Source organism: Juglans regia, chromosome 9, assembly GCF_001411555.2.
Source record: "Juglans regia cultivar Chandler chromosome 9, Walnut 2.0, whole genome shotgun sequence".
In the NCBI taxonomy this organism is placed as follows: domain Eukaryota; kingdom Viridiplantae; phylum Streptophyta; class Magnoliopsida; order Fagales; family Juglandaceae; genus Juglans; species Juglans regia.
Window position 1 is genome coordinate 19,361,090 of NC_049909.1, and position 72,089 is coordinate 19,433,178.

At 34.2% G+C, this 72,089-nt stretch overlaps 5 protein-coding genes, 1 long non-coding RNA gene and 1 pseudogene across 6 annotated transcripts; 5 read left to right on the plus strand and 2 right to left on the minus strand.

Annotated features, from left to right (window-relative positions):
- Positions 1 to 746: 746 nt before the first annotated feature.
- LOC108997426 (BTB/POZ domain-containing protein POB1-like) lies at positions 747 to 7,857 on the plus strand. The gene is made up of 6 exons (XM_018973701.2): positions 747 to 1,148; positions 2,159 to 2,311; positions 5,518 to 5,639; positions 5,728 to 5,791; positions 6,061 to 6,340; positions 6,630 to 7,857. The coding sequence occupies exons 1-6, from the start codon at positions 887 to 889 to the stop codon at positions 7,441 to 7,443; spliced, it is 1,695 nt and encodes a 564-aa protein (XP_018829246.1). The 5' UTR covers positions 747 to 886; the 3' UTR covers positions 7,444 to 7,857.
- A 9,144-nt stretch (positions 7,858 to 17,001) lies between these two features.
- Positions 17,002 to 18,868, plus strand: LOC108997291. The gene is made up of 2 exons (XR_001997141.2): positions 17,002 to 17,672; positions 17,797 to 18,868. It is a non-coding gene; the product is annotated as an uncharacterized LOC108997291 (long non-coding RNA).
- A 6,062-nt stretch (positions 18,869 to 24,930) lies between these two features.
- Positions 24,931 to 26,738, minus strand: LOC108997305. Its single transcript, XM_018973512.2, has 3 exons — positions 26,394 to 26,738; positions 25,307 to 25,439; positions 24,931 to 25,217 (listed from the first exon to the last, which is right to left on the minus strand). The coding sequence occupies exons 1-3, from the start codon at positions 26,555 to 26,557 to the stop codon at positions 25,161 to 25,163; spliced, it is 354 nt and encodes a 117-aa protein (XP_018829057.1). The 5' UTR covers positions 26,558 to 26,738; the 3' UTR covers positions 24,931 to 25,160.
- A 1,207-nt stretch (positions 26,739 to 27,945) lies between these two features.
- On the minus strand, positions 27,946 to 36,730 carry LOC108997300 (annotated as a pseudogene).
- Positions 36,731 to 46,212: 9,482 nt separating this feature from the next.
- Positions 46,213 to 51,529, plus strand: LOC108997299 (cation/H(+) antiporter 18-like). The gene is made up of 4 exons (XM_018973505.2): positions 46,213 to 46,456; positions 47,961 to 48,206; positions 49,013 to 50,014; positions 50,217 to 51,529. Exons 2-4 carry the CDS (start codon positions 48,006 to 48,008, stop codon positions 51,453 to 51,455), a joined length of 2,442 nt encoding a protein of 813 aa, XP_018829050.2. The 5' UTR covers positions 46,213 to 46,456; positions 47,961 to 48,005; the 3' UTR covers positions 51,456 to 51,529.
- Positions 51,530 to 55,187: 3,658 nt separating this feature from the next.
- LOC108997307 (dirigent protein 5-like) lies at positions 55,188 to 58,412 on the plus strand. Its single transcript, XM_018973514.1, has 4 exons — positions 55,188 to 55,259; positions 56,199 to 56,430; positions 57,243 to 57,632; positions 58,360 to 58,412. Exons 1-4 carry the CDS (start codon positions 55,188 to 55,190, stop codon positions 58,410 to 58,412), a joined length of 747 nt encoding a protein of 248 aa, XP_018829059.1.
- A 6,988-nt stretch (positions 58,413 to 65,400) lies between these two features.
- Positions 65,401 to 65,958, plus strand: LOC108997354 (dirigent protein 5-like). The gene has a single exon (XM_018973566.1). It carries the CDS (start codon positions 65,401 to 65,403, stop codon positions 65,956 to 65,958), a length of 558 nt encoding a protein of 185 aa, XP_018829111.1.
- Positions 65,959 to 72,089: the final 6,131 nt, after the last annotated feature.

Here is a 72,089-nt window from a genome sequence, read left to right on the forward strand (position 1 = left end):
ATGGAGGGAGGGCTTGATTCCAGTGCGAGGTGGTTGCGAGAGAGGGGGAGGTGGAGAAGCATTTCGCCCGGTGAGAGGAAGAAGATCTTTGGTGGGATCAATTTTATTAGTCTGTGGTGCGGTTACAACGTTGATAAATGAGACTCATACGTGGCACTCTTTTATTCAATAGTTGTTATTTGAAGAAGAATAAATGGAACGGTTCAAAGATTTTCTCATTATTAATTGGGGGCTGCTATTATAAGGTGCCCCTACTTGGCCAAATGTCACTTTTTTATTTTTTGAAAAAAAAATTAAATATTTTTAAAATAAAAAAATACCTCAATATGTTAATAATTATTTCTTTAATTATTAAATAAAAAAATTAAAAAAATAAATACATGAACATGGACAAAATCATGATATATAGTATTATTTTCCTTATTTATTTCAATTTTTAATATGTTAAAATTATATATATATCTTTTTTTCAAAGATGCTTAAAGTATGATTTGTTTTCACAAACTATTTTATCTTATTTAATTATTATAATTTTTTTAAACTCTCAAATAAAATATAATAAATAATTTAAAATTTTTAAATTTTAAAATAAAAATAATTTTATTAATATTTTATTAATTTTTAATTTTTATCTTATCTCATCTATATAATTCTAAATTCATGACAACTGAATCACTGATAAAATAGTTACCATGTCAATTAATATAAAAAGTTTTTATATCTTAAATTTTAATAATTTTGAAACAAAAATGGCAAATTTTCTTTTTCTTCTTACGAACGTCCAAAGGATAAGGGAAATTTGAAAGTCTGTTATATTCCTTTCACGCATCAAGGATAGTTTCTTTAATTCGGTACTTACAGATCGAAAGCTTTCTAGGGTTCGGGTATGAGGGACTCGAATACGGACCTATTTGATCCCTGCTCGACCACGGAGTCGGACTTCCCTCCGAATGGGCTTGCCACTGGGTCCGGGTCAGACTCGGACTTCGCTTTCGCCTTCAACGACAGGAATTTCTCCGATCGGGTCCTGAGGATTGAGATAATCCCTGATTTTCCCGAGATAAAATCGGACGGCGAGGGTTGCATCAGCGTCGCTGATTGGGCCCGCAATAGGAAGAGACGGAGGGAGGAGATTAAGAATGAGACTAGTAAGAGAGTTTCTTTTATCTTTCTGCAATGTCTTTCCTTTTCGTGTTATTGGTTATTAATTTGATCGTTCGTGCAATTGGGGTCTATTTGGCTACCTAGAAAATAAAGGATTTAGAAGGAAACTTTTGTTATTTTCCTTTTTCTGTTGTTTTGGGTTTGAATCATTGATGGAAATAGGTACTCATAATACACCCACCTCTTCATACAACCTCTTGGTACCTGACCTGAAATTTGGGGGTTTTGTGTGGTGGAAATGTTAGGATTTTAGATGAATTTTCAATTTTTGTTTGAGGCCTTTAGGGGTGATAGAAGAAAGATTAGGTTTGATAGTTTGATGGTGATAGTTCCACAAGAGACTTCTATTTTATTGTGGTTGGATCACTTTACTGCCCCGACTATAGTGGCAACTGCATAATATACCATGTATGGAAGTTATTCAACCCTTCCTCCTGTAGTTTTCAATTCCAAAAAGCCAACTATGCTCAATGAGTTTTGTACCCTTCTCATTGGGTGAAACTCATTTTGGTGTCAGGACAATAGTCTTAGAGGTAATTTTGGTCTAGCTCTCTTGGCCTGTGTCCGTATCGAACTCTGATCCTTTCTTTTGAGTGAATCCATTGTGCAAATTATATATCTGCTGTAAACCATGAACCGTGTGCTAGAAATCATGTCTAATGGGATTTTAACTTTAATATGGATGAATTAATTCACATATAGCAGTCCTGTGTACTTGGGCTACACCTATTTTTTAGTATCAACCAAATTTGTTTTCCTATTAAAAAAAATTAATTTCATGTGTATTAGAATTTTTGTGGGCGATGATTGAACATGTATTCATTTATCCCTTAATACCATTTCTTTCAATATTGCAACTTCTAATACTTCTTGCCCTTACCTTGGCTTATCTTTGTATCATCTTTTCAACTGCCGCACTGATAATGCAGGTTTAGACTCCTGGGAATATCAACAACTATACTTATTTGAAATATATTTTCTATTTTGACTTTAGTGTTGGATATCCTTGTGCAACACGAGGCGCAGATTCTAAATTGTAATGTGCCAGAAACAGTGGATGGTTTGGGCTATGGAAATCAAGATGAGGAAGCTGTGGCAATGATTGAGGAAGTACCTTTAGGTGTTGATATTAATTTGAATCAACATGGTACGTCTTTTATTCCCTTTTATTATGATTTGCTTTATTTAAATTCATGAAGGACTCCTATTGTGGTTATATGGAGAATTGATTATGACTATCGTGCAAATTACAAATCTGTGTTCTTTCTGTGTTTTTTTATTTATCTAGAAATGTTCTTTTCACCCTTACATAAGGAGAATATGAAGCATTGCTTTGTCTATTACTTGTTATCTGCCTCATGGTTTTTTATAGGGTTTCTGAGAATTTTGTTATTTTGTGTGTGTGTGTGTGTGTTTTTTTTTTAATTTTCGTAGTGTTTATTTTATGGGCTATAAAGATGTTAGAAAAGTAGTTTGGACCTAGAATTAAGTAGTGGCATGGCCAAGCCATCTCATAATTGGAATAGTAAAAAAGAACTAATAATTTTATTGAAAAGGAATACTTTTTGGCTGATTTGGCAACCCTAGCTTTTAGAGATGCAACCTTTAGTTTAAGACACCTTTTCCCAAAAACATGCTGCCAGCTTTTATTTAGAAGGGGAGTTGTTTAGAAGTCCGTCATAAAGTAAAATAAAATCCTGTTAGGAGTAGGATTTTTATTCTTCCGCCAACCCTGTTTTTTAGCCACAGACCCTAGAATTTAGGCCTCCTTTTTTTTTAGAACTTGCTGTCAGATTTTCCTAGAGATTTTAGGAGCTTTTCTGTATTTTCTATTATGAAACCAAGTCCTATAAGGAGTTCATACCTTTTTTTTTTAGTCAACTTTGATGTAGATCAAGAAAACCCCACATTTTCTTATAAATTGGAGCCTAACCCCTATTATTTCATGTAATACCTCGTATTGTGTTTAGAAAGATGGTGAATGAGATCCCACATTACTTGGAAGGGAGACGTTCAAGCCCTTTATAACGATTCCAATGGGCTCAAATTGTAACATTGACTGGTCGGAGTATAGGCCCATATATGGCTTGGGCCTTTCTTGGTTCTTACAATCCTATCCTTAACGAGAAGGGGGTGTTGCAGCTACTTACATGCTTAGCATGTAAATTTACATATATGCATGTATATGATGGTAGTATATAATTTTATTGATAGTAATTGATAGTCATATGGAAATGAGTGTTTGGACCACAGACTTCGGGAGGGAGGATCAGGTGTTGTTTGCAAGCTTGACATGGAGAAGGCGTACGATCATGTGAACTGGGAATTTCCCTTATACTTGCTTGAGAGGTGTGGTTTTGGGGTTAGATGGAATTCATGGATGCGTCATTGTATTTCCACGGCCCAATTCTCAGTTCTAGTCAACGGCACACCTGCTGGTTTTTTTGATAGTTCACGGGGTTTGCGGCAGGGAGATCCTCTATCCCCACTTTTATTTGTTATAGTTATGGAGGCGCTAAGTAAGATGATGCAGGCTGTTGTTGGAGGAGGGTTTTTAGCTGGTTTTTAGGTGGGCAATGGCTCTGGTGGCCCTATTATCATTTCACATCTTCTTTTTGCAGATGATACTTTAGTCTTCTGCGAAGCGATAATAGCCAAATTCAAACACTACGAGCATTGCTACTTTGCTTCGAAACAGTGTCAGGGCTCAAGGTGAATCTAGGTAAGTCTGAAATGGCTCCTGTGGTTGTGATTGCTAATATCCTCAGTTTAGCAAGCCTACTGGAATGTAAAGTGTCTTCTTTTCCAATGAAATATATGGGCCTTCCGTTGGGAGCAACGTTTAAGAATAGAGCTATGTAGGATGGGGTGGTGGAGAAGATAGAGAAAATGTTGGCTGGATGGAAACGGGTATATTTATCAAAAGGGGGTCGCCTCACTCTTATTAAGAATACACTCACTAACCTCCCCACATATTTTCTATCTCCCACATATTTTCTATCTTTGTTTTCTATGCCTGCAGGGGTGGTAAATAGGATGGAGAAATTATTTAGGGCATTCTTATGGGGAGGCATGAGGGAGGAGAAAAAATTTCATTTGGTTAGATGGAAAACAGTTTGTGTCTCAGTTGTGAATGGAGGATTGGGAGTGTGTAACTTGAGGACTTTTAATAAAGCTTTATTGGGAAAATGGCTTTGGAGATATCACTTGGAGGAGGGAGCATTGTGGAAGGAAACTGTTGATGCTAGATATGGCGTCGCTAGGGGAGGGTGGTGTTCCAATGAAGTAAGAGGGGGATATGGTGTGGGTTTATGGAAGTTTATAAGGAAGGGGTGGCCATGCTTTGTAAATCAAATCTGTTTTGTAATTGGTGAGGGCGATCGAATAAGTTTTTGGCGGGACATGTGGTGTGGAGATCAAACTTTGGAAAGGGCTTTTCCGGCTCTATATCGTATTGCAGTTAATAAGGAGGCGTCAGTAGCGGAAGTGCGACTATTTTCTCATGGCTCGTATCAGTGGAACATTCTCTTTAGTAGGGATTTATATGACCGAGAATTATCTATTGTTGCAGATTTTTTCAGTTTACTATATTCTACAAGGATCCCTATAGCACAACGTGATCGTTTGAAATGGAGATCTAACAATCACAAGTTATGCACAGTGAAGGCGTATTATAACATCTTGACATCTCAAGATAATACTCCATTTCCTTGGAAGAATATTTAGAGGTCTCGTGTGCCTTCTAGAGTAGCCTTTTTTGTTTGGAGTGCCGCCCTTGAGAAGATATTGACCACGGATAACTTGAGAAAGAAAGGATGTGTAGTCATGGAGTGGTGCTACATGTGTAGAAAGAATTGAGAATCGGTGGACCATCTCTTACTACATTGTGAGGTAGCAAGGGCGTTGTGGGATGGGATCTTTCAAAGGGTTGATTTAGCTTGGGTTATGCCTATGAGGGTGGTGGACCTGTTGGGTTGTTGGAGGAAGATGCAAGGTTGTCATCAAGTGGCAATGGTATGGAAGATGATTCCGTCATGGATCATGTGGTGTATTTGGACGGAAAGGAATGCACGCTGCTTTGAAGATAAGGAACGCACGCTGGCCGAGTTGAAGAAATATTTGTTCCACACATTATTGTTTTGGCTTTCCGCCATTGTATTGCAGGGGGGCAATGTTCATGATTTTTTGTCTTTAATTTATCGCACGTAGAATGTATTTAGGTGTTCTTCCGTATACTTCCTATGTACATGGGCTATGCTTATTTCATTCATATATATAATATTGATCTTTTACTTATCAAAAAAAAAAAAAATTGATAGTCATATGGTTTTCACTCGGTTAGATTCTTTGTAGATGATGAAGCTGGACCTAGTAATGATTCATCATTGAGCATGGACTGCTCGACAGTGTTGAGAGTCAAAACATTACACATAAGCTCTCCAATTTTAGCCGCAAAGAGTCCATATTTTTATAAGGTGAGGGCTCTTTATCTGGTTATGCTGCCTTTGTTCTCTTTTGTTCCTTGGATATTTTCGTTCATTTATTGATTGCATGCCTCTGTAGTTGTTTTCAAATGGCATGAGAGAGTCAGAGCAGCGACATGTAACTCTACAGATACATGCATCTGGTAATTACCAGCCTTCATTAGCTTTTATTGTCCACTTATTCTTATTTTGGTCTATTCTCATATTAAATTATGAACTTTCAATCTCCTTTGAAAATGGTCTGGGTTTCAAAGTCGCATTTTGTTGTTCCTGTTTTTGGTTTTAGCATTATCACTATAAACCAGTCCCACTTCTTATCCCTTTTTGTGCACATGTGTGCATCTATGCTTTTCTGTTTACAAGACAACTATTAATTAATTACTGTTTCTTTCCTATTATGTCACTGGAGCAGAAGAAGCAGCCCTCATGGACCTTCTTAATTTTATGTACAGTAATACGTTGTCAACAACTACATCTGCTGCTTTGTTGGATGTGCTGACGGCTGCTGATAAATATGAGGTTGTGTCATGTATGAGATATTGTAGCAGGTTATTGGGGAACTTGCCAATGACTCGCGAATCAGCATTGCTATATTTAGATCTTCCTTCTAGTGTTTTAATGGCTGATGCAGTCCAGCCATTGACTGATGCAGCAAAACGGTTTCTTGCTGCGCACTATAAAGACATAACTAAGTGAGTCTTTCTTCTGTGCTTTCTTCTTTCTTGCTTTGCTTAATTTGTGGAGCTCCTCTTTGGTTTTCATGTTCATATGGTAGAATTTTGTTTGAGCCTATTATTATTTGGACATGTGATATTTTCTTTTCCTCTCTTTACTGATTTTGTCAAGAATTAGAATAGTTGATCGATCTTGTGAACCGCCTGCCTTTTTTGTAGACTACAAATATAATATTCCAATTTCAGTTATAGTGACACGAGGGCCACAGATATTAGAAAGCAATTAATGGTTTGCATCATTTTCCAGGTCTCATGATGAGGTGTTGAACTTGCCCCTAGCCGGTGTTGAGGCTGTATTGTCCAGTGATGATCTCCAGGTGCCTTCAGAGGATATTGTTTACGACTTTGTGCTGAAATGGGCTCGTAAAAACTACCCAAAACTTGAGGAACGAAGAGAGATCCTTGGCTCACAACTTGGTTGCCTTGTCCGTTTTCCATACATGACCTGCCGAAAGCTAAGGAAGGTTTTAACCTGCAATGACTTTGATCCTGAACTGGTATCAAAGGTCGTGCGCGAGGCTCTCTTTTTCAAGGCTGAGGCACCATACCGGCAGCGTTTTCTTGCTGCAGAGGAGGCCAGTGCCAGCTGTAGGCGATACGTGGAGCGGGCATACAAATATCGCCCTGTCAAGGTGGTCGAATTTGAACTACCTCGTCAGCAGTGTATTGTTTACCTGGACCTGAAGCGGGAGGAGTGTGCACATCTGTTTCCGGCTGGTCGGCTTTACTCACAGGCTTTTCACCTCGGTGGGCAGGGGTTTTTCTTGTCAGCCCACTGCCACATTGACCAACAAAGCTCATTGCACTGCTTTGGGCTATTCTTGGGGATGCAAGAGAAGGGACCAGTCAGTTTTGCCGTTGACTATGATTTTTCAGCGAGGTGTAAGCCATCCGAGGAGTATGCGAGCAAGTACAAAGGAAATTATACTTTCACTGGAGGGAAGGCTGTTGGATATCGCAATCTGTTTGGAATAGCATGGACTGCATTCATGGCTGATGACAGCCTCTATTTCATCAACGGTATCCTCCATCTAAGGGCTGAGCTCACAATCAGGCAATGAGTCCTATTCAGGTCTCATTTTGTGGAGCTTTGGGGCGCTCTCTCTCTCTGGGCCCGCCTCGTGACATTATGTATAAAGAAGCTGTGTAATAGTAGCATTATTGATTCTGCCACAGTTGAGGTATAAGCATAAAAATGGGTTCTCTCCTCTAACTCACCTCTCGCGAAGGGGAACCAATGTTTGTTCTCAAATGGTATTGAACGAATGTGCCCCCCTATTCTACTGTTTGCAAAGTTACCCAAGTCTTGTTTGGGCTATTTTTATCGAACTAACTACTACCTTTGTAAGTAATGATTGTCCAAGCTTTCCAAAGCTGTCAACGATGAAAATTTAACAGTGTTTAGTACGTTGCAAGTAGCTACGAGAAAGTTAGTTCTCTTTGCAATGGCTTGTCTGGATGTGTTCACTTAAGAATTCCAATTGTGCCACTGTTACTGTGCATGTAATTTCCTTTTTCACTCTGTATTCTGATCTCTGTAAATATTCTTTAACCAGTTTCCAAACTTGGTATTTGTTGATTTTTGCCTTTTTCTAACATAAAATGACTAGCGCAAGGCTGTCCCAGCTGTTTGGGCATGACCATCCTAATTTGGGCAGGTGCTTGCCTGACTTTTATGTTTTCTTAGAAGGAAACTTTCATCTAAGGGAAGTGTTTTTGTACAAAAAAAATTAATAAATATTTAACCAAAATAGAGGCTTTATTTTGTTGTATATGGTTATCTTCTAACAAAATGGATTTGGATGCTGCCGTGCTAGATATGTAGTCAGCCTTTTCTTCTTTAAAAAATGCTATCTGCACTAGAAATAAAAAAAATTTAAAATGGGTCTCAAGATAATTCTATTTTTGGTTTTATTATTCAGATAACATCCTTTTAATGCTGAATAGATGTTAGATTGGCATGGAAAAGAAAAGGAAATTGGAGATGAAATGAAAAATGCAAATATATTTCTTGAACAAGAGAAGATTGATATTGATAGACAATTACAGCGTTTCTAATGAAACAAAGTGGATGAGCTGGTTTGTTTTTGCTTCAACCACTTCAGATTATGAGTTTACTTTTTTGAAATTTTGTTGTGACTGTAATATTTCTCCTCTACATGTATATGAAGACGCATATAACCTTATTCAACATGTTGAGTTTCTAGTAAGTGTTATGGATGGAAAATATATATATATATATATATATATATTACTCTGAATTTAAAGTCAAACTGTTCTTAATGGGATGGGGTGCATAACTTGACATCCTTTGATGTGGAGTGTCAGCCACTACTTCATCTGGCTTTCATTTTTTTATTTTTATTTTCTAATCTTATATCAGGGTGCAATTATACAAGATCCTTTCACCTGCATAAGGGTATGCCTAAGCCTGTACCTTATTATAATTTAGTAACAGTTCCATCAAAGAAACAAATGTTTCGGTAAAGTCTATTTATTGATATAACATGTTATTGATGAAAAATCTACCATATTAACTTGTATATTTACACGAGTATTTGTACTTGCAAGTTGGAGTGGAAGATACATCATTCACATTATTAACGTGCCACAATTTGATTTATAAGATTCAAAATTTTAAATTCTTTTTGCAATTAAGATCATGCTCGAATGTCCTCTACAGTGACTCGCAAATACAATTTTTTTTTTCTAGCAAAACTAGTCATCAATGGAGCATACAAACCCAACCATAGTATGTTTATCTGGGGCTGTGTTGTCAATGTGTAACCATGTCATTATACTGTTTAAAGATCCATTCTCAAATTGGGGAGAAAGAAATTGTAATTTTTGCTCACAACCAGATCTGTTGTTCCCTTTGGGAGGAACATGATCATGCGTATTCATGAAATATTTTCAAGAGCATCTTTTTCCCCTCCTTATAATGATCTGTTAAATCCTTGGGAAAGAGAGACACAATCACTTCATATCACGGCCAATCTAATTAACTACTAAAGCAAACTATAGTGCGAATAATTCATCCAATTATTAAAATCTTGATTCTGATTTGACATCAAAGAAGAGAAACAAAAGAGAAAAAAAAGCACAAAAGAGGAAGAGCAAAAGAAAGAAAAGAAGAGTACTATATTCGAGATACTTCTCCCGACCAAAGTACAAGTTTGATATATATTAAGTACAGTCTTAGACAATGGTAATTTGATATATATTGTGAATCTCTCCTTTATGAAACCCATAATTGATTCTTTATTTATTTAAATTTGAGTATTGTTTTTCATTTTTCTAGTGAAAAAAAAAAACGTTATAGTCGTAAAAAAATTTTATAAAATAAATAATAATTTATTTTATTATATAAAAGTAATTAATAATAAGAATTTTGCTATATATAAGTAAGTTTGCGTATCAATTTACGTATTAATTTTGTTATCTTCATATTCTAAATTCAAATTAGTACTATTTTTAATAAAATTTACTTTCTGACCAATCATATTGAATGGATGTACGTATTAATGGGCATAATCGTTTACAATTAGTGCACATAATCGCATATTCTAAACTAAAAATTCGGTAATGAATAATTGGGTTTGGCTTTATATATATATATATATATATATATATATTACTCAACTCCGGCATGAGGAATTGGAATGATGTACGATACCAAAATTAATTCATCAGCCAATGAAATGTAATTGGCATTAAGGGCATCCCAACAAATGGTAACTAATTTCATGGATAATAATATTTTTAGTCATATCATAAAAGGCAGATTAATTGCTTCGAATAGCATCTGTATTCTGTATATCAATAAGCATATTACTTCTTCCTCAAGGATAAACAGATTACGAATCTATTTTTGAAAGGAAAAGAACAAAAAATATTACTTATTCAAGAAGTATAACATATTAACTCGATTTTTTTTTCTTTTTATGATACAATATTTGCAATAACTCATTCTTATAAGTGATAAAGAAATATGGTACATGAGATCTCATAAGAAAATTATATATACCACACTACCATCTCACTTTCATCTCACTATTTAAGATGTGTCATATTTATTACAATTAAACGATTCTTTATTAGATGATTATTTATCATCTAATGATAATAAATGTGCCACAATTTATATAGTGAGATGAAAGTGAGACGATAATTTGATATATAGAATTACTTGATCCCATATTATTTGGGAGTGAGAAATTTTTGTTATTTATAATATTCCAATAGAGTTCCATTATTTATATTATTGATTAGTTCCAAATGGAGTATATGCTATATAACTTGGGTCATCCATTAAAGTATCATTGCTCTTTAATTTTTTTTATTAAATTTATATATATATATATATATATTACACACATATATTCTGATATCTAGATGATAATGTATATATATATATATATATATATATATTTCTTTAAAAAATCTATATATTTTTTATATATTGATATTGTCATTATTGAGCAAACCTAGCTATTTAGATTTTTAGGATAGGCTTTATCTAGCACTGCTAATAAGTAATATCCTTCCTTCCATACATGACTACTCCAGCTAGCTAGATCAAAATGAATAATTGCACAAAGTTTAAGAATTGTTGATCCGATTATTAAAAATCAATTCAACTCAATTATTTCAGCCATTAGTAGCAAACCGATATTCTTTAAAAAATACTATAAAAAAATTATTTATTTACGATCAGTTATTTCTAATAAAATGACTATTTTTAATTAAAATGAATCTGTTTTCATTATAAATAATCTTTTTTGTTGTAAAAAATAGTCACAAATATCTATTTTTCTTATAATGAAATTGGAAGAGCTTGGAAATTATTTTTAGGAATACAATCTGACTAATTAAATTAATTTTGTATACTGCGAAATGCCAATGGATTGAAAATTTGAAAGACGAAAGAAACTGGAAATCAAGACAAGAAACACATGGTACATACCCCATGTGTAATAAGTGCAGAAAAGTGAATCAGGGGATCTAAAAAGGATGGAAGGGACATAACATTGGTCAGTTCTGTCCTGATCTTTAATAGGCCAAGAATAACCTTAACAAAATGCAGCTATGATAAAAAAAAATACTTTATTTTTTTCCCGCAAATTAGGGGCAGTTTTTTCTTTTGGAGTAACCATGAGGGTCCACACTCGTTATGGCATGTTTGGTTTAAGCTATAACTATTAACTCTGAGTGAAATAGCTCATCACTCAACCTCACCAAGGTGCCAGCATGCAAATGCTTCCATGACTTTCGATCACAAGTTTTATTAAGGCAAACCGTTTCGAACCTATGACTTCGAGCAAGGGAGGGAAGAATGCTCTCTTACCAATTGGGCTACCACCTTACCTTAGTAGTAATGATCAAAATACTTACTTTGGAATAAATGATAGTTACAGTTATAGAGTATTGTGTAAGTGCCGTATATTTTTTATTTTTTTTAAATGACTAAATATGAAATCTATATGAAAAAATTAAATTTTTAATGGTAGACTTCATTATTTTTTTAAAAAAGTGCAAGGCGCTTGCACAATCCATAATTGTGTTTAGCATTGCCCATAAATGAATATATAAACTTAAAACTCTTTACTATTCTTTTGTAAGTTTATAGCAAATAAAAGATCATTTTATAAAATTAAAATTTATTTGTAATAAAATAACATATATACTAGTATTGTATTGATTAATTATGAAAGATAAATGCTTTAATTATAAAAAGATCACACAACATATAAATTTATAAACTCACGTGAGTTAATATGATATGTTAGATTATAAAACTATTTTTGTAAGAGCTGTCATGAAATAGATTACAAGAGAGTTGTAAGAATTTCATGCAAAGATAAGTAGAAGAAATCTTTGGATGATCTTAATTATAAAAATATATATATATATATTTGAAATAAGAGCCAGTACAAATTAATCAAGTATTCAGAATTTTCTTGGAATATTTTTTTTTTCATTAATGTCTTAAAATAAAGGATTGATTAATAGGTAAGGTTAAGAAACTTTATTAAACAGAAAAGGGACTTGTTTGATAACATTTTTAATTAGGAATTATTAGGCTACAACTAAAGATTTATTTATTTATTTTTCTTCCTTGACTGGCTAAGCTACCTGGAACTACTTTCCTTTCTGAGGGAAGGACATACCGTAGGAGCCGCTGGCAAATATGTCTTCAACAACCTCATTGAAACTTTTTCGAGCTACGTACTGAGAAAGTAAAAGAACAAAATGATGGACACTACTGAATTTGAAATCCATGACAAGATAATATGATGAGTTTTTTTTTTGTGGAAAGATATAATCCAAACACAGAGTAAAATAATTCTCAGAATCGATGGAGCTTCAATAATTTAATAAGACAAGTTTTTTTGTTTTCGAGTAAAATTAGACATATGAATGAAAAGACATTTCACTAGCTTATTCATAGATTGAACGAAAAATAATGTTATTTGCTCATTCAAAATTTACTGATAATATACTCTTGACGTGTCATTATTATATATGTGATGTCATTTGATTTATTAAAAAAATATAAAATATAAATATAAAATGGTAGAGAATTTAAAATTTTATTTTTCAGTTTTTTAATTTTTAGTAAATTACTTAATATTAAATGATTAGATGACATAAATACATGTAGTACTATGGAATGAGACCGGAATTAAATGGCCAGGGATCAATATATTAAGAAAAACAGCTGAAAATATAATACAAAATAATAAATACATCAAAGAAAAACTTATTTCAGATCAGAGCACTCCAATAGCTTTTGTATTATACAAAAACTGTAAATAATTTGAAGAATTATTTCAAAAAGAAGCTCCATCCGATTATGTAAAATAAATTGTAAATTACATTTAGTTATAGTATTTTGCTACATGTAGTGGGTATTGTTCATCTTATAAATTTTTTTTATTATTGATATTTCATAATTTATTCATTCATTTTTATTTATTTTGATTTTTATCGTATAAGCAAATTCTTTTTATTGTTCATCGTTTAAAACAAATATATTTTATTTTTTTCTAAAAAATATCTTGGAATTATTTTTAAACCAAATTTTCATATTTGATTTTATTTTTAATTTTTATTTGGCTTATATATTTTTGTTTTATGTATATAGGACTGAATTATTTTATATTGTATATAAATATAAATTGTAAATATAAAAAAATATATGAATATTGTAAATTGATTGATAGAAATGAAATATTTAAAAAGAATAAAAAGAATATTTAAATGATATAAAAAATAAATAAATAAGATGATAAATAATATATTGTAAAAATTATTATATAAAATAAAAAAAATTAAATTTTAATAATATATTTTAAAAAATAAGATAAAGAATCTATTAAGAGTGGTTTTAAAGGGATAGATGGATGGAATGACAGATGAGAGAAAAGTGGTGATTGGACAAATGGAAATGAAACGGTAATAAGAGAATGGTGAAGGGACGGAGGTACCCATTTTTTCTCATTGAGTTCATAGGCAGCCTTTTGCATTGATAAGACTCTGATTTCAGCAAGTGATTGAGAATCTGATGAGATAAAATATACAAACTTTCTCAATGCCTATCATACTCCTATTGGCTCTTTCGTGGGTTCCCCCCCTATCCCTCTGTCTGTTTCCTAGCGCCACCCTCCCTAATTATTTAACTTTTGAGTGTAAGCTTTCTGCGACATATTAATATCATTTGAAAAGACTAATTTCTGAGATGAATTAATGAAAATTAATTAGAATAAATATAGATATATAGTCCCCTCCGAGTACTCCTAAGTATAAACAACCACAACATATGTTATATTAAATCCTTACTTAAATTAGGGAAGCTTTTGGGTTGAAACATGTCCCGCTAAAGGTCTCAAGAGTTTTGATTCTATAGAATCATTTCTTGAGTCTGCCAAGTTATCATAGAAGTAATAGATCTAAAAATTGAAATCTCAAGATGGTAGTGGGGATGTGCGCGTGAGAGAGAGATGTGTGAAACGAAGACGCCAGAAGTAAAATAAAATAAGAAATCAATTGTGCAATATAAAGATTTATATGATTTTTCAATGTGTTTATGTCTATAAAATTATAGAAAAATTAATTATCTACTCAAAATATCCATACTATTCATAATAAACATATATATAATATTACATGACGAAAGTCCTAATTTTTCAATTATTGAGTTATTTGCTCGAGCATACTCGTCATCTGATATTCACTCGAGTGATATGTGGAGCGAGTGTCGAATAAATTTTTTGCCTAAGTTTCTCTTGAGCATCCTGTCACGTAAGCGTCAAGCGAACTTTCTATCTGCATTTCTCGAATCCCAAATTGGGTAAAAAAAAAAATGGCTTCACCTTCGGACACCTACAAGGTTTGACCATGTTCGCTTCGACTTGAGCCTATTGATTCAAGCATGCACTTCATGGCCAAGCCTCATTGAAATTCTACCAAAAATACCATAATGAATCATTATCAAGTTGGATGATCAAATTAAACCGTAACAAAAATAAATCAGACTCTACAAATCCAACAAGAGAGAGAATTAAAATAAAAAACTTCCTAATTATAAGCTAAGTAGCAGAAGAAGAAAGAAATGATAGAAAGGGAGAACAAATAAGTCTCTCTAATTTCTCTCACTAAAAATCCATTTCATGAAGGAAACCTTCATCATTAATAATTTGGAGTCCTAGCTCACGAAATTAAAAAAAATGATACACATTACTTTTTATAATAGTTTACACAATCATATTTTAAGATGAGAGATATTGTTATAAAATATCTTATAAAAATAACATTACTTTATAAAAATATCATCATTTTAAAATATTATATATTATCAAATATATTGTAAAATTAAAAAAATATTACGTGGATATCATTGTAAAAAAAGAAAAAAAAAACTTGTTGGGCAGTTGTTAAGGGGATATATATATTATATATCCTATTTTACATTTTTTTTAATCCCTAGGCGTTTTTTTCACTGGACAATGTCCCTAACTCTAAGCAATTTGCTCCAATTACCAACTGCATATAATTGTCACAAACAAGCTTATAATTCAATATTTGATTCCCGATTGCATTGTCGTATATGTCTGCATATATAGATGTATTTTGTTATTCATTATCTTTACACATTACACATTATTTTTATTTTTATTTATATTAATTGATGTTTTTTACTCATTATCTATGTACTATATATTTAGTATAAAAAAAATAAAAAATTATATATAATATGTGGTGTAAAAATAATGAGTAGACTTTTCATTGATGTACAGTTGGTTTTTACTTCGACAGGACAAGTGCTGAACGGGGCGGGGTATGCTCTAGCTATAGCACAAATTGCAGGACAGTCTTTGACTGGTTTCAGTGCATGCATATAAATGTGACCAAGAAATATTGCTTATAAAAAAAAGGTGACAAGATAATGTGACTAAGAACTTAACACGTGTTCTGATATATATTATCTTAATCACAAAAGATTTCCTTCTCTAAAAAAACAAAGACAATGAATTGTTCCAAGTTGCTGGACAATCTTGAAAACATATAAAATCGCAAAGCCACAAAAAGGCTACTGGCTAGACGTTGTCAAAGAAGGTCTGTGCCTATCCACCATGTTATATCGTTTTCTGTCCCTTCCACCGTATACGTAGTGTTTCTCAGCACAAACAGAAACCCTAGGAATAGGTTTTCACAGGGATCTCTAGGGTTTCATTCAGCCATTTTTTAATGTTGTAAAGAGAATAATAAAAAACTAGAATTTATATAAAAAATATTAATTTTTTAATAATAAACTTTATATTTTTTTTAAATGATTATGTAATGTTTATAAAATGTTCACCAACTTCATGTAAAATTATTCGTTTGTTAAATATCATTAGTTATCAGCAGTTTCGTTCCAAACTTCAACTTTCTTTGTTAGTCAACAAACGTACAGCATCTCTTGAAGCTTAGCTCTATATATTAGGATGCAAAGGTGTTTTTTGCATGAAAACTTTTCTGTATAAAATAAATTTATATGCTTGTAAAAGCATTTTCCAATCCTACTATACAGCTAATAATATCCCCAATTTACCACTAAACACGGAGGAAAGTGAACGGGGCTACCCTACTTAGGACTTAAAAAAAAAAAAGATACAAATGCCCTTTAAAATTTCACGAAAGAATAGTAGTGTTCCTTGAAATCCTCTTTACCGATCAGGTCTCTTATTGAGTAAATGGCTACCCAGCTGAGTGCATATATATATATATATATAAATATATATATCTGCCAATGATCAAGATCATTAAATTAGCAGCATATCAATGACTAGTTAGCAAAACACAAAGACTTAATTATAGCATTCTTATGCTTATAATAAGCTAAACAAAAATTAGGGCATATGCAAAGGAATTGATGGGCTCTGCATATTGCAAGCGATTGGTAGGAGTACTGTAGTGTTGTATGTGCACGACAAATGTGAAAGCAAAGAAGAATATGAATAACTTCCTTTTATCTTTGTTTTTTCCATAATATTTTAAAACACTAATTGTCTGATCAAAGCCTCTATTTTTTTTTTTTTTTTGCACTTTTAGCTTATATATAAGCCACCCTCCCCTCATGATGAATCCATAAGCCACTGGTTTTGTTCGGCGGGTGAGAGCAGAAGCTCTCGGCCTCCACCCTCCACGAACCTTCCGAGATCCTGTTCTTCTTTTGAGCAGTCGCTTTCTTCACTTCACCTCTATTTGCGCGCTCTGTGTCTGTGTGTGTGGATTTTCTAGCTATGTGTTGGCTAGGTTAGGATATCATGGGACATGGGCAATCTTCACTTGTTTACGAGAAAACAGTGTGATCTGTGCATCGGTTTTGCATACATGTGAAGATCAGTTCATTTCCGTTTACTCTTGTTGCTTTCTTCTCAATGGTTGATGGTGAAGGGAGCCCTCTTCAGTCCACTCATGGGTGGCTGCAGGATTCAATTAGCTGCCGACTCATTCATCCACATGCTGTGTTAAAAGGAGATACCCAGTAAATGAGTGAATGAACCGGGAGATAAATTGGATCTAAAGCTTCCTGTACTTGGACTGAAGGGAGCTCCCTTTCTTGTTATGTTACTTAAATCTCTTCTCTTGATCTAAACTCTTTCTTTGTTAGTGCTCATTTTATTTCTTAATAATTAAGTCCATGTTTGAATAAAGTGGTTTGCTTGAATTGCTAAAGATAAATATCGTTCACCGATTACTTTTCCTCTTTCCAGACGCCAAGCACGCTTCTGGTGATGCAGAGGTAAGTTACTTAATTATTACTACCTGTTTGACTTGATGTTGAACTTGTTAATTTTAAATTTGTTAAGTCCTCTAAGATTATCGTTAATTAAGTTTTAGTGGTATTTATCTATGTGGTGAACCAGAAATCTTTACCTTGGAAAGTCGGTAAGAGTAGGCATGTAGAGAAAGCCTTCTCGCTTTTGTGCATCAACAGATGCCTTGTCTTTTCCATGTCTGTTCGTTTCCTTTAAAAATTGGCTCAACTAGGGTTAAGGTATGCAAGCTTTAATTAATATATATTAAAAACATCCTCGAAACTCGTTCAATGATGGATGAACTAACCTGCTTTTCACTCGTGTTGACAGTAAAGATTTAGGGTTTTGTCAAGCGTACATTCAAGCCTGTGTCACCCAAGAGGCGCCTGAGCATGAGATTAGATGCTCGCAATATACGACAATAGCGTCTTGGGTCTTGCTCTATTACTGCAACAAGTTCCCAGACATGTCTCCCGGAGGATGCAATTACCGGAATGTCCTCATGTGGTTTCATGTTAGCAGGGAGTGTACTGCTCTCTTTCTTATTTTTTTTGTCCATGTTTTCGGTTTGATTGTACCGATAAGTAGGTGGCCTGAATGGAGGATTCTGACGTCGACTTCTCTCCTGAGCTTTACGATTCATGAATGTAAGGTTTCTTTGGTACTGTGGCATGAATTGTGGGCCTCAGTTTTTCCATTTGTATGAAAGACGGGTGAAGGATCATTTTCTTGGGCGGACCATACAAGACGGGTGGTAAGATGGAATTTTCTTTACTTATGAGTTTAGGAAAGGGGTAAACTCTTGAGTTTATGAAGAGGGCCTTATACATTTTTGTATATATGACTGGGATCCTGTTCAGATGCAAGAACTTGAGAAAACGTAGGTGGGAATGACTACTCTCTCTCTCTCTCGTGCGAGCTAGCCAAAGGGCAAAGAGGTTTTGACCTTCTTTCTTTCATGGAGTGAGCCGAAAAACAAGCACCAACCAACCCCATTGTAGGGCAAAGCTTGTGTAGTACTTTTTAGTTTATTCGAGCTTCACTCGTAATAATTTTCTTCCCTTCTTTTTATTTTTTCCTTCATGTATCTTTGAGCCTTTGATCTAGGCAAGGGACTAAGTTATGATTCAAATTTATGTGCTCGAGCTACACAGAAATTATTTGGCAGACGATTTTGTTATAAAGTTGTAAATAAGTTTCTCGATTTTTATTGAAAACTTGTGTTAGCTAGAATGATAAATAAAAACAGTTAAAAAGGAAACACAAAACGAACCACGATAAAGCCGACTCTGCCCAAGTATAATCGACTCTTGAGCTTCAGTATCCAGCAACAAGCTAGCTTCTCTAAATCGATTAACTTCGCAAATGAGAATGTCAGAAAGTGACTCAGTTTTTATCGATGTTTTTAGTATTCTAAGTTATCGTGTCGAAAATAGTGTCCCCAGACAAATAATAATTAGTAGGCATGGTGGGATTAATAGACATGGCCTTCTAAGGTGTTAGACATGAATTGCCGCCTTCTACAACCATGCCATTACTACATCGATGAAACCCTAGAATATGATCACTTTCGCATGGGAGGAAAAGAGACGAAGTATTTTTATCATGTGGGTTATTACCATCTAAATTTACCAAAAAGTTTGTATTCTTCTCAATTCACTGTTCTTGGCCTCATGTGCTAGATCACCTGCCGTTCTTCTTTCTTCTTTTTTCCAAACGAATCTCTGAAGCGAAAAAAATCCCCACCTTCAGATGTTACTAGCTAGGAATGCTCCTTAATTTTTTACCTCTCTAAGCTCACAAACGCTATTCTAATTTTGGATACGAGTTTTTTTTCCAGATGATCTGTTTCCCACTTTTTTCGAAATCCAACGGCTCTTTTACTCTTGGTATGATTTGATCGTTGCACCATCTTTAACAAACACAAGTGCTATTGTGTTTTTGTCATTATTGTTTTATAAGAGCTAGCCTTGATGAAATGGTGAATTCTCAACGTGTGTCAGTACACGAGTGGTGATTCAATATATTTTGGTTCTCAAAGCTGGGATTTGACATGATCTTTAAGGAGTTGTGCAGATTGTTATTAAAATCTCCCCTTGTTGTAAAGTTTCATATCTCCTTTATTCTCTGGGGCCTGGATGTTCCGACCCATTTGGAAAAGGTTTAGTGTGAATAAATTGGAGTATCTTCTTAATAGAAATGCATGTCTTGTCCAGCATCATCTTTACATATCAAACAAAATTGGGTAGTTGGAGATCGAGGAAATGGGTGGACGATTGTTGTTAATCATGATTGTAGATTCAGCTTAAAAACTATATTTTACTCCCAGTGCGTTCCTATTTCCACCTGAAAAATCTGTGGCAGCTGATAATCTACTGGACTTAACTAGGGTTTGTTGCTAATAAAGAAGTACAAATTAGGACAGACACTGCAATATCCTAGAAAAGGGCAACATCATGCATGCATGCACTGCAATTAATGATGATCAGTCATGTCTTCTTTGGTATAAAACAAAAACCACAAATAATTACTGGTTTGATAACCTACAAATTATATAAGAAAATGAGCAACATCCATAAATATGTGCATCTATGTTAAAATAGGGGTGCTGTACTCGTAAATAAATTACAAATTAACGTAATTTTATATCATTTGTTTAAGGTCCATTTGAATTCAGGGATAACATAAAATAATTTTAGATAAAAGATAAAAATTAAAAAAAAAATATTATTAGAATATTATTTTTTAATATTATTATTATTTTAAGATTTGAAAATGTTGAATTGAGATTTAAAAAAGTTGAATTATTTATTATATTTTATATGAGAATTTGACAAAGTTATAATGATGAGAATTTGACAAAATTGTAATGATGAGATGAAATATTTTTTGAATCCAAAATAAGTAATTCATTTTATGATAAAAATAATTTTATAATCTAATGTACAATATTAAATTACATTATTTAATAAAATTATTATTGTATAATCAATTTGTTGTTAAAATAGATTCATTTCTTCCCCCTTAATGATTAATGCTTCAAATAGACGAAAGAAATACTGTTGCTTCTGCATCTCTATCATCTGTAGCAAACTGATCTCATGGTTTTCTTCTGTATAAGTAGTAGTACTTGACTCGAGAGGAATTAAACAGGTTTGGTAAAAGCAAACACGTGAGAGACGCGTACAAAAGCAACATATTTTTAATTCCGAAATAACATTTACCAAGATCTTATGATCTTCAAGATACAGATTGCTTTGGGCCAAAAATAAAAATTCAAAGATATGATCATTGCTTGTGGGTTATAGCTAAAGGAATCGTATCTTTATATTATTGTATTCTATATATATTAACTCTTCTTTTACTTCCAAAAGCTCGTGTTTTCTTAAGTATTCACTACAAGAAAAATAGATTTTTATGACTATTTAATTACGATAAAAAGATTATTTGTGATCAAAACAGATTTATTTTAACTGTAAATAATCATTGCGCTAGAATTAACTGGTCACAAATAAACAGTTTTCTTATAATGATTATACGTGATGACGGTAATAAGAGAATGTGAAACTTATCGGAGTTTCTTCTAAGATATTCGTTTCTGGTTGCACGTCGTACAAAAAGGAAAAAATTTGTTAGAAGGTACGTACTAGAATCAATTGCCACATAATCGTATTGAATTATTTCGATTATTGAATTATTTTATTCTCAAATCAGTATATAGATCAATATATCATTTACATTTTTATTTAAATAATAAAATTTAATTTGTATGATTCAAACTCTAAAATTTATTTTCTTAATTAAATTATATCATATAAGTACTTTACTAAATATATTCTATACACCAACTTGAAAATAAAATCTTTCTATCACATTACTGGCCAAGATCATCAATACGTAATATATGATAATATTAAATTATAAATAATTTAATGATAATAATCATGAGCAAGTTTTCATGATTTAAAAAAAAAAAAAAAAACAAATATAGAACTGCAATCTACACATTTTTCATCCCTATTTCATGACACTTGGCAGTCATGCAAAAAGTTGTTATACAAAAGATTGCACTTGACCCTTAAATTGGGGAAATTCCCATGTTTGAATGGCTCGGGAAAGGTCCTACACTCGTCATATAATCTGAAACTTGCAAGATAAGGCACGTACAGTACTGTGTCTTCAATCTGTTTTATAACCTAATGCTTTACTCAAAATAGGTGCGTGTCTCCATGCAGCAGGCCAGCATGATTGCTAATTTGCTACAATGATAAAGGTCGCCTAAAATCTGCTTAATTTACCCTATATTAAGGGAAGGAAATTTATAAGTGCCCTCATCCAACTTTAGAGATTTAAATATGATAATATTACCAAAAAAAAAAAAAAAAAAAAAAAATTTTAAAGTTTGATGGCATATATGTATGTGTATGTGATTTTCGACTCACCATTATATCGAGATTGATTATCATTTTATTAAGCACCGTCTTTGACAATGTACCTTACTTCTTTGCTCCATCTCCTCTAAAGACCCGCTTGCTAATATTTTTATTAAATCTCATCTATCCGGTCTATTTTGTGATATTGCTTCCAAACTCAAATTGGTTAATTCCCTTGATGGAGGATGTTGATTTTATATTACTTTAATTAGAATACTTCCTTATTTCAATTGGTCTCATAAATAAGCACTTTCACTATACATAATATCAAAAATAACAGAATTATCCTTCACATTCCATTTTCACTTATTTTTATCATTCCCCTTTTTCTAAAACTTCCGGGAAAACCCTTCTCCTTAACATATATCTGAGCGTTTTCCAAGAAACTTCATTTAAGGATAGAATGATTGAATAAACAGATGTATTTACAGGGATGACTTGTGATTATCGCAAAATCAATTATAACCATTTTCACAAAATGCAAAAATATATATTTCCACAAAAGTTTTGTCAAAAATCTCAATGAATGCTGTGCCATTTTTTTTTTTTTTTTTTAGGCAGAGATTGACTGTTGTTGGCAAATGTGGGTCCTTGCCAAACTATTTAAACCCTCTATCCAATGCAGTATTGTTCCCTAAAGTGCGAGGAGTAACAAGAAAGAAAATCTGAAGCTGCTGGGAAAATTGGTTCAATGTCTTCGGCTAAAGTTGGGGGTTCCTGCCAAACTATTTCCAAGTTCAGTACTTTGCGCCGCATCAGAAAGCTATAAATATATATATATATATATATATATATATATATATATATATATATCGAATGATTCATGCAGGTTATTATAAGTACCAAAATATGCTGTATAGAATAAGCTAAAGAAAAATTTTACTCATAATCTCTATACTATACACCACACATAATTTTTTATCTTTTAACTTTTTCTCATAGGAAGTATGTGGTATGAATAAATCTTCTTATCAGTTACTATTCACTACCCCCACACCCCACACCTTATGTGGCAAACTGGATTGTGAACCGATTCTTGCCCCAACCCCTCAATCTCGATCCCGCTCAAAAGAAGCTAGCACGATGAGAGAGCTTGAGAAGAGAGAGGTTGAAGAGACAGAGCTTGAGGAGAGAGAGAGAGAGAGGTTGAAGGTAATGAGTCTTGACATATAAAAAAAATTGTCAGGTGTAGGGTGTGAGAGTGAATAATGACTGATGTATAGCAAAACTCATGAGATATAGAGATGATGAGTAGAATAACTCAATTAGTTTGGTAGAAATAAAATAAAAAAAATATGATGTATAGTGTATGAGATGATGAGTATCAAAGCTCATTGATATTATTCTTTACAGGACAATGATACTTAACAATACCCTATTTCACAACCATAGACTCATAGTCAATTATCAACAAAAAATACCATTTTTTTTAATTTTTAATTTTTTGTATTATTTTTTAAATAACACTACTCATTTGCTTTACATACTTGAAAATAAAATAATTACATTAATATTTGATCAGTAAAATATTTAAGATCACGAGTAAATATTTAGGTTAGTAAAATAATAAAAATTAAAAATAAAAGGGACGCCCCATGCACAGTACTTGCGTCATTAGGTTTTTAAGACCACGAGTTTTTAGCTTATAGCTTTTAAACCTAAACTTTGGTTAGATTGAATTAAAGACTCATCTCCACTTTTCATAACTTTCTTTTTATAATGATTTAATTAAAGTCCCATTTTAATCAGATTTGTGACATGCGTTTAATTTTAATACGTATTTTGATTATATGTCATAATAAGTGTTTTGTCTTTTTTTTTTTTGGTAAAATTTTATTTATTTTCCTTCAATTCTGAGGCCAACTCATGGGGGTAGGACTTCACTAATTAGATATATATTTGTTCTTTGTTTGTATATGGGTAGTGTATAGAGTTTTCCTTCAACCATCTGAGCTACTACGAAATTTCAGGCAATTTACGTTGAATTTCAGTACCTTCATGTGAAGAGAAGATTGTAGCCAGTGGCATTAGAGAGAATTCACTTCTCGCCATCTCCTCAAAACGTCACGCATTGATGATGTAATAAGATAAATGTTGTTCTTTATGTTTATTTTTGAGATCTTCAGTCATGCCAGCTGACGTGTCATGTTTTAAGTGACTTTTCATTAAAGTATTGACCTATGAAGCAATTTAAAATAGATATAATATTTTATTTAATAAAAATAAATCTATAAACTGATGTAATTTGATGCGGTACGTTAGATTGTAAAGTTATTCTTATTATAAAATAGATCTAACATATTATATAAAATCACATTAATTTATAAATTTATTTTTATAGAATCTCTTTATTCTTATAATATTTCTCTTTAAAGATGCTATATCAACGACTTAGTATGGTTGGTAAATGTAATAAGTGGCCACATCAGAGAAGGCAGAAGCGCCATGCCTCCACACCGACCAACCCAACTATCTGTTCAACACTACAGAGATGGTTATTCTGGAATCCACTTTAAGAAATCAAATGCAGTGTCCACCAATTTTTTCCTTCTCTTATGAATTGAACGAACCTTCCTTGCTCATTTGGAATGGTGGCATGGAATTTTATATGCCAGATGCAGTTTCGTTACGTAGAACTGGACAATGAATTAAGACGGATCAAATTAATCAACTAGATTGAAAATTGAAAAATGGGTTATGCATAAACGTACGAGATGAGAATTCCATAAACAGGCAAAACAGAGCAGCCCTGCTGCCAAAAAGATCAAGAAACGAAGATTTGTTTTACTCAATCCCCCCAAAAAAGAGATCAAGAAAAGCATTCTTATGGAGATCTTGGATAATTAAAAACCCATATGCTCATGTCCAAGTCACTTTACAAACTATGTACGGCTGTAATAAATTTGGATGAACAAAGAATCCAAAGAAAGGTGAAACACCTCTTGCCTTCACCATGGCAGCAAAAGAGTTCAAGATGCCACAATAAAGCTCTTAGCGGCTTTATTTGCTAGAATTGGAAGAAGCCATTTCTTCAGCCCCTTAAGCCGGTTCATGAAGGCCTAACATGTGGCCATCAATACATCTCATGGATGCAACCTGATCCCGAGAAAATACACAAGACCTTGTAAGATACTGGATAGACTTCAAATTAAGCAGAAGATGTCGATAGAGATTAAGGACATTACCTTTCCATGGATTTCATATTTGATGGGACCATCTAATTCAGCTCCTAATGCCATCAATTTTGTCACTGTACTGTTGATGTCAGTCACTGTGAATGATAGAAGTGAAGAGTATCCGTTCTGCGCGATATGGTCACTGTGAAAATGGATTAGCAGCTGAAATGTTCAACAGCGTCTCTTTTGAAGTTAGAATCTTGTGAAGTAGTTTTTCCCACTCCTTGTATCAACTATAACTTAAAGAACTTGTGAAACCAGAAAAGAGGCCAAAACTATTTTGTACCTCATTGTGAATAATAAACAAAGAAAAACCAGAAGCATGACCAAAATTATGCAGAACGTATGGATTGCAGGCTATGGACATTCAGATTGCTTTGAAAGTTGACACGTTAGTTTTGTATATAAAGTGGCAGGCGACATGGTTAAACACCATATTACATCACCAGAAGAGTTTTTAAAAAGATTATCATGTTAGCCAAACTGTATGAATTTCAAGTACCTAGAAGAGTTCTTGAAAATACGAGAGCCCAGGTAAAACTCATTTATAAGTTAACCGGTCAAGAAGTATACCGCCCAAACTGAATCAATTTCAAGTAGCCATTTGAATTCCCCCTCCCCTCTATTTTCCACACGCACAAGGAGGATAAACTTCATATCCATGATTAGATCAACACAAGCATTAAAGCAGCAAATTCACAAGAAGCAAAAAGTTCCTATAACAACATACCTAACGAAACATTGCAAATCAATCATGTGTCCTACGTATTGGCTACTACGTGGAGGGAATATTTTTCGATATAACGTGCAACTCTTAAAGGAAAATGTGTATACACTGATTACAGCATGCGGGTTTAAAGCGCAGCAAACAAGTTCCATTAAAATATATGTGTTGTATTACATTCCAGATGACAAAAAGTGCAGTGATAACCATAGTACCAAAAGCAAATCGATGGATAAAACGCTCCAGCCTACCCCTTAGTCACCAAATTGAAGTAAACAGAAGTTATAATCCTGTATCTAGTCTTTTGTGGGCAATTCATCAAGCACAATCAACGCATTGGGTACAAATAAGGTAATGTGAGCATTGAATTACCTGGGGGATTGCATGAGGCCGAGTTTGAGAGGACCGGATTGGAGTTCGGCCCAACGGAGAGTGCAAACGTTGACGGTGAAGTCCAATCCCTCCGAGTAGAAACGAGCCGCTTTGGGCACGTCCTTGTGCAGCTGTAGTAACCATCTAAACGACACCGCCGCCATCTCCCTCTCTCTCTCTCTTTCACTCTCGCACGCACGCCGCACACAGTCACAGAGTCACAAAGGTCAACCCAATCATCCGAATGCTCTATACCTAGTAAATGGGCTGACCACCATGGAAACGGCTTGCCGTTGTTGTGGGATATAAAGGCACGTCGTCTGCTCGATGTAGCCTCTACATGCAAACGACCTGCTCGAGTTATATTGGTTCGAGTTGAATGGGCTTAGCTTTTGATCCTTCAAAAATGGCGCATCAATACATTTATTTATTTATTTTTATATCAACCAAAATCCTCTTCTTGAAAAAGATGGATTTTTCTGGTCTAAATAAAGTAAAAAATTCTTCTCATCAGTTACTATTCACTGTCTCACACCCCACACCTTATGAAAAACACATCCACATCCTATGAAAAAAAAATTGTAAGTGTAAAATGTGACAGTGAATAATGACTGATGAGTAGAATTTATCTATACTAGAAATTGATCAACATACAATATTTTCCGTAATCATATTTTAAATTACATTTAATATATGATTGACAAAAAGGATTTGTTTGTTTATCATTACTTAAAATATAATTATATACACAAAATTCCATCTTTTATAGGCATCATTAAGAACAGTCGCAACATTAGCATTTGTGATGGTAGCAGAAGGAATGCGCAATGGCCCGCCCATCTGGATGTTAATTATCAAGTCACATGGGGGAATTCATTTGCGATTGCCACTGTGACACCTTAAGAAAGGCAACCGGACGGTACTTTCACAACTCAAAAACTTGCTTTTTTGGGCTACAAACAATCCCAGTCTGCTTTGAGCTTCTGAGGTTTTATCTGTTGAACCTAATCATAGAAAAGCATTAAAATGCTTCTTGACCTGCTTAATAACCTTTCAGAGGAGACTTTCGTATACAACAACTAGTTATGCGTTTAGTCCCCGATCCAGAATATTAACCAACAAACCGAAAATAATTAGAAAGCATTTGCATAATTTGGAGATCGCTTCCACCAAATGCACCCACGAAAAAGACTTTCCATAATAAGTTATGCTTGTGCAAACGTGGGACAGACAGATATTGGTGATGACTACCTGGGATGAATGCATAAAGGCTGAAAGTATTTACTCAAAATTGCAATGGCTCCGAACTTATCCATGTCTGTAGTAACGTTACACATGTATATGCATATTGAATTACAAAATAACAAAAGATAGGATGGAACCATGATCATTGAAAAAACAAAGGGAGATTCAAAATCAGAAAAAGTACTGCAGCCTATTCACAAGCTGCAAATTCCCGACCAGCAAGGCAGAACCATCCAATGCCATTGGCCTTGATAGGAAGCTTTTAGAGTCTCTTAAAACTTTAAGCCAACAACTAAATTATGGAAACCTATGAGAAATGTTTGAAAGCTTTTAAACGAGAGCGTGGACCCTTTGACCTTGCTTCAAGAAGCTTTGCTTTCAATGTGTTGTCCTTCAAGCGTAGAGGCAATATTGAAGAAGACGTGGATGCATCATGATCTAGAGATGTGAGTTTTTCCATCCGTTGTCGTACTGGACTTGCCTGATTCCTCCATCCAGAGTTACTGCAGGAAGCCTCACCATAATTACTGTCAGGATTTAAGTTCCCACCATCTGACAATGTGAGTTGACTTCGTAAAAGGTTATCAACTGTGTAATTTGAATTCATCACATGGATTTCATCATGTTTATTCCTATTTCGGTAACAGCTATCTTCAGTTGGCTTCCCTTCTGTATTTTTACACTCTACTGTATCCCCTACTTGTGACTTCTTATTTCCAGTACATGGCATAGCCCGATCCATCTGTTCTTCAAACTTAACTCGCAAGCTGGGTGGAGTACGACTTTTTACTCATTCATGAGAGAAGGTTTTTTTCTTCAATTCATGTAATTTCACTGCTTCATCAATATGACCATCTATAGCTTCATCTTCATGTGATTTTAAGTCATTGTTTCTAGGTTTGTTTAGCTCAAAACAATGCGAATCGCTGTCTAAAGAATCTCCTTCATCACCCATGTCCTGACGTGCACACAGAGCCTCATTCAAAGGGACAGACTCAAGTGACTTGCGGCAATCCCTTGGAACCAGATTTTCCATACTTTTATTATTGAGGCGTTTAGATTGAAGAACGGTTTCTATTTCTGTTGTAATAAAAGTATTCTTGGAGCAAGAACACCAATAATATCAACACGTACCAAGGATGAATCAAAGAAAAATATTTGCAGTAAATGCACCAAATCTGAAAAGAATAGAGTAGAACGAAAATACTAAGAACACAAGGATTTAACGTGGTTTGATCCTTTCGGATCTACATCCATAGGGGGAACTGGCCAGAGATAATCTTATTGAAGCTTCAAATCGAAAGGCTGTACAAGTTACAAGATTCAAGTCATCAATATGACCTTAACTCTCTCAGATTACTCACTGATTTACAAGTTTCTCAAAAACCCCTTTTCTCTATCTCGAAGCCTCTCTCTCTGTAATGTATCCGCCTTTGCCTTATTCTCTCTTATCGCTACAGTATCCATCGCAAGCCTTTTATAAGGCTGGGTAATACAAGAAGCCCTAATTCATTTGATCAAAAGACGTCTGGCCATCTAATAGCCGATGGATCCCAAAAGAGTAATGAATCAGAATTACACAAAAGGACAAAGAAGAACAAAGAATACGTGGTCACTTCTTTGACCTTTAGTTACAAGGCTTAACTAATAAAGAAACAATTACAATTTTAACATTGTAAGAAGCAAATTAATGACACATTGGTCATCAATCTCCACCTTGTCATCAATTTGATTTCAAGATTTCCCATCTCTGGCCAATTCCCACCTTTAATTCCCTGGTTAACCCTCCTCCATTTTGATCAAGTCTAAACAGTGCCTGATCTTTGATCTTGGCAATGGTTTGGTCATCATATCAGCTGGGTTTTCTTCAGTTGGCACTTTCACCACTTTGACAGTACCACCTGCAACCACATCTCTTACAAAATGGAGTCTAATGTCAATGTGTTTTGATCTTTCGTGAAAAACTTGATTTTTAGTGAGATGTATAGTACTTTGATTGTCACAATAGACTGTGATATTTCCCTTGTATAAGCCCAGTTCATTTGTTATACCTTTCAGCCATAAAGCTTCCTTTATAGCCTCTGTCATGGCTATGTATTCAGCCTCAGTTGTGGACAAAGCCACAACTAATTGTAAGTTGGATTTCCAACTCACAGCACCATCAAAGGCTGTGAATACATAGCCAGTCAGAGACTTCCTGGTGTCCAAGTTTCCAGCAAAATAAGAATCTATAAATCCACAGATTTCTTGACCACTTAACACATTGCTACCAAAACTTAGCCCTAAACCTGTGGAGCCCGTCAAGTACTGAAACACCCACTTTAGGGCTTGCCAGTGGGGTTTCCCAAGATTTTCCCATGAACCTACTAACTAGACTGATAGCATAGGTGAGGTCTGGCCTTGAACAGACCATTGCATACATGATGCTACCTACCATACTTGCATATGGAATTTTTATCATGTATTCCCTTTCATCATCAGTTTTAGGAGACTGATTAACAGAAAGTTTAAAATGTTGTCCAATGGGAGTACTTACAGATTGCTAAGTCCATGCTAAATCTTTTAAGTACCCTTTATAAGTATGTTTTTTGTGATAAGTAGAGTAGTTTCTTTTTCCTATCTCTAATTATCTCCATACCTAATATTTTCTTAGCAGGTCCAAGGTCTTTCATTTCAAAAACAGATTTTAAAATTTCTTTTACAAGATTAATATGACATTTATCTTTACAAGCTATGAGCATATCATCCACATATAACAAAAGATAAATAGTAACCTCATCAGAAACTTTAAAGTAGACACAGCTATCATAATTGCATCTTTTAAACTCATTCTCAATCATATGGGTGTCAAACCTTTTATACCATTGTCTTGGAGATTGTTTTAATACATACAAAGATTTTTTCAGCAAACACACATGATTCTTATTGGATTCACTTACAAAACCTCCAGGAGGTTGCATGTAAAGTGTTTCTTCTAATTCACCATGCAAGAAAGCAGTTTTACCATCTAACTGTTCTAAAAACAAATCATGATAAGCAGTGTAAGCTAACAACAATCTAATAGAGCTGTGTTTCACTACAGGGGAGAAAATTTCATTGAAATATATACCTTCCCTTTGTGTAAAACCATTTACCACTAACCTAACTTTGTACCTAGGTTTTTCTACCCCAATTATACCCTCATTTTTCTTGAATATCCATTTAGACCCTATGATTTTAACCTTATCAGGTTTTAGCACCATTTCCCAAGTCTTGTTCTTATAAAGAGATTTCATTTCTTCTTGCTATGCACGAAGCCAATTATTAGAATCTTTACTGCCCATTGCTTCTTTGTAAGACCTTGGTTCAGGGTCTTCAATGTCTTGTGCTACAGAGAGGGCATAGGCTGCTATATCAGCCTCTTCAAATCTCAATGGAGGTCTTATAACCCTTCTTGGCCTATCTCTAACAAGGTTATAAGATTCAATGGTTTCTGTTTGGTTGCTGTCATAATCAGACTTCGAATTATCTCCAATTTGCATGTTTATATCTTGAGATAATGAGTCTGAATACTCCACCTCCATCTGGACTTTGTTTGGAACAGTGACAGATTGAGTCTCAACTGTATCTAGTTGAGATCTGGCCATTTGTGACTCATTAAAGGTCATATACCTACTTATTATACACTTTTGTTTTCCAGGTTCCTCTATCCAAAATTTATAGCCTTTTACTCCTTCAGGATACCCAACAAAAATGCATTTTACTGCCCTAGGTTCCAGTTTGCCAGTTTTACTGTGTGCATATGCAACACAACCAAATACTCTTAGATTACTGTAATCTGAGGGTTTACCAGTCCATAATTCCTGAGGAGTCTTGCAATTAACGGCAGTATATGGACTCCTATTTATCAAATACACAACAGTATTAACTGCCTCTGCCCAAAAGGTTTTTGGTAACTTAGCATTTGACAACATGCACCTAACCCTCTCAAGAATTGTTCTATTCATTCTTTCGGCTAGGCCATTCTGTTGGGGTGTTTCCCTCACTGTCCTATGCCTTGCAATACCCTCTTTTTGGCAATAGTTGTTAAACTCATTTGATAAGTACTCAAGTCCATTGTCTGTCCTAAGTTTTTTAATCTTCCTCCCTACTTGATTTTCAACCAAGACTTTCCATTTCTTAAACTTGTTAAAAGTGTCACTTTTCTGTTTGAGGATATAAACCCAAACTTTCCTAGAATAGTCATCAATAAAGGATAAGAAGTAATTCCCCCCACCATGAGAACTAACCCTTGCAGGCCCCCACAAATCAGAATGGATATAGTCCAAACTTTGTTTAGAAGTGTGTGTACTGAGTTTGAAGCTAACTCTAGTGGACTTGCCTAGTATACAATCTTCACAAAAGGGAAGGTCTCCTAGGTCTTTGTCACCAAGTAACCCCTGTTTTTGGAGTTCATTTAAACCTTTATGGCTGACATGCCCTAATCTTTTATGCCAAAGTATAATATCATTATCCAAAGATTTCTGGACAGCAGAAGCATGTCCTATAACATTCTGATCTACCAGGGTATAAAGACCATTCTTTATTTCCCCTTTCATTACTATTAAGGACCTTTTAGCAACCTTTAGTACTCCAGATTCAGATTCAAAAACACAACCAGATTTGTCAAGCATTCCAAGAGAGATTAAATTTCTCTTAAGATCAGGTATGTATTTTACATCTTTTAGAATTCTTTCCACACCATCATGTAATTTTAATCTGATTGTACCAATTCCAAGAACTTTACAAGATTTATTATTTCCAAGCATAACATGTCCACCATCAAACACAGAAAAAGTTTCAAACCAAGATTTACAAGGGCACATATGAAAAGAACATCCTGAATCTAAAATCCATTCATTACTAGATTCAGTCTCTGAGATACAAAGTACCTCAGCACTCTCATAGCCTTGAAATGCAACAGATGCATTTCCCTCATGTTTGAATTTATCCCTCTCTTTTGTTTTCTTTTCTGGACAATCTTTCTTGAAATGTCCCTCTTTGTGACATAGGAAACACTTCAGTTGTTTTCCTTTTGATTTTGATATACTCTTAATTCTCTTTCCTTTAAAACCAGGTTTTTCAGATCTTCCCCTAGCCACTAATCCCTCACCAGTCTGAGTTTTAGCTTCAAAATTATTCTGAAGTTCCCTTGCATGCAATATGAATTGCACCTCATCTAAAGACAAACTCTCTCTGCCATACATAATTGTTTCTTTTAGGTCAGCATAAGAATTGTCAAGGGAACTCAATAACAATATAGTCTGATCCTCATCATCTATTGTGATGTCTATGTTAGCAAGATCTAGGATGATCTTGTTGGACTCATCCAGATGATCTTCAATAGACAACCCCGGAGTCATTTTAAAAGTATACAACTTTGTCTTATTATGAAGGCAATTGGCCAGGGATTTGGTCATGTAGAGAGTTTCTAACTTTAATCAAATCCCTGCAACTGAGTCTTCATTGGCTACCTCCCGTAAGACCTTATCCCCTAAGGAAAGAATAATGGCACTGTGTGCCTTTTGTAATATTTCAGGTTTAACCCTATCAGTAATGGAGGAACTTTATTTTTCCTCTGAGGACCCCTTAGACAGCATCTTGTCCCCAAGAAGTGCATCTTGGAGACCATGCTGTACTAACAGAGTTCTCATTTTAATACGCCAGAGACCAAAATCATTTTTTCCTGTAAATTTATCCACCTCAAACTTAGTAGAACCCATCTCAACCTAGGCTCTAGATACCACTTGTTGTAATAAAAGTATTCTTGGAGCAAGAACACCAATAATAGCAACACGTACCAAGGATGAATCAAAGAAAAATATTTGCAGTAAATGCACCAAATCTGAAAAGAATAGAGTATAATGAAAATACCAAGAACATAAGGATTTAACGTGGTTCAATCCTTTCGGATCTACATCCATAGGGGGAACTGGCCAGAGATCATCTTATTGAAGCTTCAAATCGAAAGGCTGTACATGTTACAAGATTCAAGTCATCAATATGACCTTAACTCTTTCAAATTACTCACTGATTTACAAGTTTCTCAAAAACCCCTTTTCTCTATCTCAAAGCCTCTCTCTGTAATGTATCCGCCTTTGCCTTATTCTCTCTTATCACTATAGTATCCATCGCAAGCCTTTTATAAGGTTGCGTAATACAAGAAGCCCTAATTCATTTGATCAAAAGACATTTGGCCATCTAATAGCCGATGGATCCCAAAAGAGTAATGAATCAGAATTACACAAAAGGACAAAGAAGAATAAAGAATACGTGGTCACTTCTTTGACCTTTAGTTACAAGGCTTAACTAATAAAGAAACAATTACAATTTTAACCTTGTAAGAAGCAAATTAATGACGCATTGGACGTCAATTTCAAAGTTAAACTTATCAACTATTGAATTCTTTTCAGCAACACCATGCTGAACTTCTTGGTGCTGCATTTGCATACGTTCATCAAGCCATGATTCAGATAGATGGAGAATCAGACGATCTTGGTCAGCCCAATCCTGGTTAGATTTCTATTTTAAAGTATGCACCTCTTGTTCATAGTCTTTAATTTCCCTAGCAAATTCATCATAGAGGTGTTCCATCAACATCCTAGATTTTCTCTCTATTTCTAGCTCTTTCAGAACATTAGAAAAAGAAGATTTTACCTCAGATAGCTCCCAGGCTAACTTTCTATGTAGGCTCTCTGATCTTTTCCTTAACTTCCTCTCATCTTCTAACTCATTTCTTACGGATTGAACTGCAACATGGATCCTATCTTGTTCCTTACTTTTCCTAACTACTTTATCTTCTGTAATTTGCCTCATCAAGTCATCCATCTCATATCTACCAGTTTGTCTATCTCGCATCAACTCTTTAATTTTGATACGAGATTGATCCAACTCCATTTTCAATGCTTTTATGAATGACATATTGGACACATGCTGTTCTTCCAAACTCCAGATTCGATTTAATACTTTGAGCAGTTTTGTAGATGTTTTAAGATTGTAATGTGATTCACCAACTCTTCCCCTGAAATCCAAAGAACTGGTGGGAGTGACTGCAAGGTTGTAAGGTCCCACCTGCAAGAGAAAAGCATGTGAAACTATGCAAAAAGTGCGGTGGAGAGAGAACTGATTGTGGGAGGTTAAGATATGATGTAATACTAAAGGACAAAAGGTGATGATACTAAGACTGAAGGTTGATGAGAGAACATATGCTGCATACATTGTAAATAGTGTAAAAGTCTTTAGTGCTAACTTTATGTGGGCACATCAAACTGAAATATACAATATAATTTAGAAACACCTACATACTTTTGTGTATTAGTACAAGTCTATTCGCTTTATCCATTGCCCAGGGGCTACAGGTAGTGTCAATTGCTTCCCTAGACTATATTTTCTGCTTCCAATTATGCACAATAAGGGCGTTCATGTTCTTGATATTTTAAGGAAAATACATGGTTCCATAGTTTTTTACATGGTATTCAAAGGTACAAATTTGTGAATCTGGGCCATGCCTTATCAGTCTGTTTTGGACACATCATAGTCAATCTGCCTTATTCAACATGCTTAATAGTATTGTGCCCAACAAAACTAGCATTCAAACCATAATGAAATAAAAGAACAAAGAGCATTACGTTGAAAATTGTCAAAACGATCGTGGTTATTTACCTCCATGGAACTACCATAACTTGCGGGAGATACAGGTTGCAAGGCATGATTATTCCTTTCAATGGCTCGATGATGTTGCATGAGTGATGCAGAACATGCCTTCTCAAACTGATTGCGCTGCCTGTTTGGCATGGGTAATCAGATGTCAATCAGTTACAAAAAGATAACTTGTGCTTTTGAAGTTCATCCTCGATAGGGATGCCTGAAACATGGAAGTATAGCAACTTTCATAATATGTAGAGTTGACTGGATATACTTGAGAATTGATAGTGGTACGGATGGATTTGAAAAAAATAAACGCCACTTAACTGCTCAATTTAAAAAAACCCCATCTAATGTATACTAAATAGCATGGATAAGTTAATTAATCAAGCTGAGACAAGGTTGCACAATCAGGGCTGAAGAGCTATGTAGCACTTTTCCATTAAGTAGAAAATCAACAATAGAACAGAAGATGTAAAACGGTTATAGTTTACCAATACGAAGAACAAACATCAGACAACCTTTACCAGTGGCCTAATAGAAAAGGGATTACAATCACATAAATCCATAATTACAATTCTATCTAAACCCAGAATAACCCAAAAAGGGTAGGGGAAGAAAACTTCCCTTAGCAAAATCGTAACATTTTCCTGCCAATCTGGATGAACAAACTAATCTATCAGAGAAAGAGCAGAGCCAAGCCTTGAACAACTTAATTGACTGGTTTAATAACACGAGACATTTTAAAAGTAATGCTGCATAATACAACTCTAAGAGCCATCAAAGAACCAAAAACATGCAGAAGAAAGGCCCCAAAAATTAAAACCACAAAGAGAAAGATAAACACACAATAGAAGGCTCATTCATTTACATATGACTTGCCCCAAGTATGAAAGTAGGTGTTAGGGAAAAAATAATTAAAGGTTAATTCCAAGCAACCAGAATCATGGAACTTTGGACATATCCAGAAACTCCATACATTCAATTAATCAGGACTGAAATCACAAACCTCAAATCTAGGAACAAACCAATACCTGTTCAGGAGAACTTGGAGAATTATCAGCCAAAAAGTGGGATAGGTCCAGACCCTTGTCCCTATTGAGCTTATTATAGTGATGGTGGTGGTGGCGGTGCAATCTGAAGTCAGAACCAGCAGCACTGTTACTGACACTATGATGCATTTTAGATAGTGAAAAATAAAGGTGTCGGAACTCCCAGAAAGCCGCGGCGAGCTTTCTAGTAGAATGAGAGTTAAGAAGGTAGTCATTAATGATGGTGTCATGGGGAGGAGGAGCCCAATGTCTCCAACAGAGCACTGGAGTACATGGGCCCCCTTTTTTCCCTAGCCATATTACCCTTATCCTCAACTTTTCTCTCAAATTTTCCTCATTTTCTGCTTCCCCTTCCCCACTTTTCTCTCCCCTTTCCATTCTTTTCTATTTTTTTCCTTTTTCTAAGCTTGAAATGGTTTCTTCTCTCTCATTCTTTTTTCCTCTTTTATGAAGGGCTTTGGGAAAGATTGTTGTGATTTTTTTCGCCTTCTTGTATTTTAGTTACAGCATGTATTAACTTCTCTCTTCTTCTTCCTCTTCCTCTTCTCCTGTTCAGTCTTGATGTCCATGAACGAAAGTTACGAAATAGGATCATGAGAATTGATCTCCATGGCCAAAATGTTTTTAAAAGAAAAAAAAAAGTACGATTTATTTAGCTCCAAAAAACATAATAAACCACGTGGTAAATAGCCCTCTGATTGCCGTAATAGGGTCGCAGTCTGCCATAACTTTTCGTGTCGTGTTTCTGAAGTTAAGCTCAACAACATGAACTTTGTAGGACATTGGACGATACTCTTCCCTCGGGTTGCTGTCTTTTAGAGCACTCTCATTGGATTAGCTAAAGTTAAATAACAATTTTGATGAATGCAAGATAAATTTGATTTTTGACTATTCTATTCACATAAATCTCCACATTGGAATAGCTATTTTTTTATTATATACTAATAAAATAATATAAGATGAATTTGGTTTTAATTATTCATATTAAATCTCAACATAGATTATACATTTATTCATTATATGGTAATGAATAACTAATAATTTTAAAAATATTTAATTTTTTTAATTATTAATTTATGTAATTTTATCATATTTTACTATTCTACTTATTATATGTTAATTAATAATCGTGTTCTTATTAAATTAATATATCACTAAGTCAAATTAATATATTAATTGTGATAAAATATGTGATAGAAAAAAAGGGAGAGAGAAATAATTAATAAAATATGTATTTGATGTATGTACAGTAACATTCAAATTTGGAAAAACTTTTGAAAGTCACTGTAACTAAATTCCAAATATTTAAAATTTAACTAATCCAATGTGACCATATTTTACTCTTTAATAACTAAATACTCATTGAATTTAACTTTTAACTAATCCAATGAAAATGCTCTTACAATAGACCATCATCCGTGTACATTCATTTTAGAGAAATAAAACACACGCATCCGTACAACTACCCCTCTGTCAATAACTACCTCTTCTACGGACAAACCGACAAAGCTTAGGTGTGATACACTAAAATTTGATAAAAATTAAATAAATTATTAATAAATTTTTATTTTTTAATATAATTATTATTTAAAAATTTTAAAAAATTAAATTATTTATCATATTTTATATAAAAATTATAACGATAAAATGAGATATTTTTACTATCTAAACGGTTCTCCTTATTTATAATTTTTCATACAAAATTTATTTTAGCATTTTTCTAAATCTAAATTTAAATTTTCATAATTTGTAACATATTAATAACTAACATATGAAATAAATAAATTTATATTATTTTTTTAAAATACAATTAATATTTTTTATGCAAAAATAACGACGATTATACTATGCATAAATTAAGCGACGAAAAAACACTCAATGCATAAAGTCATGTGTTTAAAACGAAAGGCATTAATGGATGCACTAAAAAAAAAAAGTAATACTTTATTATATTGGTCGGTTTTATATCATTTTGATATAATGAATTTTCATGATTTTCTTATTATTAAATAACTTTATTGATTTTGTCTATTATTTTTTAATAGGATCCAATAAAATTTTAACAACATGTAAACCAAAATCTTATTAAATTAATTTGCGTAAACGATTCTCTTATATATATATATATCACGTATTTTTAAACTTTTGCCGATTTTATAATCAATAAAAAAATATTTATTTATAGAAAAAAGGTATAGATTCCAATAAAAAAACGTTATGGGTTCAAAAAACTGAAATTGCCTTCATTAGGAAGACGAATGATAATTAATTTAAGAGTATTAATAATATTATATACAGTCATAAAGTATACAAGCGTCGTATAGTTATTTTTTGAAAAAATTAAATTTATTATTAAAAAATTAAATTTTTTTATATAAATTTTTTATATATTCAACTTTTTTTAAAGTGATTATATAATACTTATATACTCATAATTATAAATATTATTTCCCTTAATTTAATTAATGTACGATCGTCGGGCAAGGACTAATGAGCTAGCTTCCGCTGGGATTCATAATATTCATTATTCACCCGACCCTATTTTTTGACTGTTTGATGCCGTATATGGGACAATTGCGTCCGGTCCAGCTGGAAAATCTTTTAGTTAAGAAATGCTTTAGGTATAATTTTTTTTATAAAAATAAATTTATAAATTAACATAAATAAATTTGATATATTAAATTATAAATCTATTATTATTATAAAATAGATATAATATATGAGATAAATTATGTCAATTTATAAATTTATTTTTATAATATATTTTTGTGTTTATAGTACTGGCTCGTTTAAATTTAAAACTCATATCAATTCATTTTAATTCATTTCATCTCATTATTACAATTTTTTTAAATTCTCACACAAAATATAATAAACAATTCAATTTTTTCAAATCTTAAATTCTCACACAAAATATAATAAACAATTTAATTTTTATTCTACTATTCACAAATCATTTTAACTCATTTTTAAATTCAAACAACTCGTAACAACCATCTATATGCCATAACACATCCTTCACGATTTTGTTGCTACAAAAAATCAAGATTATTTACATAATTACTGCATGTCTATAAAGATAATCATATAAGTATAATTCTTTTATAATTATTTTACAATTCATTCTATAATCAATTAATATTATTTTATTATTTTATTAAAAATAATTTGGATTTTATATAATTCAAAACAGAAATATCTATATATATATATATATAAGAATTATAAATTTATAAGAATTATTATTTTTCTGTACTGAAACTCATTAAAGAGAAATGATATTTGTAATCATGAATGTGCAAGTGCTACACAATTTTTTTGAAAAAAATGAGTAAATATAAAATTTACATACGAAAAATTTAATTTTTTAATAATAAATCTTACTTTTTTTTCAAAACGATTATATGATACGTATACACTCTGCAATTGTATTTTGCATTTCTCCTTCAAAACCAGAGGTAGAAAGACATTGCTAAAAGAGACAGTATAAGTGGGCCGGGAAAAGTGGGCCTAACACGTGAGTGCATGATATATCCACTGGACCGAGTTGTTATGTGTTTTCTTTGCTGCTAATTAATATGGACCCTTTACGCCATTGATGTACTTCACGTGGATCTGCACAATTTTTTTTATTTTTATTTTTCTGTTGATCATGAGATACCTTCTATTAAAAAATTATTTTTTTCACTTACATCTCTTATTTATTCATTTTTTTAAAGAGATTACGTAATGTTTACCGACTTCAAATATAATTTCTCATGACATGAAATTAATCACCACCAAATGCAGTGCCGATCGAAAATGGGATGAAAAAAAGGTGAATACGATTTGTAGAAGGGCGGTCGGAGCAAGCAACGTGTGGAGTTCATCTTATGATCATTCAAGAGGAAACTTTTCTTAAACGCATTAATAAAGTCAAGTACTCGTCAATGAATTAATCTGAGGGAAAATTAAGCCGTGCATGCATGTGAATGTAATAATGATTCAGCACGTAACGCATAAAACATTATACAACACCAGCTTCTTCATGAGACCGAGTTCAGTAAGTTCACATGATGCATCCGCTTCGATCGGACTCATATGGAAAAGCTTTTCCAATCTGGAAAGATCCTTTCCTCGAGAAAGAAAACAAAAAACATGGGAAATAGAATGGTTTTAGTACTACTGTTAAAAAACTCTTCAGCTTTTGTTCGAGTTTGATGTCTTGAATTAGAGATCATATACGTAATTGTTACAATATTTATTGGTATAGTTGTTATTTTTTTTATGCAAAATTCTTAGTAATTAATTACGTTAATGTTAAATTCGGATAAAACTAGAAAGAAATCTTAGAACGTCATGTACTGTCGCATTAATTAAGTTATGATGATCTCTTGTACGTGATAATTATCAAGAGCCACTTGATCAGATGTGGTGGGCCTGTGGCTCCTCGTATGAAATTGCGCCAAGGATCCCTAGAATTCTATATATATTAGAGAACATTAGGCACCTTTCCTTACATTTTGGTGAATTTAATCTTCAAAACTAGCTAGCTTGATGTGCCACCGCACTATATATATATAACTTGATGATATATATAGATTAATTCTATATATCGTATTATATATATATATATATATATATGCTGTCTTTTTCAAGTATTTTATACATGCACTAGCCATCCGACCGTTACAGCCAATTTTATATGAAAAATTATATTTCTAAATTTCATACACCACACACCATCAGTTTTATAATTTTTTTAATTTTATTTTCTTATCAATATATATATGTACGGTCGATGGATCACCTTTTTCAATTAATCGTTTTTTATTAGATTTCAAAACGTCATGCATATGCGTACCGAATCTACCACCCTATTACTTTTCCCACTTGCATACAAATTTTTTTTTTTTTTAAATCACTTTTGACTTTAATTAATTTATTCATTATTTGTGAGACACGTGGAGTATTTTCCAGCTCCTAGATTAGATGTCCTGAGCAAGAGATTTGAGGTCATGATGAACAAAACTGTATGCAGCCTTATAATTAGGCAACGTACATTATCAAGGAACAGGTCCTAATTAAGCTACCTCTTAATTAATTTCTTTTATTTTTCTTTATTCACATGCCACAAAATGGGCTGTATATATAAAATGAGCATGGCTATTCATAAGCTCATACACTACATATCATAATTTTTTTTATTTATTTTTTATTTTTTTAAAGTTTTTTTTTATTTTATTATTCTTAAAATAATTGAATTATTTTACTCATAATTCATATACTATACATTTGATAAGAAAATAAAATTAAAAAAATTATAAAACTGATGGTGTGTGGTGTATGAAACTTAGAAATAAAATTTTTCATATATATATATATATGGTACTAATTATTGTGATAATATATATATATATATATATATTAAATCTTCATCTTAATTTTATTTTATTTTATTACGTACATGTGATAGCTAGCTAGCTAGCGCTTCCGCCAAATAGCTAGACAGAATGAAGCAATATTTCATTATCATTCAATAAATTCCATAGATTCCACTCCTATTAATGCGGACATTAATTATTGTCATCTTGTCTGTATAGATCGGAGTTGATCAATTGAACAAGGAGGTCTATCTAGCTAGCATCTACCATGTTCGTCAACCAAGTTTGTTCAGCGATCGTAACGTGATTAATTGATTAGTGGCCGGGGAAAACTGGATCAGATCAATTCAAAAGAATTAGGCAAATTAGTGTTTGTTCCTGAACACTTCCTGCATGAGCTAGTTCATGCTGCTAAGGTTATCTAAGCCATGCATGATCAGGTAGTTACTGAAACTATCTCCCTCATAATCGACACAAGATTCAGACTAGTTAATGCATGCATGGTAGATTAGATTACAGAAGTGAATTAACCTTCAATTAAATAAATAAGGGAGCCTATCCTAATCCAATCAGGTTCTAAAATACTGATGAAGAGAGATTACGTTGTTTAATTAATCGGTGAATCGAGCTCATGAGCTGTTCAATCCTTGTTAATTTGTTGTTTAAGCCGTTCAATTTCCCACAAGCAAAGTCAGCATTATCCCCTTTTTCTGCCTATCCGATCACCATCTAAGGCTTCGTATATTTTCAATAAAATGAGTTGAGATAAAAGTTAAAAATTAAATAAAATATTATTAATTTTTTAATATTATTTTTGTTTTAAAATTTTAAAAAATTGAATTGTTTATTATATTTTATATAAAAATTTAAAAAAATTGTAATGATCAATTATATGAAACGAGTTGAGAGAAGTTATGAAAACAAACGAGACTGACGGTAGTACTCATCATGCATGTGCCATTAATTAGGTTGTATTTGAATGTAGTTGAATTAAGTTTTGAATAATAATAGTATTTTGTGAGTTTTATTGATATGAGTTTATCTTTTTTAGATTGTGATGAGTTTAACCTTTTTATGAAAATTTGAAAAAATAGTGGATTCCATCAGTGATTGCTTTGAAATGAATTGAGATGAGTTAAGTTTGATTTAAACTTCAACATGAACCAAACATAGCTTAATAAACACTATTATTTATAGATTTCTAGTTATTATAAAATTTAGAGATATTCGTGTCCCACTATGATTAGAATAAAGGTGTTCTTGTCCCACTGTGTCTTATTAATTAAGTGATAATATTTGAATTAGTCTAAACTCATATGGGTGTGTGGGACATAGAGTTTTAATAAAACTCTTACACAAACTTCAACATGAACCAAACATAGCTTAATAAACTCAATTATTTATCACCAAAGAAAGAAAAAACACTTCGTAAAATTGGAATTATTTATAGCGGTTTTGATTAAGGGCCAATAAAAAATCATAATAGGTTGTTTTTTATATCTTTAACTTGACTTCACTGAGAAACTCATTCAATCTTTAATTACGCGACTAATACTAATAATTTAAGTCACGAGATGAATTCATATTCTAATTTTAACTCGAGACCTAGAAGGTACGTACCATATTATTTGGAAGTAACTCAATGACCATGCATGCATTTATAAGTCAAGTAATACACCACACTCTCATATTATTTTAATCATATTAAATAATATGTGGCACATTCATCACCATTAAATGATAAAGAAACTTGTAATAAATGATCATTTAATAATGATAAATATGCCACATCATACTTAGTGGGATGAAAGTGAAATGGTAGTATAGTGTATAGAATTTTCTTTGTAAGTCCCGGCCCATTGTTAATAATAAATTGTTCATTTAAGTGGTAAATATTATATCCTGTATTTAGTACTGTTCATCCAGGCCGGATAAAACCCGGCCCGGTCCGGAACCTGGGTTTAAAACCCAGTACCTGGTTTTTTTTTTTTTTTTTTAATTTATTTATATTGGTATAACAGAATATTTGGAGAAATTGTATTCTGAAGTGCATCTGCTGAACTTTTTGAAACATGATAATATCATCAAGTTTTATAATTCTTCGGTGGAGGATAAAAAGAATACTGTGAATATGATAACTGAGCTGTTCACATCTGGAAGCCTGCGACAATATGTTCTCTTGCTCAGGTATGTTCTCTTGCTGGTTGTTTCCTATTTTTTCTTTTTCGTTTTTGTCTGGCTGCTTTTTATGTTATTGATACCTCTTGCTGTTGGGATATCGTAAGAAGCATAAAAATGTGGATATAAAGGCCATAAAGAATTGGGCAAGGCAGATTCTCCGAGGTTTCTATCTTTATTATGCCTTTACGGTCCCAAATTAAGGAATTTATAGAGAAATGTCTAGTTTCAATATATGATAAATGTCTCTGTTATATAAAAAAAAGGGTAAAAAAAAGTTTCAAATTATAAATTCTGGTTCCGGCTCAAGTCTGACCCAGGCTAACTTAGTCCGGGTTTTGGCCCGGGTTTAAAATTCGGATTCCAGTCTAAATATACCCAGATTTCTAAGTCGAAACCTAGATGAATAGTCTTACCTGTATTTGCTGAAAATTTGAGAATGATAAATTGAAGAGAAATAGTAATACCACTAAATTAAAGATGGTGATCGGCATTTTAATTTGCAACCCGGATTTGTAAGAAATTAGATCTCTTAACGAGAACTAGTTCTATACAAATATTGTTTATCATCCGCGCATGAGCAGGTTGACTTTTGCATGCATGACGACGACTGTGACAGACGGACACGTGTATGCGTGGTGGATGGGTCGGTCATATATACGACTATTTGAATGTCAACCTCGAACAACCTGCTGATGAAAACGACAGATCACCGATTGATTATGATAACATTAACAATTAGGAGTTTATTGGGAGCTCATAAATTCGATCGGTTGCTATTGGTGAACATCTAAACGAAACGAGAAATTAAGAATATTCTTCAACTGATCCTGATCTCCATTCAAGTGCTGATGAAATATCTTCGTGTCTAATTAAGCATTAATTCTGTCATATTCCATAGATGGATAAGGATGCATCAGAATTAAAAAATAATAAGGATAAGGTTTGTTTTTTAAATGGTAAGAGTTTGAAGAGTCTCTTCTTCTATATCCTATATTGCAGATTATTCTTTTTCTTTATTTCCCTGAAAGATATATATGGAAAGTTTCCTTTAATTCTGTTTTTAGATCACAACATTTATTTATAGTAGTGGGTCATTAAAAAAATTTGAAAATGTAAAATTACTATTATATATTGTATAAATATATATCATTTATGTTGAGATATATTATTTAATTATAAAAAATTGAAAGTTTGGCGCGCGTGTCATTAAACATGTTTATATAATAAATATACTTTTTGAAAAAATTTATTTATACACCTTATTTTTTACACATCCAACACATTAATTATTGATGTCTAAGCTTTCTAAATGATCAGTTATGAAAACAAATATTAGTATTTTGATTTTTTTAAAAATTATAATTAGTCTTATTATAAGTGGTGCGTTAATACACCGACTTCGTGTGTATAGCAAAATTCTATGTTCTTTTCATTTGAGAACTAAAAGAAACGATAGTTGATCAATGGTACGTGGTAGGGATGCAAAAAAAATTTAAAATATAATATTATTTTTTAATATTATTATTATTTTGAGATTTGAAAAAGTTGAATTATTTATTATATTTTATACGAAAATTTAGAAAATTATAATGATGAGATGAAATTAAATGAAACCGTTTCTACATTCAAACGGACCTTAAGATTTAACTACTTTTTTTTTGTAAATTAGAAAAGTTAGCCAAGACACCTTAATAAAAATACTTTAAGGATATTTTTAATGAGATGACTTTATAAGTTTATCACTTTATAAGTCTGAAAACTCTAACAAAAATTTTAATATTGGATTTGAATTCATATATTACTTGAACTTCACATATATATATATATATATATATATATGTGTGTGTGTGTGTAATACAGTCATAAGGCATGTAATCTTTGTTTTTATTCTAAGAAGGCGAGACCCACAATTGGAAAATTTATTTTTTTATGTGAATTTTAAATTTATTTATTTATAAAAGGAGTACTGTATAGAACTTGCACTTTGTTTACAAGCTATTATATCTATTTTTATTCAAATTGGACTATGTATTATAAAGTATAAATATCGAAAATGTCAATGAATTTGATACTGTTTTAGTGTTTATTATTATATTTTTTGGGGTTATCTTAAAAAGTCAATGGGGGCCGATATAACAATAGTATGGAAATTGTAGAAGGAGAAGGAGGGCCCTGAATCCAATAATGATGAAGATTAATATTTGTTTTTATCGATTTACCAAAATATCCGCAAACGAAACAGAGTTTCAATGGATAACTTAGTAATTTCGTCGATTGCGCAGTGTTATATATATGGATTATGGAACTGACAGTGCCACCATCTGCGAGCAATTGTGGCGTCAACTCTTTCGCCTACTCTCTTCTTCAAACTCTTTGGGAAATTCTCTCTCGGCAAAGAAACACATTCATTTGATTTCCTCATCCGTCCCCGAGTCTTTGAAGAAATTACGCTCGAGAGTCCCACAAGATTTTATCGGTGGAAATGCCAGAGAAAATTAACGCGTTAGGCTCGCCACGGACAGTGTCATCGATCGGTGTATTCTCTCGGAGGAAGATCCAGGTGACTCGTCTCTCTCTTTTCTTTTTCATGTGTTTGGATGCAGGAAAATCTCCTGGGAAAATGAAAAATGAAAGTACAATATGTAAAGGATACATCAATTATTCCGTACGCCCAGGTCTTTGGTAATTTTCCCTCTATTTCTCGGCAACCAAACGGGTCTTAGTTTTTTTTCCTAATAATTAAATAATGTCTTAAAAGGGTTTTTTAATTTTTATATATTAATTAAGATGCACTAACCCATGCGGTAATTGCGCCCATGGATAGTGACATTATTGTCTTTTACTTTGAGACGGAAGCGAAAAAAGATCTTAAAAAAATTAAAGTACTTGATGAGGCGTAAATGACTTTGGACTTGCACGTACGTAACCCGCGCAACATTCGCAGAAATTGCATGTTATTCTAAATATTGTTATGAATGTCTTAACGAGTTAATATATCGCAATTAAGAGGTCTGCATTTCGTTTGATCATTCTTTAGGCATTTTTTACGCATGAGATTATGGTTAAGCGAGTTTCCTGTACTTCTAAATATCATTTATATGGTTTTAGGAGAGGCAGCCACGCACGTCTGGAGAGTCGCTTTCCTCGGCTTTACCTGGAAAATAAAAATTCACCTTGTTTTAGTTCCTCATAGCTTCAAATATATATGAGACAACTGGACTAAGTCAGATCCCTCTTTTTAATATGGACGATGCTACAGCTCCCGCCGGAGCTGTAGCATATGTTTTTATGTATTTTTATGTGTTTTTTTAAAATAATTTTTTATATAAATTTTTTTAATATTTTTAAAAAATAAAATAAATTTAGAACATGATTAAAAACACTTCTTCCTTAATTAGAAAGTAAAAAAAAAAAAAATCATTAATACTAATCTTTCCGTTGAAAGCTCCCGCTGGGATTTTTTTTTTTTAATTTCTTGATTAAAAAATATTTTTTAATAGTGATGTGATTTTTTTAAAATATTTTAAAATATTAAAAAAAATATATATGTAAAAAATGAAAAAAACAAAACCACATCTCAAATACATCAGTGGAGCTCCCAGCGGGAGCCCTGCGATAACTCTACAAGGATCCTTTAAAAAAAGTATCATTTATTATTAAAAAATTAATTTTTTTAAAATAAATATTATATTTATTTACTTTTATCATAAGATCAGTGCGCTATATTTCTTCTTTCAGCATAAATTGACGTGCCAAGAAATCACCCAAGCCATGGGAATCGCCAATCACGTGTCATTCAAATACTTGCCACATAATGCTAGTAGAACTGTAGTAAATGACTAACCTTTTAAAGTCGTCATCCTACCCGAGTAGGAATTCTATTTGGCCTAGAATTTTTTTGTAAGTTCAAAAAGAAAAACCACTTGTTGGGTATTAATGATGATCATACTGTTTGCATGGAGGTTTAGGAATCTTCTATTACAATTTTGTGGGCGTGAGGATTGATCTTTGATCTCTCCTTGTATAAAGAGAAAACTGATATATGCAATTCTCACATCACGCAGGAACTAATCTGAGAATTTGGGTTTGATTTGCTGCAAAATAATAAGATGGCTAGCAATGCTACAGTAGCAAGCTCATGTCCAGCACCCATGAAAGCAACGTCTAATGGAGTGTTCCAGGGGGATAATCCTCTTCATTATGCACTCCCTCTTGCCATCGTGCAGATATGTCTTGTGGTTGCACTCACACGTATTCTCGCTGTTCTTTTAAGGCCACTCAGACAGCCTCGAGTGATTGCAGAGATCGTTGTAAGTTGCTTTTCTATATTCCAAGTTGTAGTTTTTATTTTTATTTCTTGGGGTAGGTTTTACTTGTTTTGCAAGATACCGTGTGTTGACAGCTGCTGCCCCTTCTATTTAATTGTAAGGATTCAGAAACGTATTTTAACCAAGCACTTGTTGCAACTTTTCTTTTTATATCTATGTTATTTGGACTTCAACCTTGGCAGCTAGAACTCTCAGGTCACTGACACCATAATTGAATTTTTTAAACTCTGCTCCCTTTCATTGTCGTTTTTTTAGTTGAATACTAGTTACGAAAGCTTTTAAAACACCCATCTTTATGGTCACGGGGGACTGCGAGCATGTGCAAAATTATACGCTGTAGCATTGCAGACTGGTCAACCTAAAAGATTGGATGCCTAGTTGAGTTTTTAAAGGAGAATATCATGTGGTCGTATTTACTCTGCCTGGTTGTCATGGTAGATAAGGGCACAGTGATCCTAATTTTCTGAACTTAATAGTGCTTTTCTATCTCCAACAACTTCCATATCGTCCTCTGGTATTTGCGAAAAACTGAGAAAATAAATGGGTCCAGGAAATTCACGCCACTATAGTGCTTGCAACAGAATCCATTGGTAACAGTTTCTATTGCGTTCCATGATGAGAAAGTTTCTCGTTGACATAAGATTATGACCACAGGCATCTCATCAATCTATGGCTCTTAGTCATAAATAAGCTTTCTATGAACGTGATTCTATTTTGATTTCCTATAATTTTCTTACATGCTGCATCTTCTTACGTGGAGAGTTTGAATGTTGTCGCTCTCTTGGCAGGGTGGAATATTACTTGGCCCCTCAGCTCTAGGTCGCAACAAGGACTATCTACATGCAATTTTTCCATCTAGAAGCCTCACTGTGCTGGATACTTTGGCCAATCTGGGTCTCCTCTTCTTTTTATTCCTCGTTGGCCTAGAGTTAGACCCACGGTCCCTCCGCCGAACTGGAAAGAAAGCTTTAAGCATTGCTGTTGCAGGAATTAGTCTTCCCTTTGTATTAGGAATTGGAACATCTTTTGTCCTCCGTGGAACTATTTCCAAAGGTGTAGATGGACCCCCCTTTCTTGTATTCATGGGGGTTGCCCTTTCTATTACTGCCTTTCCTGTCTTGGCCCGTATTTTGGCCGAACTCAAGCTATTGACCACTGATGTTGGCCGAATGGCCATGTCTGCGGCAGCAGTCAATGATGTGGCTGCATGGATTCTACTTGCTCTCGCCATTGCCCTCTCTGGCAATGACCACTCCCCCTTGGTTTCATTATGGGTTTTCTTGTGTGGGTCTGGTTTTGTTCTCTGTTGTGTCTTCATTGTGCCACCTGTCTTTAAATGGATGGTGCAGCGTTGCCCTGAGGGTGAGCCTGTGGAAGAGTTGTATGTATGTGCTACTCTAGCTGCAGTTTTGGCAGCCGGGTTTGCCACTGATGCCATTGGAATTCATGCTCTCTTTGGTGCATTTGTGCTTGGAGTTCTTGTCCCAAAGGAAGGGCCATTTGCTGGAGCTCTTGTGGAAAAACTTGAGGATCTTGTAACTAGTCTTTTGCTTCCATTGTACTTCGTTTCAAGCGGATTGAAAACCAATATAGCCACAATTCAAGGGGCCCAGTCATGGGGTCTCCTTGTTTTAGTCATTTGTACAGCCTGTATCGGGAAGATTGTTGGTACAGTGGTAGTCTCCCTCCTTTGCAGAATGCCTATCGAGGAGGCTTTGGCGATGGGGTTCCTAATGAATACTAAAGGTCTGGTGGAGCTCATCGTCCTCAACATTGGGAAAGACAGAAAGGTAACTGGTAATTGAACTTCATTTTTTGGCTTCTAACTTTAGAAAAAAAAAAAAATCACTACTTTTTTGGCCTCTAACTCAAGAAAAAAAAAACCAGTACCTTACCTTCCATGATAAGGATTGCAAAGCCTTATCTATCATTGTTTAATTGAATATGATGTACTCCATTATCCTAATACCTTTAGCTCGTTATTTTTTATAGGTATTGAATGATCAAACATTTGCCATCATGGTTCTGATGGCTATCTTCACAACCTTTATTACAACACCTTTAGTTATGTCAGTATACAAACCAGCTAAAAGATTGAGTAAAGCTAACTACAAGTACAGAACAATTGAGAGGAAGGACCCCAATACTCAACTTCGAGTTTTGGCCTGTTTCCACACTACAAGAAACATCCCCACAATGATTAATCTCATTGAGGCTACACGTGGGACTGCAAAGAAGGAGGGACTTTGCATCTATGCGTTGCACCTCATGGAGCTAACTGAAAGGCCATCTGCAATTTTGATGGTCCACAAGGCAAGAAAGAATGGGCTACCGTTTTGGAATAAGGGGCGCGGATCAGAAAGCGATCGAGTTGTTGTTGCTTTTGAGGCCTTCCAACAGCTAAGCCATGTTTCCATTCGCCCAATGACAGCAATTTCACCTATGGCTAACATGCACGAGGACATATGCACAAGTGCAGTGAGGAAAAGGGCAGCAATGATAATTCTACCCTTTCACAAGAACCAGAGTTTTAATGGAGCACTAGAGAACACTCGAACTGAATTCCGTTCTGTAAACAGAAGGGTTCTTGAGCATGCACCATGCTCTGTGGGGATCTTGGTGGACCGTGGGCTTGGTGGAAGCATTCATATTTCTGCAAGTAACGTTTCTTCAACCTTAACTGTCTTATTCTTTGGAGGCATTGACGATCGTGAAGCACTTGCTTATGGTGCTCGAATGGCGGAGCATCCTGGTAATACTCTGACAGTTGTTCACTTCAGACCAAGCCCTGAGCTTGCAGAGGAGGTTACTGCAGTTAATATCAGTGACGACTCCAACAGTTTATTAGGATCAGGTGATGAAAAACTTATTTCCGAATTCAAGCAGAAGATTTTGAGTGACACCTCAATCAAATTTGAAGAGAGGATCATTAGAAATGCTGCAGAAACAATTGATGCTATTCAAGAATTTAGTCGATGCAATCTGTTTTTGGTTGGTCGAATGCCTGAGGGTGAAGTAGCAGCAAGTTTGAATGTGAAGTGTGACTGCGCAGAACTGGGGCCGGCAGGCAGCTTGTTGACTTCTCCGGATTTCTCAACATCGGCATCAGTCTTGGTGGTGCAGCAGTATCATAGCCTGAGAGTTCCAAATTCAGTTTCTTCAAGAAGGGTAGTAGTGTTGCCTGAGGAAGTTTCCTCTGTGTTGCCCGAGGAAGATTTAGAATCTAAGTGATTGGTTTTCTTGTGAATTTCATGTGTACAGAAAACAAATAATGATGAGAAATTCACCAGAATTTTTCAATCCCGTAAGTGTTGTGTTTCTTTTCTCTCCAAAATGTTAAATAATCATCAAATTGTCACAATTTCTACTAATTTGTTTACCCCAAAGATGCACCTAACAAATGGCTAATCCAAGAATCCTTCTCTTTGCTTGCTTATTCAATATATACGAAGAATAAAATCAATAAATATTCATAGATGATAACAAGAAACGGCAACTGACGTATGGTTTGATATATATAATCAATCAAAAAGATCCAAAAGTTAGCTCGCTCTTCTCCAACCTACTTCAGAACAAATATCTTTCTACCTTAAAATAAACAATCTATGGTCGAGAAATACGTTTTTTTTTAAAACGACTAAGATATATTCTACATTCCAGACAGAAGAATTTGATGTGTGTATACGTGTGTATATATATATATATATATATATATTTCCTCATATTAATTTGTATGAAGGCCAATGATGTATTAATTTCGGATCTAAAAGGGCCCTTTTAGCGAGAGAAGCTCCCAACTTCTCTCTAAAAATCACCCGAGCCGAAACCAGTTAGAGGGAGGTGCGACCCCCTTCCAGTCTAGTTTTCCTGTATATCCCCTCCCTTTTTGTTTAGTTTTTGTTTGTTTTTCAGGCCAAATAAAGGAGATACGAGGTTTTTCCGTGGCCAAACTCATACACGTGCCCCATCAGGAGATTCCTCACCTGCCGATCTTGTAGACGATCGAATTGGGCGGCAAAAGGAGCGGTGCGTTGCACCCACGTGCAGGTCAAAAGGAGCGCGTGGCTCCCATGCGCCACTGCGAGATTTCTTCCGTTGATGCCACCTGCGGCGGCTCTGGGTCAAGCGACTACGGCACCTTCAAGATCGACTGACTGGCATACTCCTAGAGTGGCACGTGTCCTTCAAGCACCACTACAGTCCCCTTAGCCTGTGTTTTTTATTTTTTATTTTTTTACAGTGTTTTTCTAGTGTTTGTAATGTTGTTTTGTTTGTGTTAGAAAATAAATAAAAAAAAAATAGGCTATTAGATTTTTGTCCATAGCAGGAGAACCCCCTCCTCCACAGGGGTGGTGCATGATTTACTCCTCCTCCTCCTTTGGGGATGGGGGTGGTTGTTTTTCCTTCTCCTCCTTTGGAGGATGGGAGTGGTTGTTTCATTCTCCTCATTTGGAGGATGGGGGTTAGACACCCTTCCCTCCTTTGGGAGTGGGGGATGGTTTCTCTCTTTTTTTTTACAGACAGTTTGTAGAAGTTATAAAAACAATGTCCATCGCAAAGAAATTTGTGTACGGGAAAACTTCCAACAGTTGTGTAGTTTGGTTTGTAATCTGGGTCACAACTGTAACTTCCTTTATGGAATGAAATGATGACTATTTCCTAAAAACAAAAAATTGTATAAAGGCCTGCTTTTATGTAGCCGCTCTATGTTTCTGCGCAATTGTTTCAACCCAAGATAATATTGATCAGAAATTCCCTTAACTTTCTTCAGCCAAACAATCAACTACATGCATGATTTGCCTCTTCACACACACACGACACATGATATATTCTTATAATTAGGAATTCAACTCAATATGCAAAAACTTGCGATAAAATCTGACTTCGTGTGTAGAAGAGTTCACATCATCTGGCATATTGATATATGAAAAATGATTTATATAATTTTAGGGTGGACAATACTAGCGCACTCTTTTAAAAAAATTGGATAAATTTAGAATCCACATAATTTTTTTTTTATTTACTTTTTTAAAAAAATAAGCGTGCCTTGCACAACCTAATGGTTAATTTGTTTAGTTTTTGAATAAGCAGAATGGTCATATAAATATATATATATATATATATATATATATATATATCTCTATATATAGAAAGAGCCTATGAAACGGAATTTTCTTGTTTTCACAGAAATTTCTTGTTTTAACGGAATATGTTGGTTTTCATTAATTTTTCATCCGTTTGTAATAATTACAGAATACAGGGATACAATTGTATTTTCATTTACATTCTATTTATGGCTACTTTTATGATTTCTGTTGGTTTCTATTCTACTATTAATATATTTAAATATGCTAATAAAGCAGATTTATTATAATAATAATCATGGATTCAATTTCCAATTTGAAAATACGTTATAATAGGAAAACAGATTTATGTAGATTTGTCTTTTCGTATTCATTATAATAGGAAAGCATTATAATAATTTACAAATAGCCTATCTTTTAATAGCTTTTAAGATATATATTAATAATAAAATAATAAGATATATGTACTTTATTTTTATTTTAATAAAATATATTAATGCTTTGAACTGCGCATACGTGCCTCAGGCACGTAACATCTTACTAGTATAAATATATATATATATATAATACGGTTTTTTAATATCGATCATGATGGTAACACATGAAGGACGTTGATGTTTTAAAGCTGGCATATCCGGACGGTCCATATAGAACTTGCTTTGTTTTCGTTTTCCTGATCGGGTTGTATTATTTAATTGAATGTTTTTTACAAGGGCAGATCTTTAATTTGCGCCATTAAACTCTAGCATACATGCAAGAAGAAGATCATGCGGTATACTCGTCCCCTTGATTAATGTTGTGTTTGTGTAGCCTAGCTTATTCTAGCGACGGCCCGATTTGATCATGACCTAACCCGACAATTATTCGTTATTATTTTTTGATGGATTTTCAATGATGTTTGGGTTATGGAGTGCAAGTTTAATGAGTGAAGCACCTGAAAATTTTTTTTGACCCAATTTGTGTCTCGAGAAGCACCAAACAAAAAGTTTGTTTAACGTTCGCGCTACATGTCACTCAAGCTAAGTTTAGACAGAGAATTCACTCGAGAGAATAATTCAATAATTGTGGAATTATTATTATAACCATATATATGTAATGAGTTTTGCTATGGACAATCGGCATGTGCAAAGGGGATGCAACCGGGTGCACATGGCAAAGCTTATGTGGAAGGGGGAAAAAAAAAAAAAAGCAAAAAAGAAAAAAGGAAAAAACAAAGAAAAATAGAAAATTTGAGATTTTTCTTCTTCTTTGGTCAAGTAGTAGATCACATGCCTTGAAGCAAACAACATTTCGAATGTAAACAGAGTATATTCCTTTAGGACATTGAAGCAGTTTGTGCGAGGCCACAACTCAGATTTCATAGGACTTTGAAGCATTTCTTCACTAAGAAAAACTGGCTAACCAAAGCACAACCGAGAAAACTAGCCAACCATAGCATTTTTCTTTATATCATAAACCTCCTTGTTGAGCTTGGTAAATTTATCACCTCGACTACTTTGTCAAAAAATACAAGTTTACAGTCTACACTAAAACCCAACCTCATTTTCAACCTCATTTTTTGATATTTTTTTCACCAACCAAGAAATAGAAAGTCAACCCAGAAAAGCTATAACCCCCCACCAGCTGGACCTCCCCAAATGCATTTACTACTAGATTAATTCATTTCTGAACAGAACAAGAAAATAAAATATTTTTTGCTGCATATCCAACGCTAGACCCAGCTCAGTCCCTGCTGAGTGAAACCATTTTTGTTACTTAGCTTACACAAAGCCTTACAATTTACAAAGCACAAAACACAATCATTTGCAGCTTATAGAGTATCAATAAAAAAGTAATGGAAGTCGTGCATGTGGGAAAGACAAAGGAATGAAAGTCTAAAATGGGGGGAAACGAATTTGTTTTGGGCAAAAAAGAAAATGGTGCCATTTTTAGTTTTGCCATGTGGGATGCGGTTCCTTAGCCCATTACGAATAGATTTTCTCATATGTAATTAACAAATAGTACAACCATTTAGAACAATGTATTTTGTCCTAAAATATATTTTGTCATTTTTTTGAAAAATAAAATTATGACGTTGTCGAAATACATAAATATTTATGTCACATGATTAATTTCTAATTTTATTTTATTTTCTTGCATCGATTTTCACAAGAATTAAAGCTTGATCATGTGGCCGGGTAACATAAATCTTCCACTATCAGATTTTCATGTAGGTTTGTGCCACTGCTTTGAATCTATCGTTTCCATGTAGTCATTCCCATTAATTTTGAAAGAATAACGAGGTTTCTTTTACCCGTGATTAAGGCCTAAGTAGTACATCTTCATCGCAGATTCTTGAGCGCATCATGTTTTCCTTTGGAATCATATATATATATTGCATGAATTAGATTGCCCATTTCTGAAACAACCATTGCCCATATCTAGAGCACATGACTAGTTTCACAGTACTACTCCATTTGACGTACACAATATTGATTTAGTACATGATCTTCAACGCTGATTCTAATTGGTGGCATCTTCTCCTTTGGAAACCTAATATAAATTGCTATTAGTTGCCCATCTCTTACAACCATTGTCCATATCTAAAGTGCACTAGTTTCACAGATCCATTCTTAATTTTTTATAATTGATTTAGTTGTTCTCATCTTCGGGACTTATGGTTTCAGTTTTTCCCTTCTTTAATAAATCTTATGACTCTTCATGTTACTGACTTGGTGTTACAGTTTGTGGAGGGGTCAGATTCTAGTAATTTGGCGCAATTATTTTGTCTTGCTTGGGGGTTCTGGTATCGCAGAAACAAGTTTGAAATTGAAAAAATTAGATTAAGTCCAAGGCATGTCATTAATCATTCTTTGGGTCTCTTGCATAGTTACAAAGCTATTGCTGTCAGTTCCAAGATGCAGATAAAGGACCAGTTCAGTTGGAGGCCTCCTCCTCAGGGAGTACTCCTCCTCAGGGAGTACTCAAGCTAAATACAGATGGTGCAATGTTTTCCAATCTACAAAAGGCTGGTATTGGTGTCATTTTAAAGGATGCATCCGGGATGGTGGTAATGGCAGCTTCTAAACATGAACCAGAGGTGGAAGAACCAGAGGCTATTGAATTGTTGGCAATTTTCAGAGGCATGCATTTTTGTTCTACTATGGGCATTGCGCAAATTGAAATAGAATCTGATTGTTTGTTGATGATTCAGTCATTGCAGAAGGAGGATATATATGTTGGATTCCATGCTTGGAAACTTGTTTTCTGAAATTAAAAGACTATGCAGTTGTTTTGAGAGTATTTCTTTTAAACATGTTTATAGAGAGGGTAATAGGGCTGCTCATGAGCTAGCTCGTTATGCTTGGAGAGTTGATGATCTTGAAATGTGATGGGATAGTATTCCAGATTTTCTTTCTCGAACCTTATGGTTTGATAAATGTCTGTAATCTTTTTTTATCTCAATGATGAAGTTGGTATTTATCAAAAAAGAAATTCTCGGCATCATGCACTAACAATTTTTTTGTTCTTTATTTTTTTCTTGAGAATATTTTGTTTTTATGGAATCAGATTTATTGAAGAAAGCATTATTAATGGCTTATTCTACATGTTGATCACAGGTTCTTTCATATATAGCTTTATATAATAGCTTGCTTGTAATTAGTACTGTTTTTACTTATGTATATAAGTGATCTGGTTCTGAAATTTTCTTTGAAACCTTCAATTATTATTTTTTTAATTAAAGGTATCATTTCCCTTCAATCCCCTTATAATTAAAGAGAAGCGAAATGAACTCATGGGTCAGGGTATCTAATTGGAAAGATATCCAGTTACAAATCAGTATTGTTGCATCTATAAGTGTGCCTTTTTCATTGTTTAATGATTCTCTAATTTCTCATCCTTGTAATTAGCCAATCTGCTTTGGCATCCCGAAATTCAGTTAGACATCGATAAGCATGCAAGCATCTCCAGCTATTTTACCACGACATTTTCTTCAATGGTACGGATGCTGCAAACGCAACAACGACCAAAGTTGCAAACGAGACAGATCAGCGTGGCGATTTCCACTTTGGCAGGCTGGTTGTGTTCGATGATCCTATTACAGTAGACAACCATCTTCTGTCTCCTCCAGTTGCACGAGCTCAAGGGTTCTTTTTCTACAACAAGAAGGATGATTTCAATGCATGGTTTGCCTACACTTTGGTCTTCAACTCGAGCCAGCACAAAGGCACCATAAATATTATGGGTGTAGTTTTGATGGTGGAGAAGAGTCGGGATTTCTCAGTGGTTGGTGGGACAGGAGACTTTTTCATGACTCGGAGGATCGTGACCATCCAGACCGACGTGACTTTTGAGTAGGGCTGTACAGAAACCGACAGCATCGGCCGCTACCGACGCGAACCGACCGGCCGCGTCAGGAACCGGCCGGAACCGGTGGAGAACCGGTCGGCGTGCGGTGGAAATTTCAAGAAACCGATGTTCAGCGGTTCGGTCTCGATTTGAAGCTGGACCAGACCGCTGAACCAACCGATATAATAAAATCCTTTTTTTTTTTTTAAATATACCTTTATCAAAACGGCGTCGTTCCACTTAAGTTTAAGTTGAACGGCGCCGTTTTAGTTAATAAGTACTGCAACTGATACTAGAAACGACGCCGTTTGGCATTAAACCAAACGTCGTCGTTTTATTAAGGACGTAAGAAAAAAATAATAAGTCTGAAACGACGCCGTTCCACTTATACTTAAGTGAAACGGCGTCGTTTCATTAAGAGTATTCTTCTTCTTCCCCGATCTTCTTCTTCCCTAACTCTCCTCTGTAACCCTCTCTCTCTCTCTCTCTCTCTCTCTCTTATGTAACTCTCTCTCTCTCCTATGCATCTCTCCCTCTCTCATAATTATCTCACTAGAACCGCCAAAGAACCGACGCAGACCGAGAACAGGCAGAGAACTGCCTCGATCGGTGTCCTCCTCGCCATCGACCGGTTACGGTCGGCACCTCATCCATTTTTCCAGACGTCAGTCGGCGTCGGTTTTGCCCAAAAACCGCGCCGACGACGTCGGTTTTCACCCCTACTTTTGAGGGCGACTTCTATTTTCGCCTCAAGATGGATATTAAGACGTTATAGGAATGTTATTAATTAGACATGGAATTAATGTGAGTCATATACATACATACATATATATATTTGTGTAAGTATGTTGACATGCATGTGTATGTGGGTACCGCTGCTTTGAATAACAAGCTCATTAGCGAGCAAGCGCAGCATGCAGGCATGCACTATATCATGTACTATCTGTCAGAAGAATAATTGTGAATAGCTGAAATCCATGTTTTGTATTGAGGGACAATGTCTCTTTTATAGAGTTTACAAGAATATTTCAGTTACAAGAAAACTAATAAGATGATGACAAGTGTAAAGTCTAGAATATTCTAAGAATTCTGTAAAACTAATTTATCTAGGTTAATACGTCCCCTCGAGTCCAATGGGGTTTCAACCACAGTGAGACTCGTTCTAAACCTAAAAAATGTATCAGAAACTAAGGGATTTGTCAGCACATCAGCCAACTGATCTTTGGAACTGCAGTGGGCAACTGTTAGACCCCGATCACGAACAAAGTGATAATCAATGTCCATATGCTTCGTCTTGGAGTGATAAACAGGATTGGCAGATAAATATGTTGCTCCAATGTTATCACACCACAAAGTTGGAGATTTAGGAAGGAATAGACCCAACTCCCGAATCAGTTTTTGCAACCAAATTAATTCTGCAGCAGTGGATGCAAGTGAGTTGTATTCTGCTTCTGTACTTGATCTTGCAACTGTCTTTTATTTCTTTGAACTCCAGGAAATAAGATGATTTCCCAAATAAACACAGGAACCAGATGTGGATATTCTGTCATCTGGGCATCCTGCCCAATCTGCATCTGAGTATGCGTGAAGAGTGAAGGGTAAGGAGAATTTGAACATCAAGCCATAATTAATTATGGCCCTAAGATACCTCAAAATTCTCTTAACAGCAGACCAATGAGATTGTTTTGGGGAATGCATGAATTGACATACTTTCTTTACTGAGAAGGATATATCAGGTCTAGTAAAAGACAAATATTGTAAAGCACCAACTATACTTCTAAACAAAGTAGTATCATCAAAGGAGGGAGTATCAAACTGTGAGCGTTTGAGAGATGCAGACATAGGAGAAGCGATGGGTTTAGCATGAATCATGTTGCTTCTAACAAGTAAGTCTTTGATGTACTTACGTTGGGAAAGAAAAAGTCCAGAGTCAGAGTAGTCAATTTCGAGACCAAGGAAATAAGAGAGCTTTCCTAGATCCTTGATAGGGAATGCAAGACCCAAATCATTGATAAAGCTGTTAATGGCACTCGGCTTGGATGATGTCAGAACAAAATCATCAACATAAATCAGCAAGAACATGTGTAAATCACCATGATTCAATATGAACAGAGGCGGATTAGATTGAGAAGCAGAAAAGCCATAACCAGTTAACCAAGAGCTTAATTGTGCAAACCAGGCCCTTGGGGCCTGCTTCAGACCATAAATCACTTTATGAAGCTTGCAAACATGCTGAGGAAAATTTTGATCAATAAAGCCCTGAGGCTGTTGCATGTAAACAATATCAGACAAGGATCCATGTAAAAGGCATTTTGTATATCCAACTGGCGTAGAGGCCAGCCACGAGTCACAGCAATAGAGAGAACCAAACGTAGGGTAGTTGGTTTGACTACCGGACTAAAAGTATCATGGTAATCAAGGCCAGGTTGTTGGTGATAGCCTTTAGCTACCAGCCTGGCCTTTCTACGTTCCAAAGTTCCATCAGAGTTAAATTTGGTTTTAAAAACCCAATGACAACCAAGAACATTATATGAGGGATCAGAGGGTACCAAACTCCAGGTTTTGGTGTGAAGGAGCGCATTATGCTCTTGAGACATTGCATCTCGCCACTCTGAAAATTAGGATGCGACTGAGAAGCTTGAAGGATCATCTGGTACCGTAGCCATGGAGAGAAAACAGTGCCGTGATGGAAACGGAATGGTGCCATCTGTGGAAGTACAGGGACGAGAGGAATTTGTTTTGCTTCGAGTGATGATGAGAGACCGTGGTGATCGAAGAATAGAAGAAGAAGAAGAAGGAGCATTTACAGGAGTGGAAGATGAGAAATGGTCGAGAAGATTAAGAGTAGAAGAAGACGGAAGCAGCGGCGCAATAGATGAGGAATTGTCTGGAGAATTAGGGTTAGATGTGTTTGACGAGGAACGACCGGGTAATGGAGTGGGCGGTAATGGGCTAGATGAAGTATTGGTGGGTAATGGATTGAGCGAATCTATTATTGGGCCAGGGCATGGACCAAGGATAGATTGAGGGAATAGGGGTAAGTGAGTAGAGGGTATGAACGGGGCTGGAGGTGTGGTTTTAATGGGCTCCAAAAAGGGAAACTCATCTTCATGAAAAGTCACATCTCTTGAAATATATAGCCTATTGGACTTAAGATCCAAACACTTATATCCTTTGTGATGTGGACTATAGCCCAAGAACAAACATGGAGTAGACCGAAAGAGAAGTTTATTTTTATTGTATGGTATGAGATTGGGAAAACATTTGCAACCAAAAGCTTTGAAGAAGTTATAATCTGGATCATGGTTGAAAACAATTGAATGGGGAGATTTATTGTTGAGAATTTTTGTGGGTAGAAGATTAATTAAATATACTGCTGTTTCAAAAGCATCAGACCAATATGATTTAGGAAGAGAAGCATGGGCTAGCAAAGCAAGCCCAGTTTCGATAATATGTCGATGCTTTCTTTCAACTATACCATTTTGTTGATGCGTATGGGGACAAGAAAGTCTATGAGAGATGCCAAGTTTTTGACAAATTGATGTGAGAGGTTGGAACTCACCTCCACCATCCGTTTGAATTGTAATTAATTTGACATTGAATAGTCGTTCAACGTGAGATAGAAATATGTGGAAAATATGTTGAACATCAGATTTTAGTTTAAGCAGATAAAACCATGTGTAACGAGTGAAGTGATGCATAAATGAAGCATAATATTTAAAACCAAGCCTTGAATTAATCGGAGCTAGGCCCCAAAGGTCCACACTGACTACTTGTAAGGGCCTTGTGTAAACGGCCCAACTGGAATCAAAAGCCAACTGATGGCATTTAGCCAAGGGGCACTCGGAACAATTGAGAGGCTTTTTGTTGGAAACAAATGACAAACAGTTGGAGTGTAAAATTTTAAAGACAAGCTCGAGCGACGGGTGCCCTAGACGCCTATGCCAATTTGAAACAGAGGTCCTTTCACCAAGCGCAGCAGAAGGATAAGTTTGAAGAGATGAGGACGAGCTCAGAGAAGAAGGGAAGACGTAGAGACCATTACGAGTTGGACCTGTGAGGAGGATTTTCTGGGTCCGGGTGTCCTTCACAGAGAAATGAGTAGAGTGAAACTAAAAGAAACAATTATTATTGATGCAAAATTGAAGAACTAAGACTAGATTTTTGGTGATGTTAGGTACATGAAGAAGGTAGCATAAACGAAAATTAGAGGAGTTTAAATGAAAGAGAGAGTCACCAAAATTCTGAATTGGAAGACAAGATCCATCTGCAACACGGATTGCTTCAGGTCCATGATATGGCTCAGATGACAAGTTCAAGTTGCTCAAGTCGCTGGTTATGTGATGGGTAGCAGCTGAGTCAGGGTACCAAGTTGAATCGGAGCTAGTGTTTTGGTTGTGGGAAGAGGTATAATTTGCAGAAAATGATTGGGGTGGATCATATTGATAGGAATGATCAAATCTATGGTAGCATTGGAGGGCAACATGACTTGATTTCTGGCATACTTGACAGGTAGGGTGAGGCCCACTAGGTGCTTGATGGGTGTTCCCTGAGGACTGAGAGAACTATCTCCCACCACGAGAGTGATGATGACCCCTCCCGCGGCCTTGTCTTCCACCACGAAAGGGAGCACGACCACGTGTATCCCGAGAGAAAGTGAAATTTGCTGAAAGTTCAAGAAGAATTTTGAGACATGGCTCAGTCTATTTTCTTGGACAAGTAAGAGTTGATAGAGTTCATGGGAGGTTAAGGGTTCAGCGCGAGTTGTAACAGAAGTTACGAAACTCTCATAAGCAGGCCCTAAACCAGTGAGAAGATAAGTAACAAGGTCTTTTTCAGGAATAAGGGAGACAGTTGCTGCAAGGGTGTCGGCGAGATTTCGAACTTTCCCAAAATAATCAGAGATAGTTTGATCTCCACGAGAAAGGTGAGTCAATTGATATCTGATTTGGAAGTCTTTTGCCTGTGATTGAGAGGTAAACATGGACATCAAGGAAAGCCATAAGGCTCTAGAGGTTTTGGCTGAGAGAACATGGCTACTAATTGAATCGGAAAGAAAGGTAAAAAGTATACTGAGCACAAGTTGATCTGTGCGTGTCTAGGAAAAAAACTTAGGGTTGGTCTGTTTGGTGGGGAATTCCGTGGTGATAGGCAAGAATTGAGAAGGGCAAAGCAGAGTTCCATTGACATATCCATAGAGATCTTGCCCTCTAAGGTATGCCGAGATCTGCATTTTCCATAACAAAAAATTTTCAGTTGTTAGCTTGGTAGTAACAACATGTGAGGAAGATGAAATAGAGGAGGCCATGGATCAAGATGACTCCTAGTCGAGCAGCTTTGATACCATGTCAGAAGAATAATTGTGAATAGCTGAAATCCATGTTTTGTATTGAGGGACAGTGTCCCTTTTATAGAGTTTACAAGAATATTTCAATTACAAGAAAACTAATAAGATGATGACAAGTGTAAAGTCTAGAATATTCTAAGAATTCTGTAAAACTAATTTATCTAGGTTAATACTATCATCTAGTACCGCAACCCTGACCTCTTAGGCTGCAAATAAATTTATCTTCTTTAATTGCTACTTTTATTTGCATTGTCTCCTTAAATATAAAAAGCAAGAAAAAAGCTATATGCAGTCGCCTGTTGCAAGCGCGGGGCAAACACGTCTGACGTAGAAAAATTAAAAATGAACCGTTTTGTGTTTGACCCCTCGAATCTCCCTCTTTCTATTTTTCTCCCTCTCTGTTTTTCGCTGATTTCTCAATTGTTTGTCTTTTTCTTCATTCTTCTTTGATTGCTTGCTCTGAATGTGGTGTTGTTCATCTTCTTCTTCTTTTCATTATAGATCATTTTACAGCAAAACGTTTTGTCTTCAGCAAAACGTTTCATTTCGTTTCGTTTGGGTCTTCTTCCATTTCATCTTCAGCAAAACGTTTACAAATGACACGCTTGACCTCCATTTTGCAGGATCATACGAAAACTCACCAAACAATGCCACATAGCGATCTGGCCTGGGTTGAAAAGAAAGCCATACTTTTCAGAAACCACACTAAAAACCAATTTTAGTGAAATTTCCCTTCTTAAAAGCAAATAGCAGGCTTAATATGACTACTCCCACATACACACTACACTGAAGGCACAGCAGTGTATTGTGAAGCTATCATTTTCTCCAATTAATCTGATACAGGGCAGTAATCGGAAAATTTCACATTGATAGAAGGCATCCAACTTGCTGAGAATGAACGCAAAACAAAAAAAAAGTAAATAAATAACAGTTCTTCAATTCCCCAAGATTCTCTTATAACTTGCAGACATATTAAACAATATAGAGATCGCATACATCACTAGAAAATCACAAATCATGTCAAGAAAATAGTATTCGCGCCTCTGCTTTTGAAGGCAAACTTAACTTACCAATGAATTTGCAATAAATCAATGTAATCGGTGCCGAGGCGCTTAAGGCTTTTCTCTACACTTTCTTTAATATTTGCAGCGTCGACCCGTAAAATCTTATCATTGTTTGGGTCTTCTTCCTACACATGCCTCAGACTGGGTTCCTGTAATTTGCTCTTTTGATTTCTCACGAAAATCACTTGAAGACCGCAAACCCAGCTCCTTACGGACACATCCACTTGAAAAGAGAGCACACATCCACTTGAAGACCACGAAGATGAAGACGAGCTCGAGAAGACAATTGAAGACGAAGACCTACTCCCAACCAAAGAAGAATTAATTCGAGATCTGTATTCTTTGCCTCTGTCTTTTTTTTTTAAAAAAAATTTTTTTGTCTGTTTCCGTGTGTTTTTGTTTTATATTAAATATATTAGACGACTCCCCCACGCTTACCCACCGCGACTGTACCTAGAAGAGCTGAAAAAGCAAAGCCTTGCTCAATTCCCCGTTTTGTTCTTCTTCTTTTTTTCTTTTTTTTTTTTTTGGGTGGTGGCAGATCAACGCAGGATTCTGAGTCCTGTCCTTCCAAATTCTAAATGAAGGCCAAGATTTCTAAAATTTGACACTCTCAAGTTTATTTCCATCGTGATAATACCATATATTCCCACTAATCGTGCACAATCACGAGAAATATAATAAAACTCAAGAAAAACTTTAATTTATCAGACATATATACTCATGATGGCCAACAGACATGCATGAGTACTTGTCACAAAGTTAATTGATCCTTGTAGGCGTCACTAAAAATTTTCTTTTTAATTAGATACCGTTTTGAGAAAATATAGTTTATATGGAGTCAAATGATCTATTGAAGAAATATTGGCTTTGTCCTACATGTTGACAGGTTTTTAATTGTTTTATATGATAGCCTTGCTGTATTTTTTTGTGTATATATATATATATATATAATAAGCTACTTGGTTTTAAAACTTTCTTGTAACTAGGCCTTCAATGAAAGAAAAAAATGAATTGATCAGGGTATCTGATTGGAAAGATACCCTGTCACAAATTAGTCATGTTCATCTTCAAATGATACCCTGTCACAAATCAGTCATGTTCATCTTCAAATGTGCCTTTTTTTTAATTTTTCTCTCCTTTCGAGCTCCCGCCTCGATGTTATCATTTTAGGTAAAATAATGGAGTTTCTGTTTTCGTACGTTTGGCAATATACACTCCAAGTTCTACTGTCTAAATCCAAATGAAATATAGGCATTAAGCACACTACTTGGAAGCTGCATGCACGCTATATAATCTTCATCGATCAAGATGGCTCTCTCCAACACAATCATCACCCAAAAACATCAACAATGATGAAGCTAACTGTAGAGAAATATCGTTTCATGATTCTCTTTATCATCCTTGTTATAATCAGCCAATCCGCTTTGGCATCCCGAAATTCAATGAGACATCGAGAACCATGCAAGCGTCTCCAGCTCTATTACCACGACATTCTATTTCGAGGTACTGATGCGGCAAATGCAACATCGGCCAAAGTTGCAAACCAGACAGCGCTTGGCGACTTCAAATTTGGCATGCTGGTTGTGTTTGATGATCCTATCACAGCAGACAACCATCTTCTGTCTCCTCCAGTTGCACGAGCTCAAGGGTTCTATTTCTACAACAAGAAAGACGATTACAATGCATGGTTTGCCTACACGTTGGTCTTCAACTCGACCCAGCACAAGGGCACCATTAGTATTATGGGTGCAGATTTGATGGCGGAGGAGAGTAGGGATTTCTCAGTGGTTGGTGGGACAGGAGACTTTTTCATGACTCGGGGGATTGTAACGATTCAGACCGATACTTTTGAGGGCGCCTACTATTTTCGCCTCAAAATGGATATTAAATTATTTGAATGTTATTGATTAGACATGGAATATTGTGAGTCACATATACATACATATATATATATATATATATTGTATGTTGACATGCATGCAATGTATGCACGTACTGCTGCAGCATGCTTTGTATAACAAGCTGCTAGTGAGCAAGTTCAGCATGGTATTGTATCATGTGCTAGCAATATTGTCTCCTCAAAATAAAAACATGAGAAAGCCAGCTTGCTTCCCCATTTTTGTTGTTCTTCTCTCTCTCTCTCTCCTTTTTTTTTTTTTTTTTTGTGGTGGCATAATGCAGAATTCAGACCTTTTAATTTTAAATATTGAATGGTCAAGATTGATCTCTAACATCTGAAACCCTCGAGTTTATATCTACTAATATTGTGATATCGGCCTAAAATAAGAGTAGGTAGTATGAGATCTTACATTACTTAGAAAGGGGAAGTTTTAGCTCTTTATAAGGTTCTAATAGAGTTTCAATTGTATCATATTTAATAAGTCATTTTAGAGTATAAATCATGTGGTTTAAATTTTCCATTAGAGCGTTACAATTAATGATGGTACATAACAATATATAGTACTTCTAGTAGTACTAATAGTACTACCAATCATGTTGATCATCATGCATGCAGTGAAATAATTAAACTCAAGACTAATCTATTACTATATATAAAAGTAGAGTAATATAATTTTTACATGACATTCTACCCATAAAAGTAGGCATTGTACCCATTAAATTTGAAGTGTTATGTTTATAAAGTGGTAAACCTTTTAAAAACAATGTTTCATTATGAATTATTGTAACTTTTAAGTTTCATTTCTTTTCTTACATACAAAGATATAAACCGATTCAAAACTCCACCCAAAAGCACTAATTCAACATTTATATTATTTTTTATTTTAAGAGGAGTCATATGACTCCGATGTGGCATTCTACCAATAAAAGTAGGCATTCTACATATTAAACTTGAAATGTTATGTTTATGAAGCGGTAATCCTTTTAAAAACAATGTTTCATTATGAACTGTTGTAGCTTTTAAGTTTTTTTTTTTTTCTTACATATAAAGATATAAACCGATTCATGTCTCCGCCAAAATGTATTATTTCAACATTTATATTATTTCATCGCCCTATAAACTGTTTTGAATTTCTCTACTATAAAACTCGGTCTCTCTCTAAATCTCTCTCTTTCATACATAACAATTTGCGCATTGCGCAGGTTATAGACTCGTTAACTTAATTTGATTTGTCAGGCATCCTCTGACATACTTGATTTTTCGCGTACAATAATTTTATCACTTGTCACAAAGTTTAGATCACTGATGATTAGTGATTAGAAATTGTATGAATTTAACTATTTAACCATTATATATATATATATATTACATTACATTACATTACATTAACACGGACTGCAGTACTAGTGTGGGCATGAACTCCATTTGCGAAAGAAAACTCCAAAATCGTCAAGTACGCCAGTGCTGATTGGCAATATATTCCAGCATCGTCCAGTTTGGTGGCCAACTCACGTAAACCATTTAATCTATGTTGGTAAGAGAAAGGTCCAAAATCTTCATGTAGTGCTAATTAATATTTGTTAATCCATGCATGCAGCATTGTCTCTTTAATTGTCCCAATTAATTCCAGTTTGGTTGCCAACTCTAAACCACATTCTAGTGCATAATTAAAGGGCCGGGCGGCCTATGCATATTACAGAGAAATATTTTGATTATATATCTATATATATATATATATATATATATATATAACCCTCGACAAGACTTCATGAAATCATGATCACGTTCGCACTGCAACACATGTTACGTACCTACCTAATTAATTATTAATTAAGAAAATATATAAAATATCATACCTCACTACAATAAAAATAAGTATTTGTGATGAATTATTTGTATAAAAATAACTATTTACGACGAGAATAAACTCATTTTAACAAAAAATAATAATTTTCAAAAAAAAAATACCTGGCTACAAATACGTAACCTCTTGTTATCAATTTAGGCATGAATATCCTCATGCATGCATATATATATATATATATATATATATATATATGTACATGTATATATTGATCATATCATGATCATCAGGCAGGACCCTTTAATTAGCTAGGAGTCATGCACTCTGCAACTGACCAAACGAAAGCAAGTACTTTAATTCTGATCGTGCCGACATTATATATGCGCCAGAATCAAGGTCTTTTTAAATTCGGACAAGATTTTGAATGATTATTTTCTTGTTCCTTTTGTACATATGTCTCATTATCCATGTCCTCCCTAAACGTCGTCCCACGACAAGCATATTCTTTCTGTATATATATATCTGCTCCAAAGCTCTTGATCATCACCGTATCACAGATTCCCCAAAACTTGTACGGTTATGTTATATAATAATGTCCTCTTCACCATCCGAGGAAAATATATAATAGATAAATCATTAGTACTGAACACCATAAGAAATGACAAAATGGACGTGGAATGTAGCTAGCCGCGGGCCGCCGGGGGTAGGAAGGTGGTGATCATGTGCATGCCCTGACCTTGAACTTCGTTGCCGACGAGTTATCGATCGGTCCTTTGTCTTGGTCATGGTGCCAGATGATCAAGTGCATTAATGAGAGGGATGCTAAGTAATTAAAATGCTTTTAATTTGGAACTTACGATTTTGGTGGGATTATAAATGTTGAGTGTGGCTTGATTCCTATTGAAAGCATCATTTCGGAGACTTGGCTTGATTGTGGCTAGACCTTGGTTCGACTGTAGCTCAACCTTGGCTCAGCAAATTTTGGCTCGACATTCCGCTCGAGCGAACTCCAAACAGATTGTTCACTCGATATCCGTTCGACAGTTCACTCTAGCGAACACTAGACAGATTGTAATTTGCTCGATACTTCGCCAAAACTAGGATTTTCCACGCCGTATAATATAAATACATGTTGTTTTTCATTATTTGGTGACTTTGAGTGGCCAGAATAGAAAGCAAAGAGAGAGAATTCCTTTTGTGAGATTTTGAGAGTTCATTAATTGGGTGTATTGGAACTTTTGGGATTGAGGGTGATTTGTGATACATCTCTTGTACTCTATTTTGTGATAGTGAATTTCTTGAGACCGACTCTACCAGTGGATGTGTGCTTGTTTTAGCCAAATCACGTAAATTTTGATGTTTTTGATGTGATTTTTGAATTTTCTTTTATTTATTTCTGTTTTTATATTTTAAATTAGCCGCTGATAGCTAGTTAATTCCAACAATAAGGAGTTCACCGGCCTACCATGCATAAACAAACAATGCATATGTTGCTTATAATTTTGAATACCTAACACTCAATCTTGAGATTCGAATCTTAATTATATATATATATATAGACGGTCATGTGATGAATTGCTAACTTTTAGTGGCTTCATGTGGATGCAGATCTAGAGTTTGAATATCTATATAAATAAATAAATATATATAAATATATATATATATATATAGTGCAAAGTTTAACTTAAAAGGAACTGAATCGAATCGTCCGTAAACGCACTGCAGATTTTGATCGAACATGATAATATCAAACCTTAATTATAAGTTAATGATCCAGAAACACTTAGTTAATATGGTCGTTCATGGTTTTGATCGTTTAATTAAATTTCGTTTTGGCTAAGCTTCATTTGATCTGAAAGCTACATATATATATATATATACACTAGAGAACGGTCCCGGATGCGTTAGTTCTGGAGTGTATTTGACATAATGATTTAAATAAAAAAGAATGAAAAAGTCAATAGCTTCTTTATCTAAGAAAAGAAAATACAAGGTTAAAGAAAGACAAAAAAATTAAGATTAAAAAAAATCTAAATTTCAATAAAATAATAAACAAATTAAATATTGTACATACAACGTATAAATATTGACAATATATACATGATATATAGTTCTTTTATTATTATTTTTTTGCTTCATAATTCTAGCATTATTAATTATGTAATATATATACATATATAAGATCATCAGTCATAAACAAATTAAATAATGTACGTACAATGTATAAATATTGACAATATATGCATGATATATAGTTCTTTTATTATTATTTTTTTCTCCATAATTTGATCATTATTAATTAAGTATATAGAACTGTTAATATTTATGCATATCAGTATTAAAAATTGATCTTAAGGGCTTGTTGAGCATAATAATAATAATAATAGATTAGAAATAATATTTACATGACTACGTTCTGATCTCTAAAACCTCAATTAATGCATGGGGCCGGGTATCAAAACAAAACAAATTTGTTGTCATCATTAATATAATATTATTGGCCGCAGGTATTTTTAATAAGACAAACGGCTTTAACTTTTAACAAAAAAATAATAAAAACTGTTAGAATAAAAAATTTTGTTTAATAACCCTTTTATATATATAAAGCGATATATATAATATAGGAGAAATTTTATTTGTAGTCTTCAAGTGAAGATTGTATATATAGATATATTATTAAATGAGAGAAAATATTATTTTATGATGGATAATTTTATAATTTTAAAAAATTTTAAAGTTAAAATAATCTAAACTTATATTGCAGTCTTCATTTAAAGACTATACTTAGCATTGCTTATATATATATATATATATATATATAGTTATACAGTCAATGCATGCTTTGTCATCAATTTCGTTAAGGGTGGGTACTCTGAGTAGAAGGAAAACAAGGGGAGAGATACAACGTACAGTTGTTTCCAAGAAGAGAATATTAGGTGGAACATTTATTTTTCATTTGGTGGGATTTCGTTATGCAACAAATATATATATATATATATATATATATATATAAATATCTCTAATTGCGGCAGTTTTAGGTACCAATGGTAGGAGAAGAAGATTAGTCCAATCATGTGCTGGCCTTTCTATTAAGAGTTTTGCTACATAATTTTTATCATATTTTATATTCTATATTTTTTAAAATATTTTAATTTTTTAATTTTTTTTTAATTTTTTTTGAGTTTATTCTTTTTAAATTATTTCAAATTTTTTATTTATTATTCATATAATAAATATTTAATAAAAAAATAATAAAAATTAAAAATAATGTAAAGTATAGAATGTTAAGAAGTTATGAAGATTTTTTATTCTATTAATTACAAGGATTCAGAAACCAATCGTAACCAAGCACTTGTTTCTAACTTTTCTTTTTATATCTATAATTGCATGTTGACTTCAAATATATTTGCAACTAGAACTCAGTACTGCAGCTTGCTTGACTGCCTCAATAATTCATTGTCGTTCTTTTTTAATTGAATGCTAGTACGTACGAAATATGGTCACGGGGGACTGCAAACATGTACAAAATTATACGCTGTTGTATTGCAGACCGGTCATGGTACGACTGGTGGCCCTTTCTATTACTGCTTTTCCCGTACGTCTTGGCACGTATTTTGGTTGAACTCAAGCTATTGACCACTGATGTTTGTAACAAATTGAAATGGAGAAGAGGTTTGTAAGAGAGAACTAAAAAAAGAGAAAAATATTCTGTGTGTTGATTGAATTCCATGAGGAATTTACAAGGGATGCATATACGTACAATTGCCAAAAAAAAAAATATATATATATATATATATTTATCTTCTAGCTATTAACACAAGAAGGCAACCATCCTTTGTATAGTGTGCAACATGTCTCCATGTTTATTGCAAGATATTCCTCCGTATAGAGTGCAACATGTCTCTATGTTTTATGCAAGATATTTTTGCCTTTTATGTACATTATTGCCCTACTAATGTACAACTCAGCAAAAGTAAAATATAAATGACAAGATCATCATTCTTCACTAACGATGGATTGTTTTCCTTTTTGTGTATTCTGTGTTGATGTATGCTGTTGTAGTTCATGCTCCAATACCACCCGCAAGATGGAGAGTAAAGATTTACAACTCCCATATTGAAAGTGTTGATTAAGAACTGTGGATGATAGAGCCTTAGTGAGGAGATATGCCAGCTGAAGAGAACTTGGGACATAGCAGGTGGAAACACTGCCTTCTTGGATCTTGTCACGGACTACGTGATAATCAAGCTCGATATACTTGGTCCTCTCATGGAAGACAGGTTTGGCACGCAGCTATGTGAAGAGCAGTTTGGTTATCATAGTGTAATAAGGCA

Bases quoted from the DNA above. Each gene is read 5' to 3' on its own strand.
- LOC108997305 (XM_018973512.2), bottom strand. From the start codon at position 26,557: ATGGCGGCGGTGTCGTTTAGATGGTTACTACAGCTGCACAAGGACGTG. The intron at 25,440-26,393 runs GTAATTCAATGC...CCATTTTCACAG, and splicing joins GGCCTCATGCAATCCCCCAG to TGACCATATCGCGCAGAACG. The intron at 25,218-25,306 runs GTAATGTCCTTA...TCTCGGGATCAG, and splicing joins AATATGAAATCCATGGAAAG to GTTGCATCCATGAGATGTAT.
- LOC108997307 (XM_018973514.1), top strand. From the start codon at position 55,188: ATGGGGGGAAACGAATTTGTTTTGGGCAAAAAAGAAAATGGTGCCATT. The intron at 55,260-56,198 runs GTTCCTTAGCCC...TATTGCTGTCAG, and splicing joins GTTTTGCCATGTGGGATGCG to TTCCAAGATGCAGATAAAGG. The intron at 57,633-58,359 runs TGACTTTTGAGT...TTTTCACCCCTA, and splicing joins CGTGACCATCCAGACCGACG to CTTTTGAGGGCGACTTCTAT.
- LOC108997354 (XM_018973566.1), top strand. From the start codon at position 65,401: ATGATGAAGCTAACTGTAGAGAAATATCGTTTCATGATTCTCTTTATC.
- LOC108997299 (XM_018973505.2), top strand. From the start codon at position 48,006: ATGGCTAGCAATGCTACAGTAGCAAGCTCATGTCCAGCACCCATGAAA. The intron at 48,207-49,012 runs GTAAGTTGCTTT...CTCTCTTGGCAG, and splicing joins GAGTGATTGCAGAGATCGTT to GGTGGAATATTACTTGGCCC. The intron at 50,015-50,216 runs GTAACTGGTAAT...TATTTTTTATAG, and splicing joins ACATTGGGAAAGACAGAAAG to GTATTGAATGATCAAACATT.
- LOC108997426 (XM_018973701.2), top strand. From the start codon at position 887: ATGAGGGACTCGAATACGGACCTATTTGATCCCTGCTCGACCACGGAG. The intron at 1,149-2,158 runs GTAAGAGAGTTT...TTTTGACTTTAG, and splicing joins GGAGATTAAGAATGAGACTA to TGTTGGATATCCTTGTGCAA. The intron at 6,341-6,629 runs GTGAGTCTTTCT...ATCATTTTCCAG, and splicing joins CACTATAAAGACATAACTAA to GTCTCATGATGAGGTGTTGA.